General features: G+C 33.6%; 1 protein-coding gene across 1 annotated transcript; it reads right to left on the minus strand.

Annotated features, from left to right (window-relative positions):
* Nucleotides 1–36,459: 36,459 nt before the first annotated feature.
* Nucleotides 36,460–52,369, minus strand: LOC140434499 (uncharacterized). Its single transcript, XM_072522812.1, has 2 exons — nt 51,472–52,369; nt 36,460–36,632 (listed from the first exon to the last, which is right to left on the minus strand). The coding sequence occupies exons 1-2, from the start codon at nt 52,367–52,369 to the stop codon at nt 36,460–36,462; spliced, it is 1,071 nt and encodes a 356-aa protein (XP_072378913.1).
* Nucleotides 52,370–72,089: the final 19,720 nt, after the last annotated feature.

Here is a 72,089-nt window from a genome sequence, read left to right on the forward strand (position 1 = left end):
AACCACCGTCATTAATGATCAATAGCAGCCTCAACAGCTACAAGACGCTCAAGCAGATGATCCATGTATAAAAAGATTATTGGATTGGATGCGTCGAAGTGAAAGACCTTCTTGGCAAGACATTAGTGCATGTAGTCCAGAACTCAAGTGTTACTAGAGCCAATAGAATTGCTTGTGCTGAAAGATGATCTTCTGTATAGAACCTTTGAGAACGATGATGGTACAGAATCTAAGCTTTAGTTGATTATACCTAAAAGTAAAGTGTCAGAGGTATTGCGTCAGTTGCATGACAGTGCATCAGGTGGACACTTTGATATTATGAAGACTCTGCAAAAGATTCGAGAATGGTTCTATTGGGTGAACTGTAAAGATGATGTAAGAATATGGTGCCGGAAATGTGAACTGTGTGCAACCAGTTATGGTCGAGTTGGTAAAAAGAGGGCACCCATGAAACATTACAATGTTGGTAGTTTTATAGAAAGAGTAGCAATCGACATTGCAGGTCCACTTCCAGAGACGAATGATGGAAATAAATATATCCTGGTAGAACGGATTATTTTACGAAATGGACTGAGGCCTATGCGATACCAAATCAAGAAGCTGCTACCGTTGCAGAGATACTGGTTAAATAATTTTTTAGCCGATTTGGTGTTCCCTTTGAGATCCACTCCGACCAAGGGCGAAACTTCGAGTCAACCCTTTTCCAAAACGTTTGTAAATTGATTGGTGTGAATAAGACCAGAACGACACCCCTACATCCTCAATCAGATGGAATGGTCGAGAGGATGAACCGAACGATGGGTAAACACCTGTCCAAAGTTGTATCAGAACATCAAAGAGATTGGGACCAGCACATTCATTTATTCCTAATGGCCTACCGCTCGGCTCTGAATGAAATTACAGGCCAGACTCCAACCTGCCTGATGTACGGTCGTGAAGTTCGTTTGCCCTGCGACCTAGAGTTTGGCTGCAGACCTTCCGAAGAACATGTTGCAAGCGAAGATTATGTCGACCGCCTGAAGTTAAGAATGAACAACATTCATGAACTTGCCCGACAACACATCCAGTTAGCCAGTGACTGAATGAAAGATCAATATGATTCTCGATGCAAGAATAAAAACTATGAAGTAGGTGATCTTGTTTGGCTTTATAATCCACAACGTCGTCGAGGCTTGTCTCCTAAACTGCAAAGACAATGGGAAGGTCCGTATAAAATTAAAAAGAGAATAAATGACGTAATATACCGAATTAAAAAGTTGGCGAAAGGTAAACCAAACGTAGTTTACATAAATCATCTTGCTTCTTATGCTGGCTCAAATGAAACAGAAAAAGCACGAACCCTTCAACATGAGATCAAAGATGACCGGCGACCAAGCGTTAATGAATTCGTGTCAAATAATGCAGAGAGAAAGAGTGCTAGATTAGGCGTGACCACAGAAGTTCAGCAGGATCTTTTTAGTGTTGCGCATAACGTTTCTCTAGCCCACTATGTTGACCAAGATGTTGAGACGACTAATGGAATCTCATCCGTATTTTATGAGAAGTTCGGTCGTTTGGAAGAGTTAAAAAATCAGCAACCTCTAGTTGGAAGAGTACTAAGATTAGAAGATGGTTCTCGATCTTTGCTGTATATGATGACCAGGAAGTCGTATACAGACAGGGCAAGCTACGAGGATATATGGCGTTCTCTAACTAATTTGAAGAAAAACGTGTTCAATTATGACATCAAGAATTTGGCCTTACCCAAGATAGGTCATGCACTAGATAATCTGGATTGGAAGATTGTAGTCCTGTAGATTCCGCCATCTTGTCTACTACCCCAGAATATTCTAGTACAATAACTTTTATATATAAGTAGACCTTCTATGAGTTAAGTTAGTTGATAAGATATTTTCGTGTTGTATTGACACAAATATTTAAAAATAATTTTCATATAAGGTCTTCATTTGTATATAGCAGTATATGAAAAAACAATTTTTAGAATTTCTTTTTCCTCAAACTCATCAACGAAACGTTTAGACAATGTAACTTTTATTAAATTCAACAAACTTTAATCTAAATTAAACAATCTTATTAAAAATAAACCTAATTCATTAAATCGTAACAGTAACAATACCAACAGTAAATCTTCTCATTTTTCTTTCCACCCAAGACTAAAAAATCTCTCCTCAGTTACCTTTGACAATAATGAACTTCATCTACTAAATCTAGGCCTCAAATACTCCATTCCAAATAAGGTCTCTGAAAAAGACCTTCAGAGTCTCTCTATTGAGCTAGACATTATCATCCAAAATCTCTCTGTTCCTTTAAATAAAAAAACTTAAATCAGAAACTCCTGTTTTAATACTATAAACAAATTCAAAAATAAAAATTCTTTTTTTAATTCTTCAACAGCACCTAATACCAACACCCCCTCATCTATCAACTTTTCTTTCACTAACCAAAACTTTTATCTCACACCTTATTTTGCCAAACTATCTCAAAACAAACGTAATGAACACTTAAATACCCTCAAATCTATCAAAAATAAAATCAAATCAAACAACTTAATTATCAGCAAAGCTGACAAGGGTAACTGCCTAGTGATTTAAGACCAAACTTCATACAATAATAAAGTCTCTGCTTTCCTCAATAACAACAATTTCACTTTATTAACAACAGACCCCTCTAAAAAGTTTACAAATAAAAAAAAAATATCAAACATTTTACAGATTTCTTATCAGAACATTTTGCACCATATTACAAAATTCCAAGCAACCGTTTGACACCCAGACTGTATGGTTTACCTAAGATACACAAGGAGGGCATTCCCATTCGTCCAGTTGTTAGTTTCATAAACACTCCAGTTTCCATCCTATCAAAATTTATATTGAATCTTATCAACAACTTGACGAACTTCACTCCTCGATACTCAGTTAAAAATACCAGTCATCTAGTTAATCACCTACAACAGATTAATCTTCACCCCAACATTACTATGCTCTTATTCGATGTTTGCAATCTATTCACCTCTGTCCCCAAACAAGAAACCATTAATCTGGTTCACTCTCTTCTAAGAGCCAATTCCATTACCTTATCTACTACAAACTCCATTATCCAACTATTACAACTTTGTTTAGATCAAGATTTCTTTGTCTTCAACAACAAATACTATAGACAACCTGATGGCTTAGCCATGGGTAGCTGTCTCTCCCCTCTATTAGCTGATGTATTTATGGATCATTTAGAATCCACACAGATCATGAAAAATCCTGAAATACTCCATTGGTTTCAGTATGTTGATGACTGTGTAGTCTTCATTTCAGGTAACTCCAATTCAGCTGAAGTATTACTTTCTAAAATAAACCTAATTCACCCCAATATCAAGTTCACCATGGAATTAGAATCGTCCATGTCAATCAATTTTCTCGACCTCACCATTACCAGATTAAATGATCACTTTGACTTCAGTATCTATAGGAAACTCACACAGACCGACCATGTAATACCCTTTTCATCTAACCACCCTATGTCACACAAATACGCAGCTTCTCATAGTTACATCCATCGCCTAGAAACCATTCCACTTTCCCATTCAAACTACAAAAAAGAATTTAACATTCTCAGACAAATAGCAGTCAATAATGGATATGATCACAACATCATCAATAAACTCATCCATAGAAGACGCCTTAAAACCCTGCAGGAGACTGCTTTCCCAAGAGACCTTACCACCAAACCCAATTATGTTTCACTTCCATACCATCACGAGAGTCTTTCTGGAGATATTCGAAATCTCATCAAACGTTCGGTTGAAAATATCCACGTTTCTTTTAAAGTACCCAATAATTTGGGTCAAAACATATCTAATTCTAAAGATCCCATCAATTATATGAACCGTAGTGGTGTTTAGAGACTAAAATGTTCAGATTGTGATGCCACCTACATTGGAAGAACATGTAAATCATTGTCTTCACGCTCTCTAGAACACACAAAAAGAGAAAACACCTCCACCTTCTCTCAACATCTAAAAGAACATAACCACACCCTCAATATCCCAGAAGATGTATCACGTATCCACAATATCCCCCAAAAAAACTTTGAAATCATCAAAGAAAAACAAAAAAGTCCAAATGGTGTTAATCGCCATGTCTCATTCAATCGAGATTTCTTCCCACTCCATCGCCAATTATTCTCATAACCCATATCCTTAATTTACTTCTACAATAAAATTTACATGTATCATTATTCGTTCGTCAATTATTCATCTTCCTTAGTTCACTCCAAAACCTCTTCTCAATACATCAAAATCTCTATCTTTCCCCACTCCTTTCTATTTAACCTAAATTTCAGGTCTGATTCCTATATTTAATGTTCTCCATGCTTCTTTTCGACACAATTAATCTTCTCACAACTTCCTCTCCCCACAACATTTTAAAACATCACAATTTTCATTTTTCTTTTTACTTAAATTTATCAGAGTCATTGCTATCATTCTACTTTTGCAGCTCTTACACGTCAGGTCTATATACACCAATAGTCTATCAACTTTTTTAACCCACCCCAAGCTCGTGAACTTATAACTTATCCCTTTTTACATTTCTCATGTACCGAGTGTTGCTTTATAATAGATAGGGCCTTTTCTCCTTAAGTTATAAGTTGAGTCTACCTATCACAAAACCGCCCACATATCTGTTTAAACAAGATCATCACCTTTTCATCCTTTCCATCCCTCATATTATTTTACTTATCCATATAGCTCCCTCAGGATTTGGTTTCGGATCTCTGGAGACCCCAGCCTCCTGTAGAGTCTTTCCTCTTCTCAACAACTTTTTAAAATTACTCATTCTCCTCTTTTTTACTTAAATTTAACAGAGCCACCTACAAACATTCTACTTTTGCAGTTCTTACATATCTTGTCAATATACAACAACAGTTTATTAACTCTATCTACCCACTTTAAGCTCATGAACTTATAACTTATCGTTTTATATTTCTCATGTACCTAGTGCTGCTTTATAACAGATAGGGCCTCTTTTTCTTAAGTTATAAGCCGAGTAACGTATGATCAACTTATTATAAAACCACGTTATTTATGTTCATGAACTTGTAACTTTAGAATTCTTTTATATTTACCAGGTACCAAATGTTGTCTTTTAACATACAGGACCTTCTATGCTCAAGATATAAGTTATATACCTCATGAACACCACATTACAAAAGTATTTTATGGTATTCACTTAATATCATTTTCAAAAAATATTTTTTCCTATTTCACCCATCAACAATAAAGTCTCAAGCATCCAACTTCCCACATATGTCTATTCTGCATTTTCCAGGTACCAAATGTTGCAAAACATAAAGGGCCATCTATTAGAATCCTGATTTCACACCAATTCATTGGACCTATGTACAGTTGGTTGCCTATCACCACAATTCATTCCACATACAGCAATCAAAAAACACTTTTCTCCAGGTTCTTAACATAAATTCAGGACAAATTCACAATTTAATACTACAACAATGATGATTGTTACTGTTAAATTATTTTAACTTTAACTTATTCAAATTTTTAAATATTGATGGCTTCTGTCATATTTAGACACAGACATTAACCTACAATGACTGCTCTGTTCGAACTTCCGACCTAACATATCAATTTTGTCATTCAAATCAGTTGCTACCATCAAGTTATCATATCCACTGGTAACTCTAACATCTTAAAATATAATAACAAATAATGTAAACCAAATTGTAACAGATAAATTTTAACGGGTTTTTACCCAGATATTTAGTGGCTCAAAACATGTACACCTAGTAAGTATTAACCACATTTTGTATTAACTTTGGTCAAATTTTTAACTTCATGTTCTTTTTAATTAAAGTGGTTATATACTTTTTGGGACACTGATGATGGAACATGGTTTCCGAAAACGTTTTGTCTTCATGACATAGCCCGTTTGGGTTTTTTAATTTACGAGTATATACCTTTTATAAAGGATTTTTACTTAAATTTTTTAAACGTTAATTTATTGAAAATTTTTAATAAAATCAATTCATATTTGCCCTGTCCCACAAAGCGTAGAATAAAGCCTGGGACACACATATCATACAGCCTTATAATTCGGCGGCTGGATACCTTTCTCTATACAAGGAAGGATGGATAGTTAAAAACTATTCTATCTTATGTAAAATGAGACGGGGCACTACATATACGTATTAAGCGAAAAAATTTATACATGGAAGGTTTCCCACTCTTCCATATATATACAGAAAGGTACATAGCCGCCGAACTATGGATGATCGGAGTAGGATCGGAAGACTGTACGATAGGTGTGTAACGGGCTTAAGGTGTAGTAAGAAAACCGGCATTAATAATGAAATTAAGCAGTCGTAATTATTAGATACTAGAACTTATTTCAAACGTAAACCTGTGTAACACGTCTATATGACCCATAGTTCTTGGTAGAGTTGGTAGTTATCAGTGTATGAAGTCGTCTCTGGATGAGCAATTTTTATAAGAGATAAGGGCTCAGTCTCGGTGATAGTAGTATAGTGAGAGATAAAGGCTCATGGCTCATCTTTTCCCTACTTTTTTTTTTCTTTTCTGAGGGTGGAAATTTAGAAAAATCGTACCAGGTTAACCCATCCCCAGAGATGGCAGGCGTGTGTTGGATTCCGGCTAGAGGAGTATATCCGAGCCCATTTCCCCTTAAAAGGAGGTCTTGCAAACGGATGCCTTCGTGTTATTCTGCCTACCAACTAAAACCACCCTCTCCTACTTGTGCACAGTTGACTGTCGCACGTAGCGTATTCCGAAAGTGGGATGGTCGCTGTAAGGCTTACGACACTTTCGGAGCACTCCCTTCTCTTATCTAGATCTTATCTCTGCCATTAACAAGGCTGGGGTTTCTATTCTTCTTCTTTCTTTTTAATTATTGTTTGGATATAATTGTGTATACTATTCCATCCCTCCTTACTTCCCATCATTTTCACGATCATCTTCCTCACAATCACAGGGTACAGGGTTTCTTCTTTTTGAAGCTCATCGCTGTTGTCAAATGCTCTCTTCTCTCATGTCTCCTTTCTACTGCTAACACATGCAGAGGAACACAACTCGTATATATATATATATATATATATATATATATTTACTTTTTACTACCGGATGGTGTTACGGCGTCATAAAATAGGATTTATATATGCAGTAGAAAATGAATAATCTACAATTGATCCCCTATTACTTCTCCGTTTTATTCAGAATGTTTGATCAGAAGTTTCAAAAATCCTTCATTGTGCACTATTGATAACAATGAGTCATTACTTAATATTTGTTTGCTACATTACAGTTTACTTATCCTTGAAGTACAGAGCAAATTCACACATATATCTTTATAGATTTTTATTTCAACGGTGATACAGATTCCCTTCAACAAATAATTGATAAAATTACCGCAAATGTCAGTTTATTGACATATAAACTAAACAAACGATTCTGAAATAAATACACCGCGACGACATTGTAAAATAGTTTCGTTCTATAGGTTAAAAAAGTAAGTTGACTGTATGAAAGTAGGCTAAATAAGGAGACAAAACGACATTTTATTCAAGGTATGCCAGAAGTAAACACTGCGCTGACAAGGGCCGGATTGAGTTTTATTTACGAAAGGGTTTTTTATTCTGATGTGAAGTTTTTCTTTACTTTTCCTAAATTCTTAGTTCTGAGTTTCATTTTAGTTCATCCAAATCTTAATCCTTTAATCTACTTAATTTTAAACTAAGGTATCTAGAGTGAGTGTTTCTCACGTCAACTCTATAGATTTAACGTGAACGTATATTTTTCTTCCACTTGTCTCTTATTTTGAGATCTAATACTCTATTTACTTTTAAGAATCTCTTTTCCAATACTATTTAAGATCAGAATATTTTATATAAAACACTCATCAACCCGCCAAAACTACTTCCCTACTGTCTGTTTTAATACTGTCCTCACTTAATTTTTTTAGAAATATATAGCCTATATGTAAAATATTATTGTCCTCGAATTAAACAAATTTTCAATATAGAGATAAGCAAAAATCTTTTACTGATTTTTCGAGTCATGCATTGTTCCATACAAAGAAATCTAAGCTGCCAAAAATTGTTCTGGATAATTTATTCAACTCATAATCATGACCACTATAAATTTGTACAATATATAATGGTAATATATACCATGATAAAGTTTAATAATTTCACTACATCCAAGCATTTTTAATGCTAGACAAATATCTTAAAATTACCTGACAAGCATGATTTTTGTATAAGCGTGGAGAATTTTCTTTCATCACCATACCATACAAGTATGCTTTAATAAGCGTTTAGTCTCAGCATAATGCGCTCATGTGTGTTGTGTATTGGTTTATAGAGCTAGAAATAGCAAGCTAACAATATTTAGGGTGTCAACACGATCTAACAAGGGCTCATGGAATGCTGAGGATTGGTTTATATTTAAGACAATTCAATTACTTTATTAACATACGAATGAATTGAATACTTATTCATGTGATTGGCTTCCTTCATTCCTTGGACTTTTGTCAGGGCGTGGTGACACTCTAAATATTATTAGATTGCTGTTTTCATTGGCTGCGATCCTGTGCCATATGGACGGCTTCATGAAGGGTTTTCCCACCAGAGACTTTATTTGGTTTGCCCATCGTGTTGGACATCTTCCTCTTAGTCTCCTTTCCTTCTACTACCCATATTACCATGGTCCCCGTTCTTTAAGCTTTATGGTCGAAGTAAATTAGGTATGCTCGGTTTACTTTTTTAATAGTCTGTCTTTTATATGAAGCTCTGCTAGATTTGACAGGTTGGTTCTATGTTCTATCCAGGACACGCGTAAAATTCTTCTATAGACCCACATTGCAAAGGCTTCGATATTATTCCTATCAATTTTTTCCAGAGAGTCCATCTTGCAGCTGCGTATGTAGCAATGGAAAAAATAAGGGAATTGACGAACCTGAGCTTAGTATTCCATATTGGAATATTATCATTTTTGTTCGGTCTTTCCATATTTTAATCAGTGTAGCTGTTGCGATTCTGGCCATTGCTAGTCTACGCTTGATTTCTGAGGAGCAATCGCCATTGTTGGTTATCAGGGTGCCCAGGTATACAAATCTGTCTAGCAGTTCGAAATTCACCACTTGGTGTATGTGCGGTAAATGTGCGCTGTGGTGACTGGCTTAATTATTTTAAAATTAATAAGAAATTATATAAATTTTTTATTTTAATATTACTTTATTATCTGTAAGGGAGAGTGTTGTACCTTGGGCTACTTTTTTTTAATGACTTGTAACTATTGCACTGCTTAACGTATTGAGTTGGGATTTAGCATAGCAAATGAGCAACATAACTCTTAAGCAACAATGTATTTAAAAATTTTAAAGCAATATGTTTAAGATATAAATTTAATTATTTTTAATTTTGTGTAGGATGGACCAAGGTACAATTTGGTCTTATATTTTGGACCTCCTAGTATTGTACCTTGGACCATCAATTCAATTACTTACCCAAATAATCTAAAAAAATAGTTATTTTACAAATAAAAATATATAAAAATAAAAATAGTAAATAGGATTAACATTTACGACAAGCATAAATAAACTGCTTTTTTCAGATCTAAATTTTAATTAAAAGAAATTCTTAAAATGATTTTCATAAATAAAAATGCAAAATTAAATATATTTTTGTTTATTCCACGTCATACTGTCCAAAACTTATTCCTAATCAAAACATTTGAGCTTGACGAGCGGTTTCTCTAACGTAAACTGGATTGGGTAATTTTGCAATTACATCTTCTTGGAGGAAATTAAAGCTTACAATTGTATCCTTAAGAACTCATTATATATTATTATTTTAGTTCATTTTCGTCGTCACAACATATTATTTCAGCTATATAATAACGGGACCTTTTTTTCCGCTGAACTTCCGCTGAATCTCCAATACAAAGTCAGTTTTTAAATCAGCATTTTTAATCTTATTCTCCAGCAGAATATTCAAATATTCTTCTCGAAACGTTCTCTTTTAAGCCTCTTCTGCTTCAATAAAATATACGAAACAGGACATGTACCAACAGACTGGCTACTGTCAACATTTATTTTGTAATGATACCGAAAAAAATAAATGCCAACAGTGTAGCGATCATCGCACTATCAGTCTGATAAGTCATGTACTGAAAATTTTCCTAAGAATACTGCACTCGAGAATTTACAACAAAATAGAAGTACAACTAAGTGAATCACAATTTGGTTTCAGAAACAACCTTGAAACCAAAGAAGCATTCTTCTGTTTGCAGGTCATGGTTCAACTATGTAGGGATATCGAACAATCGGTATATATGTGTTTTATCGATTTCGAAAAGGCCTTTGACCGAGTAAACCATGACAAACTTATAGGTGTCTTGCAACAGGTGGGAATTGATGACTGAGACCTCCATATTATCAAAAATTTGTATTGGCATCAATGTGCAAATATACGAATTGGACACAACACGAGGGAAGCAGTGGAAATACGACGTGGGGTGAGGCAAGGATGTATTCTATCGCCTCTACTTTTTAATATCTACTGAATTTATTTTCAAAGAAGCCTTAGTTGAAGATACAGGCATTAAAATCAACGGAATTAATGTCAACAATCTCAGATATGCAGACGACACGGCATTTATTGCCTCCAATGAAGAAGACCTGTAACGACTTATAAACAGGGTAACCAAAGCATGTGGTGGATATGGGCTAAAACTTAATACTTTTAAGACAAAACTTATGGTTGTTAGACCATAGAGTTGTCCAACCATAGAATAGAGTTAGAAAGAGTCCACAATATTACCTATTTGGGTGCAAACGTTAACGATAACTGGGATGTAAATAAAAAAACTAAGAATACGCATTGAAAAGGCCAGAGCTGCCTTCTATAAATTCTGCTGCCCAAAATCATATCCTCTACATTGCTGTATGGTATGCTTGACCCTAACATAGACATTAATGGAAAAATTGGAGGTCTTTGAGATGTGGATTTATCGACGAGTATAGCGGATAAGTTGGGTTAATCGAATAAGAAATGAAATAGTTTTACATCGAAGGAAAAAGAGCACAGAAATAACAAAAACGATAAAAATTTGAAAGTTACAATATTTAGGTCATGTAATAAGACATCCAGAGAGTTATAACTTTCTACACCTCATAATACAGTAAGTGTAAGATCGCCGGAAGGATAGGCGCATGCCGAAGAAGAACATCCTGGCTCCGAAATCTCCGAGAATGGTATCAAAATACCAACGCTAATTTATTTAGAGCCGCCGTAAACAAAGTTATTATTACCAATATGATCGCCAACGTTCGATAATCGGACAGGGTACTGAAAGAAGAAGAATGATTATTAAAATAAATTAGTTAAAATGATTTAAATAAAGATCCTACACGACCATACAAAGGATTAATAAAAAAGTAAAACAAGGTGTATAGGTGATGTACAAAAACAAGTCAAAAATAGGACATTATAAAAAGACAGATATATAAAAAATTTATCAACTACAAATATGAAATAATATATACTCATCACAAGAGATATAACGATATAAATGAATTATGGACAGAAATACGTCTTTTTATAGATAAAAGATGTACATAAAAACATTCTCTTCGATTCAAGCGAAAACTGACACGACAAAAGTATATAGATGCTACTGTCAGATGAACTGTATGACAGAAGTAGGAGATGACAATTGACAAATATATTTTGTTGTTTGAAGTCGTGCATAGATATTTAATATATGTCTATGGCATAAATTAAAATGGAGTAGATATGGGGTCTGAATACGGGAAATAGAATATAATAAGTAAAAAATTAAAATTAAAAAATAAAGATTACGGCAGAAAGTTCAGTAAATAAAAGTTGAGCGCCAACTATTTTTAGAATAAAATAGTAAAATAAAAGAGAAAATTAATAAATGAATGAAATCAACAGAAATTAAACTAAAATAATTATTTGAAGAAAAATAACAAACAGTTACAAAAACATGTGACGTTTATAATGCTACAAAATATATACTCGCATCTTGTTGACTGGATATATCGTACTGAAGTTATTCCTATGTTTCAGGAATGTTACTCCGGCCCTGTCGTTAACTCTGTAAACTCTCGCATTCCATCCAGACACGACAAAGATCATTTACTTTCTGATACCTATATCGTAAAACTCTTTTTCTATATTTACTTTTAGTTTATCTTCCTCTTTTACTTAGCCTTAATCATCAAAGTGGACTTCGAAAGGTCGATACTTCTGTGCTAACAAAATACCTTTAGAAGCAAGAACGGACTGGCCCGTATCTATAGTAGAAAATAAATCGGTTTCCTTTAAACAATTTAGTAATGTGTCCTTAAACGGTTTAGTAATGTATCCAATGAATTTGAATAATTAATTAAATATTTGTTCTTATTTTATTGATTACAATGTAGGACACAAAGGCTATAGCGGGATATGAAGGTCAAATCTGCACTCTGCTGGCTTTTTATTTGGGGTTGGGCATTTGAAAGTACATACAAAGAATATAGACGCTTATAGAATATAGAAGCGTCTATATTCTTTGGTACATATTTAGAAACCCCTTTAGCCAAATTTGTAGCTCTCTAGGTGACCTCTGGCGTCCGCTACTGCAAAAAATGTGTTTTTCCGAAAAAAAAAATCTGAGCTATTCTTTGCTTTAAAAAATCGGAAAAAATTCATGAATCTACAATTTAATGCCCAAGAACTTTTTGATTTTTTTCAGATTTTTTTAACTTAAAATTGAGCTCAGGAAAAACATTTGAATTTTTTAAAAAAAATTTAGATTATGTAGGTAATTTTTGGCAAACTTCGAAATAATTATTTTTTAGGTATTTTTTTTTCGTTCTTTTAAATGGCTGGTTTAAACTTTTTGTTTTCGATCGGAAATTATTATTATTATTATTTTCGGATTATTTTCGAAAAATTGTCAAAATTTTAAAAAACCCATTTTTTGATATTTTTTCCCATGTTTTAAGCACATAACCACATTTAAATGTGACAAATAATGATGTTTCCCTTTATGCGAATGGTGATAATCATTTAAATGTTTTCATGCCTAAAGACCAGAACATGCTCAAAATCCGACAAACCCTCTTTTTTTATGTATATGTATATATTTTTTTATGTTTTAAGCGATAACCTCATTTAAATGCGACAAATAACGATTTCTGTTTCTCTCCCTAAAGACTATTTCACGAGACAATTAATGCACCTTATCAACGAAACATCATCTTTATTTATTTGTTTTCAATATTAAATGTACAATTATTATAAGCTATAGTAGTTTACCAATTCTTTTTAAAGAATGATTTTATGTATTATTGAAATGTAGCATTTGGGAACTCTAAGTTCCAGCTTCATTTGTTGTTCTGAGATTTTCGATCAACTTAGATACGGTGTTGTCTGATAAAGTCTTTGGTCCCCTTTTTCCAATAATTTCCAAAATAATCTAATTGGGCATAAATTTTCGATTGATAAACTTCTTACCAGCCATTTGCTGCTTGCCAAACTTTTCGAACCGCCTTAATTTATTCTCCCATAATATTAAATTTGTTCTGGAAAAAGTGAATCTTGCTTTTTTCGGCCTCATTACCTCTCCAAGCAAGTTCAAATGAGCAAACGTGAAAAAACTTTTTTTGTGCTTCATCGAAGGTTTCCTCGTCGTTTGGATGATTTTTAATAGTTCTTCGGTGGATAATACTTTTGAACAGAGTTTTATTTTTTCTTGAACACTTTGAAGTTGCCTCCGCTTGGTATCTCTGGCCAATCTTACACATTTGAAAGATATATCTGTGAAAGGATCAATTTTTATGCCGTACTCCGTAAAATATTTTTCTTATACCATTTTTGCTGTAGTATTCTAGATTGACTTTAAGACGACTCTTTATAGTTTTCGCCATTGGCTTTTTTCATGTTAAAAGCATAATCTTCGAGAATTTTTGCGAGTTCAGTTAGGGTAGTACATCTACTTCAAGCGTAAAATTTCTCACCCGTAGGAACTCCGAAAATTGGGTCCAAATAGAGCTTCTGCACCTTCCGAAACCAATTTTTTGATTTCTTCACCTGGCATCCAAATCTTGATTTTTCGTCTGGATTCATTATATCTGTCCAGAATTGAGTACATCTCAATGACGTTTGTCAAACTGACAACAATAGAATTACCAGACGCCTTCGTGATGGATTTGTCATAATTTTGTCGCTGAGAAATCACGGACAGGAAGGAGTTTTATCAGTAGGCGTTGCTATGACGTTTTATCAGTTAAAAATAGTCTAGTGAAATAGTCAATCTTAGTCTGCTTTTTTCTTCGTACGACAGGTCTTAGTTTGCTTCTTAATGCCTTGAATTTGTTGATAATGCTGCTTACGTGTGGCATGTATGTTAATCTTTTATCCATTCTTACTTCTAGATATTTCGGTTTGTTCGACTAGTATATTTCTGTTTTTTCACTTTTTGAAGTATGACAGCCTGCAATTTATCCAATCTTATAAGAATTTTTCACAGTATGCACTAGTCTTCCAGATAATCTAGTGCTTTTGTAGATATCTTTTCGCTAAGTATGTAATAGTTTACAGTTCCTGCTCCTGTTAGTCCGTAGTATATATCGTGTACAGAAAGGGTGTCAATACCGCTCCCTGTGGTATCCCGGTCTCCATTATTCTAAACTCAGATAGAACTTGTCCTATTCTATTGGTCCAGTACGAGGAGGGTAGGCATGTTATGGCCTTACTATATTCAAATAGGCTAATTTTGTGAATGAGCCCTGTGAATAAGTATCTAAATTGCGCTTTTCGTTTCAGAATCTTGCTTATAATACACTCTCAGTAATTAATCTTGTTATGATGATAATTGACTGAGAGGCCTGTAGTGTTGAGGGAAGGTACCATTTTTTCCGTCTTTTAACAACATGATTACTTGAGCTTCCTTTATGTCTTTGGACTTCACGGAGGTGCATTTATGATTTGTGTTATTTTATTAATCTTCTCACTTCTTCTTGGGAAGTGTGAGCTATTACAGCGTTTTCTGAATCTCTAGATAGTGGTCTGTAGATGTCATGTCCAGGTATTTTTGTTCTTATATTATCTTTTAGTTTAGTCTGTTGTATTACAGTGACTAGTTCCAGCCTGTTGTAAATTCATCTGGGATATTAATGTTTGTCCTCAATCCTCCTGGATTTCACACCTATTCACTGGCGATCTCTTTTATTATTAGCAGGATCCATTGAGTGGAGAGTTCATTAAAATTTGATACATTTATGTTATCATGTCTAAGAATTCTTCTCCCTAGTTTTCGCTACTATTACTTACTATGTTTTTTGGTTTCCACTTCGATGCTCTTTTTCTTGCGTGAATCATTTCAGTAATTTTCATAATGTTTTGAGGATTTTGGACTTATTTTGTGAGCTGAAAAAGCATTTTCCCATCCAAACCAAGGACGGGCATCACCCAGTAAACACAAGCCAATACTTTAACGTGACAAATAAAATTCTTAAAAAATATACAAAAGAAAAAGAAGTAGAAAAAGAACTGAGAAAACTAATTTTTAACAATATAATATATATTTTGGGTTTCACTTTTTTTAAACGATCCTTTTATTTAAAAAGGGGCTGTGGTTTGGAATATATTTGGGTAAATGGGCTATTTGTTCAAAGCGGCAAGAATATCTCTTAGAACAAAATACTCAACTCTCATTTATATTCAAAGACTTAAAAGTAAACATTTTAGATATTCGAATTTGGTGTTCTTCGGAAGAATGTTTTTGAAGTGTGATGATACCACTCTCAAAAGTTAGGGGCGCGTGCGTTAGTAGCTTCTTTCAAATTAACATAATAATAGTGTCTCAAGAATTTCCAAATAAGAAAAATGTGCATCGTACAGAGATTATTTTTCTTACATCCGGTACAGGTGGTATATTTTTAAGTATCTTACTAACATATAAAGAAAAAGAAGGAATTTGGATCTACGATTTTGTTTTAGTGAAGTCGCACATTATAGTACATTTGAATATAATTGATAGCACAGATTTTATAGCAAAGGTCTAAATACAGGGTTGGTCAATGCAGAAAAAACGTAATAATTGATACCTTCTTATCTGGATTTTCACTCAACTTGAATATGACCACCCCAACAAACCTCAAATACATCATAAAATGCAAATGAGCAGACCCTAAGAGATTAAGCAATAACTGAACGTCTCAGTGACGGAAAACATAAAATTACTTGAATATAAAAAAATTTAAAATGTCAATATTACGTAGCCACATTAATTTTTATAAAAATACTAAATATTGGTTTAGAACATTTCGTTGCAAGTTAATAATAAATATATTTCGGGTACTAACGTTATATAAATTTATAGTTAGTAATATAAATATATAATTACATACCTAAATACATAAGCTGACTTCTTCCGATAAGGAATAATCATCATAATCTCAGTTTCTTCATTTCCCACAGAAATAATAGTTGGTTCTTTTGTTTCCTCTATTAACATTTTTTCTTCCTCTGATATGATACCTACGTTTTATAGCTTTTTGCCAATTGTTAGATGAAATGTTTGATATGGAGTCAGATAATAGTGTTGACGAACATCTTGAAGTTCTTTTTCTGCTTCTTTTTAAGTAGACATGACTCTGTTTTTCAATGTGCTTCTAGTAAGTTGTCTTTCCATCAATTTCGTGGTCTTCCTACTAATCGTGTTCCTATTGGGAAAGATATAATGAAGTTTAAATTTTGTATTATTTCTCTTGACATATCCCTTAATTTGTGACCAGACTAGTTCACAGAGATAAGGTGGTAATCGCAAAACGCTAGCTCCACGTTCTTTTGCTATTTCATCTACACTATACTTCTTAAATTTTGGTGAATATTGTTTGTACAGCTGCAATAACTCTTTTTTGGCTGGCACTACTATTTTATTGGTTTAGCCAATCCAAGAGTTCTTGCTTCCTCCATTAAGTGTTAGGTAACGGTTCCTTTAACCTTCAATGTTAACTGGCATTGTCCATGACTATTACAGAATTCATTGGTAATAAATATATCATTTGACTGAAATATTCCTCAAAAACATCAGCGGACATTTCTTCTTGGTAGTAGTTCGTAGAATTTGAAATAAAATTTAGCAAACCTACATCAACAAATCCTTTATCTCGTCCAATATGAGTGATGATTAAACGGCTACCTTTACCATTTGGAAATTTTAAGCCCGTAAACGAATCTTCCATAAATGTAAAAACTTTTTTAAGAAAATGTCCTTTATTGACCTATTTCATCTAAATAAAAAATATTTTTGCCTTCTTTTCTCAATTTTCGAATTTCCCTTATATATTTAATATTGCCTGCTATAACAAATAATTGCTTCTTTCTCTATGAGCGCAGGTTTTCTACTGCTTTTCTCATACACAAATCCTAATTTACTTTTTTTCAATTTATCTCTTAATGTTTGGCAAAAATTCGCCTTCATTAATGTCCACTAAAAGTATATTCAAAGTAGGAATGCTTTTTTGGAAATAAAATGAATGAAATTTTGTTCGAATCGATTGTTTCACAGTATCGTCTATATGAATGGGTTTTGTTCCTGTTGACGTTTTAGGTGCTTCTGTAATACTTCCACTCTTTCGTTGCTTTAAAAGTCTATAAATAGTTGCTTCTCCAACTCCGATCATATCTGAACACTGAAACTAGACTCCGAACGGTACTTGTAAAATGTTTAAGTACAAGAGCATCATGTACACTTAACACTAAAGTTTTCATTGGCACGGTTAAATGACACTTTAATTTTAAAATAGTAAAATTAGACGTTTGTGATTAATATGGCTTTTTATTATGGAACTATCAATTCTGCACATTATAATAACAGGACTTTAACAAACACAACCTGTTAATCTTATCTAAAATAATTGACAGCTTGCAAAACACGTTCTGCCGCTTGAAAATTTTAATTCTTTCCAATAAAGTTGAGGAATTATAAATTGACACTCTCCTTTTTGAAAATTGAAAATATTTTATATATCATTGTATCATTTGTTGATACAATACTTGGTTTGTCAATCTCACTCTCAATTAATGTTATAGCTGCTTACTCAACTTGTTATTATTTAGTGTCATTTATTGTATTTCAGTTGTTTATTGCTTGTTTTTATGTTGTTTTAGCTTGTAGGTTTTAATACAAATAAGACTAACGTACTGAAGCCTGATGATGGGGCAAATATTGTAAGCCTTGAAACCGGTAGCTCAAAATTTACCAACTTTATTAAATAAAAACTACTTAAGATTGTGAATATTGACTCATTTCTCATATACTAGTAATTTAACACATATCTGCTTACATAATATGTTAAAAGCATATTAAATTTAAATGGGATAGAGGCTGGGACAACGCTGGTTGAAACTACAGGTATTAGTATGATTTAATTACAGCCAACAATAGCTGTGATCCAATTTTACAAAGTTGTTGCACTAAGTAGAAATACAGTATCGACCATCCTTAGACTAAAAGTAGATCATGGATGTTTTTCGAAATATTTACACAAAATCGGAGTTCTCTTAACAGGCAGATGTGAGTGGAATAGCATAGCTGATCTTAATCACATATTTTTGAACTGCCCCTTACATCTCAATTTATTTATTTATTTATTAATAAGATAACCTCAATAACAGTAAAAATACAATAAATCAAAAACAATAAATTGATGAAAATACAAGAGACCCCTTAAGTTGACTGGTGTTAAATAGATCTATATCTGAGTTATTCAATAATCTCATGTATCTGTGTAACGTACTGTTACTACCATATAATGTTCGATCAAGGGGGATAATAAACGTAGTTAAATAGCGCAAACCTAAATTTGGAACATTAAATCTGATTTTATTCAGCAGGTATGGGCAATCAATATGACTTTTTATAATTTTTAAAATAAAAACAGAACTTAACATATCCCGCCTAATTCTAAGTGGTGGTAATTATACTAGTTGATAGATATTAATATAATTATGATTAACAACAAAATTATCAGTTCTAATTACATAGTATCTCAAGAACATATATTACACAACCTCTAGTGTGTCAATATGACATTGAAAGTAGTGAGACCAAACTAGACAGGAATATTCCAAGATGGGACTTACAAGGCAACAATAACATAATCTAATATCGGTTCACAATTTGTCGATAGTTCACTACAAATTTAACCCTAATTAGAGAACTGAAATACAGAGATGATAGGTAATACGATATAATAGTAAAAACCAACCTGAAACTGACGGTTTAAGATGTTTTCGACTAACCCACCTGGTATTTGAAGGAATACAATACCTTATAATCCGATTACGAAGATATTTTGAATGGTTACAGATGACCGACCAGTGTCGTAGAGTATATGATTGAAACATTTTATTTGAACTAAATAAATATATTTTTTAAATTGTACTTATGTAAATTGTATTTTTGTGGTAATAAAACTTCTTTATTTTATTCAAAAATAAAAAGTTTCTTGCCATTTGTAAAAGATACATTTATTTAATTAAGGGGAAAGGCGCCAAATGTCGCCTGGCAAAATTTTCAATGTGTTTTAAATGTGTCCATTATTTTCGAATCCGGAGAAAGCTAATAAATATTTCGGAAAAATTTAAATGCAGAATGAAAGATTACATTATTACTGAGGGCAGAAAGTCCCTGAAAACTTCTACAATGTTTATTTTAATGTTATGTAACAGGGGTGAAAATAAAAGAGAAAATATAGTATAATTTTTAATTGAAAATATTGCATGCAAAAGAAACTTTTTATTTATTCTAATAAATATTTCATTCTTCTTTTAAATTTTTCAAAAATGCTTTTTAGTTTTCTCAGGATTTGAAAAAAAACGGATACATTTAAAACACATTGAACATTTTGACAGGCGACATTTTGCGCCTTTCCCCTTTAATACCTTACGATTACAACTACTATTACTTACCTTATATAATTACGATTAGAAAACTATTCAAATTCGAAATAAATAGGATCAACTTTGGAATCCGAGTCGTCTTGAAAGCGGTTGTGTCTCTACGGTCGCATCAATTATGTTATCAAGATCCCACATTTTTTGATCTTCTTCTATTACATGTCTTACTGCATTTTTCCAGTTTTGTTCTGTAATATGTTGTAAAGACTCGTATAACAATTCACGTACAGCTTGTATTTTATATCACGTATTTTTTCTAGCCACATAATTTTTCATTTGTGCCCAAATGAGTTCAATTGGATTTATTTCGCAGTGGTAGGGTGGAAGTCTAAGGACTGTGATGTTTCGCCTTTCCGCCATTTTGTCAACTACGTATTTCTTGAACTTAGATTTGTGATGCCGGGCAATTTTTAAAAGTTCTGCTTTTACCATTCCATCTTCGTAAGGCAGATACTTATTCCGCAGCCAGTCAAGAATATCCTGTTTCTTCCACGCAGTCGTTGGAAGTCTTTCTACTAGTCGTGAATGATAAGGTGCATTATCTAATACTATAATTGAATTTGGTGGTATGTGTTCAATCAACTGCTCAAAATACTCTTCGAAAACATCAGCTGTCATCTCCTCGTGATAGTCTTTTGTGCTTCTGGACTGAAATTGCAACAAACCATGCTTAATAAATCCTTTTTCACTGCCAATGTGAGAAATTATTAATCTACTGCCTTTACCAGAAGGTGGGGAGATACCAGTAGACCAACCTTCCTAAAGGCTTGCCTGGAGCTTAATATATTTTCATCTCACCAAATTTTTTTTTTGGGTATGACCTGAGTTTACCCATGTTTCATCCTGGTAGAAGATTGGCCTTCCTTCAGCCCGGAATTTTCGTATGGATCTTAGATAATTTCTTCTCTAACATAATATCTTCGTTTTTGAAAAAAAAATCCATGAATTTTCCTTCGGATACCATTTTTGGCAAATTCATCAATTTCAATAGGCTTTTTCCCTTTCTTTAAGTGTTCGTTTGTGTTTGGGTTAGCTATACCGTGTTTTTTTCTTTCTGATAGGAACATTTATATAGTTGACTCCCCTACGCCAGTCATGTTGGCACAACTTTCGACTATGTTGCGAACAATGTTTGTGGGATTCTGAGAAACCAGAGCATCGTGAACATTCAGGACAATAGTCTTCTCTCTTGGTGAATAGACAGACTTACTGACTGTACGCAACAGTACCGGTGTAAAACTTGATGATGTTGATGATGAAGCCATCACAAACAATCCAACAAAACAAGCACGAGTGAAAGGTACGTATATGTTCGTAGGTATATGGAATAAAAAATCACTCACGCACTGCATATAATTCGCAAAAGAAATATTCGAGACGCTAATTACTGCCGTAGACGCGGAAACACCGACAAGTTGTAAATTACATGCGATCAAAAACGTACTAAACAAAAAAATTATTTTCGTTCGTAATAACTTCACCCTTTCAAGTTAAATTTCGAATATAAACTGAACAGACAAGGCACGTGGCCACAGCCGGCATCTTTATACCCATTATATTATTAAAAATCTGGGGAATTCCATCCTGATTATCTTGCAACGAATAGTACCTTCGGATATGAATTCCAGGTTTTCTAGTAAAGTGATTAAACGCGAAGATTAGTATTGAAATATCCAAAGAGATAAGGTATTCTTATTTACAAAATTGTTAATGGTTAAATTCTTATTTTTATTAATATAATATAATAACCATTAGCCGTGAAAGTTTTAATTGTTTTTTGCTAAACATATTAGTATTAAAACATTATTAATATTATATATATATAACATTATTAAAACATATTATTATTTAATGAATAAACACCTCAGGAACGCCTATGATGATACAAATTTTACGACCTTTTTATGACTTTGAGGCACATTTCGTGCTCTCAACAATTTGTGAATGGAGAATAGTTGCATTTATGGAAACATACTCAAAATTTCTTGGGACAAAACCAAGTAATTTAGAAGCCTTTATGGATATTATGTTAATATGCTTCACCAAGAAAAGCCTCTCATTTAAAGAAACTCCTAAGTCTTTAATGGAAGAGGTAAACTTAAGAGGTTGCTCATCAATGAAATATATTGTAACAATCCTCTTTATTTTTCAGGTAAAACTGATATAACAACACTTATTACCATTTAAATAAAGACCATTTCAACTACTCCAATTGTATAAACGATCAAGATCAGCGTGTAAAGACAACTGATCTCTAAAATCTTCTATAACCCTCCATAACTTTAAGTCATCAGCAAAACATTAAATACTGACTGTATAAAAAATAACAATATCATTAACAAATATGCTGAAAAAAATCGGTGATGTTTGTCCTCCCTGCGGAACAGCTGAAGTGACCATTATTGACTCTGAAAGGACGTGTACGAACTCATCACTATATAGCCCCCCATAAAATTATTAGACCCTCGGAGATATAGTAAACTGATCACCGGCATCCTTTGGAGATTGGTAAACTCATCACCGCAGATAGGTAAACTCATCACCGGGATTTTTGCCTGGTATCTAATGCGAAAGATTGCCTCTTACCTGTTATACTTCCCGTTTATGTGATAATTTAATAAATTCAGAAATTATTTTAAGCAAGTTGCTTTAAAATTTAACTAAGATATTAATACGTCTCACGGTGTGGCCTATTAGACGTATCTGCCAATCTAAATGGTTTTGAGAACTAAAAATTTAGTTACATAGGATTTCGATAGTGAACTTTAAAATGAAAATATTTGTCAACATGTGCTATTTTTGTTTATATCGGAAGTAGTCCCAACTTCGTTATTTGATTTTCATTGCATTTTTATATTTCTCATTGAATTCTCGAGATAATTTTTTAAGCATACATTCGGTCTAAGTCTTACTGTTTTGGTGTTATTTGACTATCTTGAAAATAATAGACGATTTTGGACAGGCAGTAAATATAAAATGTCTAAAAAATAGGAAAAGCTAAAAACGTGAATGTGCTATTAGTGCATTGAAGTCGAAAGACTTAATTTTTTACACGTGCAAAGCTTTACATTTTATGGCATCATTGGCGGAAATTTTTAAATTTGAAGTAATCAGCAATGCATTTTTTGTGACAGAATGCATCAAAATGCTTAAGTACAGTTTCCTGTACTTTATCTTTCAATGACTTGTACAAAGATCCCACAATTAGAGTGCTTTTAAAAGCAATTTTTTTACATTTTTTGGTTAGTTTTCGCCATTATTTGTAGTTGCTCATTTCATTTTATAAACATCATGACAACTAACCTCAATTAGTATAAGATACAAAATAATTTTTATTCTGTAATTTGTACTAATTTTGTTTATTGTAGCACCCTGATGATGCAAATAAAGATTTGCGAAAGCTTGATAGACTAAAAAGAGTACTTCTTTGTCCTATCTTCAGCTGCACACCCAAAAAAGCGTTTATCGCTTTTTCAGTATATATATATATATATATATATATATATATATATATATATATATATATATATATATATATATATATATATATATATATATATAAGAAGTCCAATTAAGTCGGTACCATATGGAAAAATTTTTTATTTTTAGTTTTATGAAAACAAATTCATTCTCTAGTTCTGAATGATCTAGAACTTCAATCATCAGAATCACATATTAGTATTCTTCAGTCATTTACGCGGTTCGTTAAACAACATGAATTTTATTAAGACTTGAGAATATCCATAATTCATTTTTTTGACAAACCGCGTATACAACTAAAAAAATTTAATATCTAATCATTGTATTCTAGGTTTTAGATCATTCAAAACTTTTTATGTAACATAATTATTTTATATAACAAAATTCATAAAACTAAAAATAAAAAGGTTTCACATATGGTGCCGACTTAATTGGATACCCTGTATATATATATATATATATATATATATATATATATAACAATGTGACTAACAATTTAATTAGAAATCTCAAAATTTAATATCAGGTAATCTACAGCAACAAGGTAATATTATGCCTTGCCTACAAGAAACATCTTATACAGTTAACTTAAAAAACTTAATTACGCTGATTTTTTTCTGTTTGATCAGGATGATTCACGAAAACTAGTGCAAAGCAACTAAACAAAAGCGGTATAAAATTTCTACTCACCAGTTGTATGACATTTAGCCTTACACTCTTTCGTCGCACAAGTCCACAAATGGCAATTCGATTTTTTTAGAGTCTTTCGCAATTGAAATTTGAAATTATTGATAACCATTATTTTTTGTCCGCGTTGGCTCAGGACGTAATCAATTAGCAGTTCACTATCAATGTTGAAGAAGCAAGGGCAAATGAAGAGAAATTTTTTTTTCGCATGATTTTAGGTAGCTATCAATAGAATTTTGTGGAATTCCCAAATAAAAACCAATAAATTGCAGTTGCATTTAAGACATCTGGATTTGGATTATTCTGTGAAATTACCAAAAACTAGCCGTTTGCTGGGATTTTATGGTCTATACCTGATCCGGGGTGCAGGTAGGCCAGTGATCAGTTTACCAATCTCTTAGGGTCTATTTTGAAAACCCTACTTTTATGGCGGTGATGAGTTTGTACTATGTACGAGGGTATTTATGGTATTTGGTGATGAGTTTACGTGTACCCCTCTGAAATATTACCAGCAACCTTAACTCTTTTTGATCCATTCAACAAATTGAACATTATACCCCACAGAAAGCAATTTTGCAAGAAGAATTTGATGATTTAAAGAAATGCTGTAAGCAGGTTTAAATACCCCCTTAAACTTATATCTACTATTAATTAAAGATAGCACAAAAATGTTTATGATAGGTATTATTTCTACAAAAAATTAAATTAAAGATGAGAATAAAAAATTGATCGTTTGAATGGATATTTTCTTTGTGTATGTACTTATATGTTATCCACCTATCTAACCATAGTTTATGTCTAGTGTGTTATAATAAAGTTGCTCTGATGAACCTTCAGCGTGAAAAATGTCCTTTCTGTAAAATCCTGTATGAATGAATATTAATCTTTATATGTAGTTACGTGGCTAAAAATTCCAAACCAAATCCACAAAAAAAAATTGAATGCCTCATAGTTTGTACATATACTGTTGGCATATATGTAATATCAATAAACATGCATAATTTGTTTCTGTAAACGAGCAAATACTACGCTACAAAACTGTTTCTCTATTCACCCAGCATGATAAACAAGTTCTTGGTAATTTTCAAACTACCCTTATAAAAAAACCGCGACTTCCTCCCTGCCATAAAAAATAACAGCACTTGATTTTGAATGAAGTCTTATTTTCATTCAAGATTTACATCTGTTTACTTTGTGAACCTTTCGCTGTTTACAACTTATTTAGGCAGATATTATTTAGAAAGCTAGACAGACATTTGGAAGGCTGATTCGGTTTTATGATATTTCCCAGAAAAGCATCAATTCAACTTAATAATTTTACAACAAACTGACAAGATAAGATCCGATTGTAGTGCCGCAATGGGTTGTAAATGTTTGTGAGTTTTACTTGGCTAGATTTATTATTAACTTAGATTTTCATTTATGTACCCCAGAGTGATACAAATGGTTTAGATTAGAAATGCAGAATTATGTGTCAAGTTATAATAGTCTATTTCGATTGATATAACGAAGGAAACATAATAAATCACAATGGTATATTAATACGTATTTTCTAAATCACGTTTTGTGACATTTTGTATTTAAATGAACTCGTATTTTAATAGTAATATTTAAAAATTCTTCAGTTTTGGTAGGTATACATTTTTGGAGACCTGACCTACCTACTTTAGTTTGTAAACTCTATTGTATAAGTGTTACTTAACACGTTCTCTCTATTCCTATTTCCGCCTCTCTCTTTCTCTCTCTGTCTCTCTCTATCTCTTTCTCTAATCCCTTCTTGTGGAGTATTGGTCGCCTATGCGTTTCTTGGTCGAAAGTGTAAGATTGCTGACTGGCCGGGTCAGCGGTCATCTTTATAAGTTTTAAATGCGTCAGTTCCGCTGTATACCAAAATATTTAATTATTTTAGTATACCAAAATATTTAAAAGAAAAATAGAGTGAATTTGCAGGTTAAGCATTTAGAAGAAATTAAGAGAATAGGCATTGTTGGAAATAGATTTCTGATACTTCTAGAAACTTATTTTTATGATTTTGATTGTAAAAATCTTGGATAGGCCTAATTAATCAGCGAATAATAATTTTTATAAATCATTTACATTTGCAAATTAAACTAGGGGTAGACAATTTCCGGTTTAAAATATTACGTAACTTGTCTATAGAAATTTTCTCACGGGAAGATACTAGACTAAATTATAAAAATACAATTTGATAAAAATAACATAAAGAAAATACAAAAACATGTGTTATTTTTTAACGATATATGAATGAGAGGTTGTTGACACTCTCCTAATCATGCCTATTCATATGGCACTAAAAACCTCATAGTTCAAGGATAACGTTATAATTATTATGATTACTTAGTTATTTTACCAGAAAATGACGATTTTAAATATTAGCAAGGATAGCAAATGGTTTTGCCTGTCTGTTAAACGAATTGGGAAACTCTACAAAGTTCTAATTCCTTCGTATATCATTCTTAAACCCGTATTTTATTATTTATTATTTTTAAATATTTATTCTGGTTTCATAGTTATTTTCTACAGTTTATACAACGTAGGCGAAGTAATGAAGCACTAAAAACCACTCCACCTAATAGCACCTAATTCGTAGAGATGAATCGCTGTGCAACTTTTTGCATTCGATTCGGGAAAGTGTCAGGAAAGTTTGTAAACAAAATTCATGGTGGTAAAATGAACATTGTAGTTATAAGGAAAATGTATTTCCAAAGTACATAGAAAATGAAAAATTTGCAACTCGGGAAATATCGACAGGAATACGTTTAATTTTAAGAGGACAGGAATGCCTTCGAGGTTGCTGCAGACGAATATTATAGCTGTATTCGCAGGGTAAACCCCGAAATTATTCTGAATAAGTTCGGGATTAGTAGTCAACGTAAAATTGTCCTGGACATGTTCAGGATTTTATGCACCGCGAACAGTTTTCAAATTCGGATAATAACGGATTGCTTAAAACAAGGTTATACAAGAAAGCCTGTTCTCATTTTGAAATCCAAATTAATATTGATCGAGGATGTAATATACTCGTTGTATATTAACATCGTTAATGTCAATAAATGCAACAAAATATGTCAACAATAAAAATAGCAAAGAGAATAGCATGCAGAGAATAGCTTTTCTTAGAAAGTTGGAAATTTAATTAAAGTCTTTTATTTCGACAATGTAATGTGGTATTTCCACGCCAAAATTCTTTTTTACTGCTCAAAATTCAGTGCCACCCATCATAATTGGTCTCACGGTAGTGTTATAGAACTTACCTTTTACCAAATCTGTATATGAGCACAGATAGTAAAATTAGAAAATCCACAAGGAAAATAATTCCTGCAGCTGGCTGTATACCACGTATCACAAAAAGAGGTTAATCTTTGTAAATGGGTATATTTTATAAAAACCCTTAAAAGGGCTACATTAAAAACACGAACGTTTTCGGAACAACAGTTCCATCATCAGGTTAAAAATACAGGTTACCATGCCTGAGCCACCAAAATATTAGGGTAAAAACCCTTTAAAATATATAATGTTACCAAAGCTTGTACATGATGTTGTTAATATTATTTGATGTTTAATAGTAAAATTAGAATCTACAAGACTTGCATACGACCGATTGTGACATATGGCATAGAAGTGCTAGAAGATACCAACAAAACGACACAGATGCTAAGGGTTGCCGAAATGAAAACCCTAAGAACAATAGTGGGCAAAACAAGAAGAGAAAGAGTGAGAAATACAAACGTCAGAGAGCAGTGCAAAATTCAAGATATTGTAAGATGGGGAAGGCAGCGTAAGAGGATGTGGCACAATCATGTAAGACGAATGGATGAGAATAGACTCCCAAAAATTGCCCTAGAAACCAACCCGCCCGGTTCAAGACCTCCTGGAAGACCACCTAAAAGATACAGGGATAGTTGGGAATCTACCTCCCAGGAAATTAACCAGAGGCAGTTTCAGAAGTAAACAGATCGAAAGATCTTCAAGAAGTAGAAGAAGAAGAAGAGCATAGGAAATGACTTTTTCAAAAGAACATTCCAAATACTCTGTTTTGGACCTACGTAATTACCGGCAATACATATTGGTTGTAAATTTTGTGTTTAAGCAAATCGGTAGCGTTTCTTTTAGAGTATATAATTCTGTAATATTTTAAAAAAGATATTTAAATATACGCTTGCTATCTTTTCTACCAGTCTTTAATGTCTGGTATTATTAATTTTTTTCAAATCAAACGCAGAGTATCATCTTTTTTCTGGTTCTTGTCTATTTCTTTTTAATAAGCAAATATGGGAGGGTTTTCATAAATAAAAAGACACATAACTACGTTACATCACAATACCAGATCATCACTTTTGTCATAACTATCAGTACTAACATTACTATCACTTGATACATAAGAAGGCATAGACACAAACTTTGTTAGAAGCCAGTCTTGTACAAACCGTACAAACCAGGAAGTTATATGAAGTAGGGTATGATACATTTTGTAGTGATAATGATTAAAATCTATCTATATAAAAGGCTATGATGACAGTTACAGGTCACACTGTAAGTCTAGTCAACTAACGGCGCCATCTAGGAAAGAAATGTGAACTACCATATTTCAATCATATCTTGTTCTTGAAACGATACGTTTAATTATTAATACTGTATTATATATATATATATATATATATATATATATATATATATATATATGTATATATATATCTATATATATATATATATATATATATATATATATATATATATATATATATGTATATATATATATATATATATATATATATATATATATATATATATATTATAATTAATAATTAATTTTAATTAATAATATTTATTAATAATATTTTGAATTAATGTTTATAATCTGCGTATTAAATCCGTTGCGAGAGAGTATAGGAGACAAATGGATGAGGAAATGGAGAGCCTGGAGGCGGACGAAAATGTGGAAAAATTGTGGACAAAATGTAAAAACATAATATCTGAAATTGCAATGGAAATATTGTATAAAACTAAACCAGTTAAACAAAGGAAGAGGAGTGCCAAGAAACAACAGATAAGAAAAATAGAGCATACCTAAAGACAAATCAAGCTGGATGCACAAGAAGAGCAAAGGAGGAATATCGGACCATAAGAAGAGAAGAAAAAAGATTACGTAAAATATTCTTCTTCTTAGGGTTCCTGTCCGTTCCAAACGTTGGCGATCATGCTGGCTATGACGACTTTGTTGGTTGCTATACGGAATAGCTGTGTTGAGGTCTTTCTATACCATGCTCTCAGGTTAGAAAGCCATGATATTCTTCTTCGTCCTGGGGCTCTTTTTCTTTCAATTTTACCTTGCAAACTTCATTGAAGTAGATCATATCTACCTTGATTTCTCATTATATGTCTCATGTACTGCAGCTTACTGACCCTTCACGATGTAGACCAAATTCGCGGTTGGTTCATCCTCCGTAGTACTTCTTCATTGGTGACTTTGTCTGTCCATCTTCAGAATCCTTCTGTATAACCATAGCTCAAAATCCTGAAGCTTTGATAGAGTTCCCGCCTTCAATATCCACGTTTTTACTCCTTATAGAAGCACTGAGTACACATAACATTAAAGGAGCCTTACTTTTGTTTCTAGGGTGAAGTCATGGCTCTTGAACACAGAGCTTATAGACAAGAACGTACTTTTTGCCTTTCCTATGCGACATTTAATCTCTTGGGTATTGTCTCACGACTCATTGATTTTAGTTCCCAAGTAGTTGTACTGTGAGACACGTTCAATTCTCATTTGGTTCACATACAGATTTGCTCCAGTTATGTTCATAAATGTTATATATTATATTGTATCCAGTCCATATGTTCTACTTGTTTCCGTTATTTTGTTCATTAAGTTTTGCAGCCCTTCTGTGGTATTGGAAAACACTATTGTATCATCTGCATACCGCAGGTTAGTGAGCTTGTAGCGTTTTAAATTTGGTGGAATATTTTCGTTTTTCTGCTTGCAAATGAATTTTAAAACGATCAATATATTATGGCATTTTAAGTTGAGATTCTAAATATCAAGTTTTGGTATTCAGCTGTTTTTGTCTTTTGTCGTTAAAACGCAATAAACTGGAATATTTAAAAGTTGTTTCGAGTCCCCTAATATAATATTGCAAGTCAGGTATACGGTTTTTCTTAGACGTATTAACTGAGAATATTTTTTTGTCTTTGTTTACATTAATATTCCCCTATTCTCTGTATGTATTGTGAGGTAAAAAATTTCCAGTTAACCAATTTAAAAGTAAATACTCAAGAAGTTTTTTGTCGTTTCGTTGCTAAGAACGAGGTCAAAAAAGGGTAGATTGTTTGCTTTAAGTTTGTAGGCAAAAACTAGCTGTGAGACGTAAAGGGAAATTTATTTTGCGTTGAAATTTGTAAAATGTAAGGCATCGAGGAGTCGACATTTAAGCCCCAAGCAGAGCAGACAGAAGAGATTTTGAATCGCGAGTCGATTCAATTTTTTTTTGTGTAATATCTTAAGACCGGTTAAGGTGATGATACTCTATGCAATGTGGCAGTTTAGATCAGAGTAATCACCCATAAGATTTGTGCAGTACACCGGCACTGATGAAATTTGGAAAATGTTTATATAGAATGTCCCCGTCGACAGCTTGATTTCCTCCATCAAGTTTCTGTTCCAATCGTTCCTGCCTACGTATGGAAATGGTTTATTTTTATTCAAGTTGAGAGTTATGTCCTTTGCAGCTCCACTCCCATAGATGTTAACAAGTTTTTTTATAAAGTTAAGTGCTAAACAGTGAAATCAGGTAACAATTAACATTTTAATTTTAAAGTAAAGACAGACATTTTTTTGCTAAAACAATAATTGCTTTCATTAAAATTTAAAGGATTTGTAATAAATAATAAATTGTAAATTTTATGGTTTAACAGCTGTCATTTTAATTGTTTTTTTTTAATATAATGTTAACATATGACAGCTAGCTTTGTTCTTTTCGATATTCATTTGTTTTGTTTGTTTAAAAAAAAGGTTAATTTCTGTGCGATAACATTTGTAAGTTTTGTAGTATCTCCAATCTATTTGTAAACGGAGTTTGTAAACGGACACATGTAAGTATTTTTTTTATTCTGTATTTGGCAACTATTTATATAATATATTTTTTATGCCACTTATATGTTTGATAACTGTTTGTTTGAGACAGAAATAAATGTTTATTCCATTTCTCTGAACTACTTTGTTTGCTTTATTTTAGAATAATCTCCTAACACTTTTATGTGTTTTTATTTTACGGATATTTTTCCTAAATCCGACAAGTTTAGGATTCTTCGAAGCGGCGTCCTTTCCTTTCAAATAGCTAGAAGTTCTTTTTCTTGTTGTCCCTATTTGCCAAGTGTCCAGGAGATTTGTGTAAGAACCCCTTTATTTCATTTATTGTGTAGATACCCCAATCCAACCCATTTATTTCACTTATCCACGACCCCAGCTCTCCAACAACCAACTGAGTGTCGTACGCACTAGTAGCGTTTATTTTGCTTGCCCTATCTTCGCCCCATAGTTTTTGTCCCCTATTTCTACCCCTATGTTCGTACCCTGAGGTAGGCAAAATAATATCGTTACAAGCTTGACTCCATTTATTGAGATGCCTGCATCAATATCTTTTAGAGCCTCTTCAAAAACGTGCTGCGAGTACAGATTAAATATCAGTGGTGAAATTATGCACCCCTATCTCACTCCCCTTAATATTTTGACCTGATCTGTATCTTCTTCATCTATTCGGAGCACCGCTGATTGATTCCAAGACAGGTTAGTTATTGTTTATAGGTCTCTTCCGTTAATCCATGTCCTCTTCAGCACTTCCATCATTTGTTCATGCCTGACTCTATCGAAAGCCTTCTTGTAGTCAATCAGGCATACAAAAACATTACAGCTGACATGTCTACATTTCTGAAAGAATACCTGCACGCTAAATAAAGCTTCCCTCGTACCAACGGCGTTCACAAACACAAGTCCAAACTGATTGGGCGCAATTTTTTCCTCGTATTTTCGGTATATTCTTTTGTGGATGACTTTTAAAAACAGCTTCAGCAGACGGCTCATTAGGCTTATGGTCCTATAGTCTTCTTAAACTTTTGCTCCTGGTTTTTGGACAATAGTACGAACTTCGATTTGAGCCACTCTACTGGTATTTTTTCTGCCTTGTATATTTCATTAAATATTTCAGTTATACTTACAAGATAAAAAGGCAATTGTAAGAAAAGCGTTAGAAAGCATAGAATGGATAAGAAATGAAAACGAAACTCGAAAGTTTTACAAAAATCTAAACAAAATAAGTAAAGAGTTTAGACCAAGAATTGGAAGCTGTAAGGATATAGAAGGAAATATCCTAAGTAATATCGTCGTAAAAGATGACAACACGTCGCCAGAAACCGAACAGAATGGCGACGAATCTTAGAGCAGACCAGAATCCTCAGAGGATTGTCGAGTCAAAGATGATGATGATGATGATGTTTATTAATTGGCGTTTTGTTTTAACCAATTTGACAGATATCATACTTGGTCTCGATTTTGTGGTCATGCTTTAAGTTGAAAATTCTAAGAGTGATGTCAAATTTTGATTTTTGTGTTTCTGTGTTATGTGTTTATGTATTAACTCCAAAAGCTCTCAACTGAAAATCTTAAAATTTTACAGTATGAACAAAAAACTGTTTATAGCAGTAAATTGATGATGAATATCTGTTTTTTGTTTGTTTTATTAAGTCAAAACTGTTGCATGCGATTTGAGCTAAAATTACTGAATTTTAGTTTACATAAATTATTTAAGGTAGTTGAGAGTTTTTAACATCCAGAAACCTAGATTTTCAGTTGAGAGGTTTTGGTGTCATTATGTGTTTATGTAATATGTCTCTAACGTTCTATTAAAGGATTTATGCTGGTATATTCTTGTTGCTGACTTCTTGTTTTAGTATTGGTAACCAGAGCCTGCTCCATTTTGTTGATGGGTTTGCTATACATTTTTAGAGTTATCATTTTATTATATCTATTATATTTAATGATAATACTCGTTTTTGCATTTTAAAAGAATAAGTTACTAAAAAGGATTTCGATCGGTACTTATCTTATGCAGTTTAAGACTTTTTAAAACATACGATTACAAACTTAAGTAAAACCTTTTTCATTGTGGTTTTAATATTGAATGGAAGTAATGCCTGCTTATGAAAATCCAAAATATTCATTTATTTACATCGAATACATTAAAGTCCGCACTGACCTAGTGACTTTGTATTTGTTTACATTTCCATTTAAATTTTTATCACTTATATGGTGACACTTTAAATCGATAAATTATTAATGTGCCTTGTTTACTTTCTTTGAAATTACAATTTGACCGAATAAATAGTTTAAAAGCCACGTGGGGGATATAAATAGAAACTTAGGAAAGAGTATCAATACTACCATTGGATTAAAAAAATTGGATTAAAAAGATTTTTGACAATGCCTATTTTGAAATTAAAGCTCTCAGGCCTTTTCAAGCTTTCTAAGTTTTTCAACTTTTAAAGAAAAGAATTTGTATTTTTCACCCCCTTTAGTAGTGGTACTTTATAAATTTGACCATAGCTCTTAGAATGGCTTTGTAAGCCGAAAGCGCTCAGCTAGGAACTAAATATTTTACACATTTTAAAAATTCTTTTCTTTTCCATTAATTCAAGTAGGTACAAGAATGGCTCACACCAAAAAACAAACATGTCCCAAGCTTTCTTGGCCTTTGCAGTTACTACCGTCGATTCATGAAAGATTTGGGAAGATTGCCAAACCTCTTCATAACTTGACTGAGAGAAAGCTGTCACTTGACTCCTCAATTTCAAAACACCTGAAGGCCAGGTAGCTTGATAGCTGAAGAAACTTCTTCTTCTTCTTGTGCCACTCCTAACGGAGATTGGAAATCATCATGGCCACTGCGACTTTGTTAGCAGCGCGCCTAAAAAGTTCAATCGAACTACACCCGAACCACTCACGTAGATTACGAAGCCACGACATTTTTCTTCTTCCCACACTTCTTTTGCCCTTATTTTTGCCCTGCATGATATTTCTTAAAAGTTCGTACTTTTCACCTCTCACAATGCGCCCCAAGTATTCCATCTTTCTAGTTTTTATCTCATTTAGAATTTCGCATCTTTTGTCTAAAGTTTGGAGTACTTGCGTGTTAGTGACGCGGTCCATCCATGATATTCTGAGAATGCGCCTATAGCACCACATCTCCAAAGCTTCGATGTTTTTTGTGGTCAACTGTTTTAGTGTCCAAGCCTCTACTCCATACAACAGGGTAGAAAAGACATAACACCGCAGCATTCGTATTCGTAACTTTATATTGATATCACGATTGCAAAAGAGTTTGCGCATTCTATTAAAGACTGATCTAGCGATTTCTATTCTACATCTAATCTCTTTTGTTTGATCAGTATCGTCTGTGATCCAAGCACCTAGATATTTATAACAGGACACACGCTCAATCGTTGTATTGTCTATTACAAGATTAGCTCTGATGTTCTTTGATTTCGTGATTACCATAAATTTAGTTTTTTTCAAATTAATTTTCAAGCCGTAACTGTTACAGTATATATTGAGTCTTTGAACGAGATGTTGTAGTTCTACTAGCGTTCCCGTTAGGAGAATCGTATCGTCAGCATGAAGAAACTACAGACGCATAATTTTGACATTCGCCACCAAGCGGGAAGAAGTCATTGGAATACCGAAGGTCTTTAGAGAAGACTATTCAAAGAAAGGAACTGCCGATTCTGCGAGCGATCTAATATAATCCGTGAATGACTGGACAACGGAGCTAGGTCACAGATGGAACAAGAACAGTTCCTTAAATTGTTCTCCCAAAGACAAGTGTAAAGAACGTGCTTGCAGAACTTCACGATACCCGCTCCTGTGGCCATTTAAGTATCAATAGGACTATAGCTAGAGTCCGTGAACTATTTGATAGTTGCTACAGACTATTTTTCCAAAAGGTCAAAAGCGATTGCACTAACCAACTAAGAAGCAATCACAGCCTAAGCTTAAGCTTAAGTTTAAAAATGTCGTTTCCCGACATAGGGTTCCATTTCTACTCAAACGGATATGTACCAAAATTTTTTGGAGATACTTTAACATATCTAGTCACCCAGAGCTCAATAACACGGAAAGAGTCCAATCAGAGCTCAATCAATGAGTAAATTTTCTCCTTAAAGAGAGTGAAAGCCGTATGTCTAAATATGTAATAAACATTAATAATATAAGAAATTAATCCTAAATTCTAGAGCCAAATAAGTACAGAAGAAAGTAGAATGCAAAATTATGGATGGGATAATAAAAGAGCAAAAACTTTTTGTAATGAATTCATTTTTTAAAAACAAACATTTTTGTTGGTTTGTTATGTGGTCTCAAATGCTCATACCCAGCATTGCACATTTCATGGCTCGTTGTGTAACTCTGAGTTTATATACGGATCTTTACTTCAGCGTTAAAGTGCCGACTCCATAAGTTTTACGTGCAACACACATAGATTACAACCCTTTCGCTTGTGACATATGGGAATGAAACTTATTAGAATATGGGTTAGTTTACCAAATGATGCCCATGTTAGGTCTATTCGTTTTGGTATTTCATGTGTTTGATTGTGTGTGCTTATTTTGATCTCGTACCACCGATATTTGTAAGGATCTGTTTTAAGCGAATATATCACAGAAATTGTATCTTGTATGTTGTCTGTGATTAAAAATATTATCCGCAAACCACATATGATTTAAATTTTCTACATCAATGTTGATACCCATATCATGCCATTGAGAGTTCTCAAATATTGACTCTAGAGCTCTCGTAAACAACTTGAAATATTGTTTCCTTATCTTACTCTTAGACCTAGCTGAATCTTTCTGTGTTTTTGTGTAGTAGTATATTTGGTGCAGCATTCTTATACTTGCTTCTGATTAATGACGTGTACCCGTAATCTATTCGGCTTTGTTTTACTAGTTCCAGAGCTGTTTTAAACTTTACAGAATCAAAAGCTTTTTCATAATTGACAAATGCAAGGTCCAATGGTATGTTATACTCGATGCATTTTTTAAATTAAAATCGTTATGGTTTGTAAATGGTAATTTATGCCATATCCAACTCTGAAGCCTGCGTGTTATTTGAACTGATAGAAATCAAGTTTAGGTGTTAGTCTCTTCATTAAAATTTTCATAAATACGTGTCAAGAGGCTGATGGGTCTAAAAAATTTTAATTTAGTAATGCCATCTTTTTTGTGTTACAGGAGTATCACTGCATTGTGGCAGTCGCTTACTGTTTTTAGTAGGATTTCTCCTGCTTCTATTGCCTTAATACCGAGTCTATCAGCACCAGGCGACCAATAGTTCTTCATTTCCCCAGCACCAGGACGATAGTTCTTCATTTCCTTCAAAGCTGCTATTACTTGTAACACTGAAATGGGCAAAAGTATATCAGATCGCTGATTTATGAGAGAAAAGTTGTCTTGTAGCTTTGGCTGGTATAGAGATCTTTCTAAAATTATGTCTAGTTATTTTCAAAATGTCCTGTTTATCTATTTTTGCCTTTTCATCTTTGACTCTTAGCTTTTATATTTGTTTTTTTGCTTTGTGTGAGTTCTGTTCTCATTATCTTTAAAAGTTTTTTCTCTTCTACTATTTGGGTAATCACGTTAACATTATATCTTCTTAGATCTCGAATCTTTCAATGTTGCATTCCCATCTTAAGTAGATCACTCATTAATCACTCTCATCACCTCTTTCGTTACTCTTATTTTAAAATATCCGATAACCACTTCTTGTTCGTTCTTTTTCTTTTCGAGTTTGCCGTTAAAATCTTTTGTTATCATATTGTAATGGGCTAGTTCTTACTTTTTTGGTCTTTCGATTTTCTCATAGAAGACTTCACCAAGTTCCTCTTTGTAATCACTGGTGGGGGTGTATACCTGGTGTGAAATCAAGGCTTGCGATGCAGGGTTGCATCCCTGAAGTAGTTCTGTCCTCCACTGGGATTTAGGAAGAGTACCTACTCGCTATCAATCACGATTCAATTGATTCAAGCTCACTTTCACACAAAATTTATCAGTCTCTTCCAGACTTGTCCTGCGCTATTTTATGATGAAAATTGCATTTAAGAAATGGTATGATATATACGTCTACTTTCAAATATTTATGAAAACGCAACATTTTTTAAACTCATGGAATAAACTAAGCTCTTTAAACCACTTGCAATATGCTGAGAATGACAAAACTTACCAACGATGCTAATATTTTTTAGTCAATTTATTAACAAGGAAATCTCACACGAAAGGAAAGTAAGGAAAGAAAGGAAAGTTCCTGTGGCCATATGGATTATAGAATAGGTGTAAATAAGTTAAACCAAATCAATTGACAACAAGATATACCTACTGGCTGCAGTTACTTCATTAATAGTAGATTTTTTCATTGAATATGACACACACTCACTCAAACACAAATTATACATACAACATTGGACATGTACACCAAGCTCAATTATCAAATCACCAGACACCGCACCGAGAAATTTGTTCTACGACTACTGCACTGCCCAATACCGAGGTGTGACACCACCGTTCCTCATCATCGATAGATTGACACGATATCCGTATAAATCAATTATTTTGCTGACAGCAGAAACAAGGAACAAAAAGAGATATAGGATTCATAAATAAGTGTCTCTTTGGAGTCCGAAAATAAAAATCTGATAGGAACGAGCACAGAAGTGACTCCGTCACGAACTCTGTCTCAAATGCGTCTCAATGAACCCAATCAGTCTCCTACAGTAAACCTTCAGCACAATAGGGCAGCTTCCGCAGAGCTTATTGTTGCTATATGAGGGTTCGATGTCACCTTGGTATAAGAGCCTTGGGTATACCACAGCAACATAGAAGCTATATCGGGTGTTGGTGGAGAGCTTATATATGCAGGTCTCTCTTTTATATACTCATTTACTAAACCTGAACTTAGCTAAATTTTCATTCAATTTCTCTTTTACTATTTTCAACTTATTTTTATTTTCAATCTCTTGTTCAAGGCGTTGTTTGGTCTTTTTTCGTACATACAAAAACGTTGTATTAAAATTTTATCATTTAAAAAAAAAAAGGAAGAGCTTAAGCTTTGAAAAGAGATTTAAACATTGACAATAAGAGTTTTTAATGTGTGTATAATATAAAATATGCGTATTTAATTTGTATACTACATTGTACGATCATCCTCGTATAAAAACAAACTCAAGAATCTGCCATGATTTACAGACCAAAAGGAATTACAAAGAAACCCGCTAATTCAGTTTGCACTTAAAAACAATAACAATAAATAAGACAAAGTTCCTTTCCCTCGGTATTAATTTTATCTCAGTGCATCAATCAATTTTTTTCTCTAACTCAAGATGCAAACTTGGTAAAAATTCTTGTAAAGTAAGGCCGTTGATGCCATTCAAATAGTATAAATATATATCAAAATCATTTAACAGGCATTATTCTAGAGCAAGAAGTTTTTTTATTTATGAGTTGATTATTACAGTTCATCAGACCATGAATAATTTCTTTCTCGGGTTTTTCTTTTAGAAACATGGCACAATGCTAGTTAGTTCTAAAAACAAACAAGTAATAGAATTCCTTTGAAGGACGGTGCTATTAAAGTGGAGTTATTCCAATGGTTTAACAAATATTTCTGATAAAATATATAGTATTATAACTATGCTAAAAAGATAACTGATACGTAGCTGATAGGTAAGCAAGTTTTTAAATCATGTGTTTTAAGGATAATACATAAAACCAGAATATTTATGTCCTAAGTAAAACTGTACATTTGTGTAGGTATATCTAGTAATGATTTATAGTAGAAAAAAATTCAGAATGTATAAAAACACAGTATTTCCTAGAATTGACACTGAAGATAAAAATACCGTAAACATTGCCGTATAATGCCATAAACATTCATATATTGAAAAACGCAATATAGAAAGAATAAGACTGTACAACTAATTACAGCAATTAAGATATTAAGTAGAAGATAGGTATGCAGATAAACATATTTCAAACATAATGAAATGGCTAGAAACGATTTTTTAAAATTATAATGACTTAGGCATAGTCGGCAGAATCATTAAAAATCAAATAGGTTTTTAGTAAATAAAAGATTCCGAAACAGCTTCACAGGTGCCAGACTTATTCGGGAGTAGACATGGAAACAAGCCACGTTCCACATATTTTGAATAAAATTTAAAAAAATGCAGAAAAATAAATCACGATATGTATATGTATGCAGAAAGACCTTAATACAAAAATGAATGTCCAAGCCGTATTAAATAATCAAGTAACTACGATCAGGGACGAAACGAACGTAGAAAAGAAGATCAAACATATTACATAAATAGTCCAAAGTGTAAAGAAAAAATACTAAAGACCTATACATTAATCAAAAAAATAATAATAATAGATAATAGATGAAATTCTGAAGCTGATAGACGAAAGAAGAACAGCCAAATATGACTTGGACAGATAAAAAGCGATAAATATAAAAAAAAGAAAAATCAGAGAAGGGAAAGAAGAAGAAGCAGTGGAAAGATGCAAAGAAATCGAGATTATACAGTTACAACACGATAATTACAATGCACACAAGAATGTTAAAGAAGTTCACAGGTAGACTAAGGCGGAGACAGAAAAGAAATCTAACTAAGTCTGATGAAAACATCATATTAGATAAACAGAGTAAAATAAGAACGTGGAAAGAATACCTAGAGAATGTGTTTAAAGATCAAAGAGATAACACCTTTGAGCTAGAAGACCAGGTAAATGATGGGCCAGTAATATTGCAACAGGAAGTTCATTCTGCAATAACATAGCTAAAGGATGATAAAGCAACAGACCGCGATAACATAGAAGCAGAACTACTCAAACTAATGGACAACGAATCAATAGCAATAATTATAAAGATACACAACAACATATACAACTGGAGAAACATCAACATAATGGTTCAAGTCTGAGTTTGTTAAACTTCAGAAAAAGACACGAGACAATAAATGCGAAGAATACCTTACGATGAGGCTCATGAGTTATCTCCTAAAACTTTTCCAAATGATAATCCCTAACAGAATTTACAAGCAGGTTGATTACGAGAAAGTGTTTGATCGAGTACAGCACGCCAAGATGATGCAGGTACTAAGAGAACCAAGAATTGACAACAAATTTCTGGGAATAATTGGAAACCTTTACTGGAATCAAACCGCAAATCTCAGAATTAAAGGTGAACCGACACCGAATACGTAAAAATAATGCTCGGTGTGAGACAAAGATGAATTTTGTCTCCTCTAATCTTGAATCTCTGCTCTGAAAGAGTATTTAGCGAAATTTTGCATCAAATTAAAAGTGGCGTTCTACTAAACGGGTACCGGATAAACAACATCAGATATGCAGATGATACCATTGTATTTGCGGACAACCTAGAAGACGTACAAGTCCTTATGAACAAAGTTACCTAACACACACAACGGGTGTTGTTGGAGAGCTTATACATAGCAGGTCTCTATTTTCTATACTCATTTATTAAATCTTAACTTCATTAAATTTCTCTTTTACTATTTTTAACTTATTTTTATTTTCAATTATTTGTTCAAGGCGTTGTTTGGTCTTTTTTCGTACACACAAAAACGTCGTGTTAAAATTTTAATCGTTTTACAAAAAAATTGTATAGATTTTAAGCTTTGGAAAGAGATTTAAATTTTCAAAATAATTCCAAGACCTTTTAATGTGTGTATAAAAAAAATGAGTATTTAATTTGTATACTACATTGTACAATTATCCTCGTTTGAAAACAAACCCAAGAATCTGCCATGATTTACAGACCAAAACTAACAATATGGAATGAGTATAAACGTAAATAAAACAAAGCTCATATTAATTAGCAAGAAAAAAATAACAGAAGGTCGTTTCTATGTCAACCAAGCCCCAGTAGAAAAGATAAAGCACTACAACCAGCTCAGTATCATAAAACTAAATGAAGAATGGACCAACAACCAGAAGATAAGAGCGCGCATTGAAAAAGCTAGATCCACTGACAACCGGATGAGAGCCTTCTTCGAAAAGAACTTCAGAACCTGGTTCATCACAACAGCTATGCATTTTCTCGTTGGTAAAGAAAAGATAAAGATTGCCGTAATCATCGCCAACATTCGTCACGGATAGGTACATTAAGAAGAAGACTTAGTCGATAGTCTTACACTAAAAATATGTTAAAAGGTTTTTCTATCTACGAAACTTGGATTGTTAAAAATTGACTGTTTAGGCTCATCTGAAAAGTTTTTTTTTGATAAAGAAATTACCAAATATTAGGTATATATTCGAACCATATGAGGCAGCGAGTAGACGATATATTCCCAAGGATCCATTGAGAGGGACATAATATTACTGTAACTGTCATGATACAAACGTTTAAAGAAAACTATGCTCTGGGATGTATACCCCAAGTTTGCAGAACAGCTCAGGTAACTTGTTTACAAAAATTTGGGAAATTAGACTTATTTACTTACTTACTCCGTGGCGTTACAACCCTTCGTGAGTATTAGCCGACTTGACAACATGTTTCCATTCGTCTATGTCTTGTCCATCCAATTTTCTAGGCTTATAGCTTTAAGGTCTTCTGCTATAATATCTCTCCACCGGAGTGGAGGTTGTCCATGGTCTTGTTTCAGTTGGGGTTTCGTCCCATACCAGCCTTACTATTCTTTCGTCAGAATGTCTTCTTAGATGTTTTGCCAACTGGCGTCTTCTTAACTTTATTTCTTTTATTATGTTAGCGTCTGGAGATATAGTCTTAGTATAGTGATGTAAATAATTTTTAGTATCTTCTCTACTTCTTTCTCAAAGCTGACGAAAGTATTCTTCATCCTTAATCTAGTGTTTTCTATTAGATCGATATCATCTGCAAATGCCAATAGTAAGTTTGGTTATTTTCTATGGAACACTGTGGTCGGTTTTTCGATTTTTGCACTTTTGATTATGTCTCTAAAGCTAAGATAAAAAGTTGTGGTGAAAGTGTATCCCCCTGCGTTACTCCATTGTTTATTTCAAATGACTACTGTTTTCCAACTCTCACCTTACATCGTAACCATTCCATAGACCTCCTTATCAAGGTGACTAGTTTTTTTGGATAGCCAAGTTCTTGCATCGCCGTTCACAGTCTATCCCAACATACTCTATTAAATGCCTAAAAAATCCATTGCCAATCCAATGCCATTTAAAATCTAAGAACATCTGATGAAGCTCACGATCAAACCCCCAGAATTTTTCCGTTATCTGTTTTATTGTGATAGTATAGCTTATCTAGTTTTATTATCTAGCTTATATTGTTTTATTGTAATAGTTAAGCGGCCTGGTCTAAATCCGCACTAATAATCCCCAACGATTTCTTCTGTGTATGTTTTGGTTCTTTCTAGAAGAATGTTTGCAAGGACTTTGTAGGTGGTATTTAGGAGCATTATTCCCAGGCAGTTAATACAGTGCTTTTGTTTCCTTTTTTGTGAATTGGTACAATAACCCATTCTTTCCATTCATCTGGCATTGTTTCTTCTTGTTAAATGACTTAAATTAGCTTGTATAACGCTTCTCCTCCGTGTTTTAAGTACTTTAAAAGTGTACCATAACTGTGTGTAATCGTACTGTATTTCTGTTAGATTGGTCATTTAACAGTTGATAACAGTAATCCTTTCAGATTTTAGAATTTCCTTGTCATCAGTAAAGCTGTCCACTGTCTTTTTAAAGAAAGTTTCCTGTTCTTGCTTAGTACCAGGCTCTCTCTCTGAAACTCCTTTAAAGAATTGTCTTACTTGGTTATCCTTCCGATTTTCTTCTATATCTCTGATTATTTTTTGTTGATTTTATTAATAGGTTGTGAGATGCCGTAAAGTCTAACCTTGTTTCAACTAACATTATGGAGACTATGGTTACCTATTGTTGGTCTGTATGCTGCTTTCTTTCCAATCTTTACATTGAAATCTCCCAAGATAATATGCATGCATCTTGTTTGGATATATCATTTGTAAGTTCCTCTAGTTTTTTAAAGAAATTGTCTTTTACTTGCTATTCATTTTCTCTGTCGGTGCATGGGCAGTAATTAGGGAATAGTTATGCAGTTGTACGATTAATGATATAACAGAGCCTTTCGTTAACGGGTTTGAAGGTTATGACTGATCCTACAAAACTTTCCTTGACTATGAAGGCTGTGCCGAATTAGGGCTCCAGTTCACTTTCGCTGAAAATTACTACATATTTATTAGCTTTTAGTATACCTTCTCCAGTTCATTTATTCTCTCGTAAGGTAGTTATGTCTATGTTTCTGGATTCAAGTTCTTTGACCACCTGAGTTAGGGCTTCCGGTCTATATAGGCTTAGTACTTTCCAGGTTCCTATATTCATTGTCCTTTGTCGTCGTAAGAGATCCGTCCTTATTCGACGCACGTGTTTTGTATTCATAACTGGTTATGAATAATAACTTTTTACAAGAAGGAATAGTTAGTCCCTTGCTTAACCCTCCTTCTTTCTCATCCTGAACTTGGGACCCAGTCAACGGCGGAGTTGAAATTAGACTCCCCTTAACAAAACTTACATATCAGTAAGTCTTACGTAATTCAGGTTAACAACTATGAAAATCCTGCTAAATCCTAAAGCAAGGTAAACCATTCCTGTTTAATCTGGAGCCAAGTCTGTGAATGGAGATTTTAGCAGAAACAGTAACATTTGCTGCATTCTTAGATATTGAATGTGCATTTTATGATCCTTCTATCTGGTCTATATACAGAGAAAGGCAATGGCGAGAAAGACAACTAATAATATATCATCCAGGTGAATAACTTTAACGTGCGTTAAAAGAATTCTTAAAGTCCCAGAACCACCATGTAGCATCACAAAAAATACCGTTAGAAATAAAATTCAAAGAGAGCACAACATTGATTAAAGGGGATTTCGTTACGTCTTCAATTGAAGACATACCTCTACGAAATAGATAGAGCAAATGAAATATGATGTGGAAAATTCAAAATATAGAAAGAACCATTGTGAATACGAAATGCTTAGTGGCATGAGGCAGGTGTACACCAGCAAAACTGGTAATGAACTAGAATAAATTCTTAAATTCTCCTTAAGAAAATTGCTGTCTTTCACGAGCACAAACTATCTTGGTCGAGTGTAATAAAAGATCTTTTAAACAAATCCTTTTACCTCAGTTAGCTTACACTCTGATGCGTAATGAAGGGCAACATCTTAAATAAATCAATGATATAAAACATTGTAGATCTAGAGCAGAAAATTGGTCAATATTTCTGAAAACAGAAAGCAGCGTTATCACTTCTAAGCTGAGGTATTCAGGAATTCATCTTAAACTGATTCAATAGCTATTTCACACTAGGAGAAATGTCTAATGCAATTTGACTGGCTCCTTTCTAGCGAGTTCTTCTTTTTCAACTGCTTTCTTCTATCAAAGATCGGAAACAATTTTGGCAATTTTTCTCTGTCTTAGGTTTTCTCAGCAAATCGTTTGAGCCAAAGCCAATCCAATCTCATATTTTCTTAAGCCAGAAGCACTGTCTACATTTTATTTCGCGTTTATCTTCAATCTTATGCTCTATTATGAAGAAATGATATCTATCGTGTCTCATTACATGATCAAGATAATGCAGGTATTAACTTTTTAGTAATTTTGATCAGATCACGTGCCCTATCAATTCGATACAAAACTATCAAATTACGAGTATGGAGTCCAAGGTATTCGCTATATTCTTCGATATACCTACATTTAACAATTTCCTAGTCTATACATGCTGTTATCTTTTAGCTTAAGACAAAATATACATATGTCAAAAACAGCAAATCTACTAAGATGTAAATTAAAGCTGGAGGGTCAGATAATAGAACAAGTGATGGAGTTTAAATATCTAGTTATCGCACTGTCTAGCTACGGAAAGCTCGAAACAGAAGTGGAAGATCAAGTGAATAGAGCAAACTGGCACGCAGGTTGCCTGAATAAAACAATATGAAGAAATAAAAATATCGTAAAAAAATGAAAGGCAAACTTTACAAAACAGTCAACAGACCAATAATAACATACGCGGCAGAAACACGACCTGACACAAACAGGACAAAAAATGCTACAAACAGGACAAAAAATGCTACAAACAGGATGTAACGTGGAAACAGTATTAAAGACCGCGACAGACGGTTCCCCAATAGAGTGACGATCAATAGGAAGACCACTAAAACGATGGAACGACAACCGACAGAGGCATGTTTATATAAAAAGAAGAAGAAGAGAGAGAAGAAGAAAGAGAAGTACAACTGTTAATTTTCACACTGCAGACCTATACAGAAGTGTGGAATATATGTAACACTTTACAAAATGATTTCTTATTTATATATAGGGTCATCTATCGCTAAGAAGGCTACTCATTTTTAAAAAGCTTGATCTGGCTATTTCAAAGCAAGCTTTGATTTATAAGTCCGGGATTGAGATTCTCACCGATCCAGGTACTTGAACTTGAAAATTATAGTTATATCTGTACCATATACTTTAACGTTTACTCGTTGATTTGGATTTCGATTTACCACCAATATATTTAAATAATATACGAGAAGGAATAGTCACATTCAGTCAAACCAGCCATTCTATGACACGTGTTTCTCTATTTTTAGTTCCTCAGATAAATCTGCTAGGTGAGATGGAATGAAAAATTTTTCCCTTCGTATATAGGTGGCTAATACAAACCTTTTTGTCATTCACTGACTGATGTAATCTAGATTAATATTTTTGTTTTTTTTTTTTGGTGTTAATTTTTAAGCAAAACGGATCTGCATCTTTTAGAGCCTTTTGGAATACTATCTCGGAGTAGTTCCGATCCGAGTTCTATCCCTGTACAGATACCTTAAATTTTTCAATTTCTAATTTAACTAAGGATCCGCCGTTCTTCGACCTGGAAGGTTATATGAATGAAAGCCAATCGGTTGCAGTGCGTCCGGTTATAGCAACAAATACATTTAAAAAAAGACAACCTCGTCTAACTCCAAATTTTATTGGTTAGCTTTTGTTTGGCTATCTTCGAGCTCTACTGTTGCTATTTGATGTTCGTAGAGGTACTGAATAATTTTTAGATCTTTGGAGTCCTGCGAATAATAAAACTAAAAAAACCTTGTGATTCCAGAATGGATGGCTACAAACAGTGTCGAGCTCAAGGGGGTGGCTCATCAATTAACACTCATCTCGTCTAACTAGCGTGGTATTTTATGGCGAATAACTTTCATAAAAAAGACGAAAATTTATTATTAGAATACAATCCTTGCAATATGGTAATACACTATACCATCAAAGTAGAAAATCAGAGAAAATCACTTTAATTGATTTAAGAAAAAAGCAAAAATGATGCTAACTGGTGCATTATAAAACAAAAAAACAAAAATAATGCAAAAATAAATAAAAAAATTCAAAGAAAGTGACAACTGGAATTTGGATACGAAACAAGAACTGAAAGAACTCATTAATTGACTACTTACTGTATTGAAAACAACCAACTGTATACAATGAATTTTAAGGAGTTCAACGAGGACTCACAACGGAAATGGAAGTTATGTCTTCAGATGGAAACACTAAAAACGACATTGACTATATATACAGACGTCACAGTAATAAACTTTCTGTGGTTGTGACCACAGAGCCACAGAGTAGAAAAAAGCAAAATAAATATCACAAAAAAATAGACAATGTATGCATTATATGAAAAACAATATACACTAAAACAATAGAAAAACTAAAGGAGAACAAGGAATAATTTTAAAATAAAATAAGAGCTAAAGGAACTAAAGCTAGCAGATTTAAATCTTGACGGAAGGAATAGTACCATTGCTGAAGAATTTCTCTTCAGTCTTGATCCCCCGAAGGAAGTGTAGTGGTCATCGTGATTGCCGCCTCCAAAGATCTCTGTACATATTTCTGTAATTTTTTCCAACCACCTTGTTATAGATCTTTCCCGTGATCTTCAGCCTTCTACCTCTCCTGGAATAATACGTTTTTCCATGTTTTTTGTGTCTATTCTCATAATATGTCCAAAGAAATTTAATTGTTGGAGACGGACTTTGCTGGAGAGCCGTTTGCTGACCTTTAGTTCATTTAAAATTGAATTATTTGGCCTATGCTTGGTCCATGGAATTTGTAACGTTCTTCTCCAACAAAACATTAGTATCGTCTATATTTCTTTTTTCCACTTGTCGAAGCATTCAAGATTTATATCCGTATGTAAGTATTGGAAATATTAAGCAGTTTATCAACCTTATTTTTAGAGTTCGTGAAATTTGGGAGTCCTTCCATATTTTGGCCATCTTTCCTACGGTGATTTTTGCTAGATCACATCTACGTTTTAGTATTTCTTGTAGGGACCCTGTGTTTGTGGTTAATGATCCCAGATATAAATATCAAGTCACAACCTCATACCGGTCAATCGTGGTTATGTGTTTTTGATTGTTATGTAGTCTATTGACTATCATGATCTTTGTCTCTGTGATATACTGGAGACCAAATATTTGACTTTCGTTGTCAACCAGTCGTATAAATTGAATTAACTCTTCTTGATTGACTATTTGTATGAAGGGCAGTGTCTTATGCAAAACATAGGTTGTTTATTTTCATCCTTCAAGCGCTCTTCTCATAATATGCTCTCCATATATAATAAATAATTGTAGAAAAAATATACATTATACATCCTTGTTTGACACCTTGTTGTGGATGAACTTCGTTTGACAGTGTGTCAAACATTTTAACTGTTTCAGTAGTGTTTTCGTATAGTTAAGTAAAAGCATAATTGTTGCCATTTGATCCTGTCGAACGCTTTGCAATAATCTATAAAACAAATGTATGTTGAGATTTTTCTGATATTTGTCTTATGTTCAGAAGTTGTTCTCAAGTAGCTCTACCTTCGGTAAATCCAGTTTTCACTTAAGGTATTTCTCTTTGTAGGAAAGTTTTGTCTCTCATTGATTAGGTGTCGCATTATTTTGCTGGCATGGGAGATAAAGGAGATGGTTCTATAATGGTCGTATTTATGGAAGCTGCCTTTTTATTATATTGTCATTATTGTAGATTTTGTCCAGTCGTCAAGCCATTGTTTGGAGTGCCATATTTTATTACATAGCAAGTAAAGCAATTTTATTTCGGTTTCTTTTGTGGCTTTGAGCATTTCTGCTGTTATCATATCTGGACCTGGTGCTTCGTTATACTTGACTTTACCGATCGCCAATTTTATTTCATTATCGAGTATATTAGGTTTTTCTTCGATTTCTTCAGGGGTTTGGTGAACAAGTTCCTAGCATTGATCATCTTTATATAGATCCCGGCAAGATAATTTCCATGTTTCTGCTATATTTTCTCTGTTGGTTCTCAGGGTTTCTTTGTGGTCTTCAATGGCCTAAGTTCTGGATTGTTTTGATCGTGGCTCTCAATTTATTTACATATATTGTGATATTATTGCTGCTTATCAGCCTTGTATCTTCGTTTTATTTCTTTGTTGAGGTTTCTTTAAAACAATAGCTTTTTTCCCTTTACTATGTACACCACTTTGACAAAGATTTCTTCTATTCTCAATTATTTTAAGGGTACTAGAATAGAACTGGCGTCAACGAAACCATAAAAAATTCAATGTGGAAAAATCATTCTGTTACATGGGAAAAATTAAAATAAAAGTTTAAAAGAGTGCATAGGAATGGACATATATTTATTACTAAAAATTGACGATAGAGATAAATTTGCTGCACTGTCAACCAAAATTTTGTAAAGCAGAGGACAGCTAAAGAAGAAGGTTGAAAGAGTGAAGTGAAGATTATGATTGTTAACGATTACTGCCAAGAATACAGATGTAAGAAAACGAAAAGGTTTCAACGATTTATTTTCAAAAAATATTTATTTTTGACCCTTTAATAAAGTTCTTCCCTACTAATAAAAAGTAATGATTATTAATAAGCATAAATAAGTGTGTAAAGTTGTTATAAAACAGGATAATCATTTAGATACGCACTTTATATTCGGGTGACATCATAATGTGAGTTCATAGAACTTGTGTTTATTAATTCACAAATATTTTCCAAATGTTCGTACATTATATCAATTTTACTATTTATGGTCCTAATTTTACTAGCGTACCATTGATGTTAATTAGCAAGTTAAACGACATTAAAATCCTTGCGATTTTTTTAGCTGAGGCCCAGTTTCTTGACCGAAACGAAGGTGAAGGTTTAGTAAATAAAAATTGTCGCTTTGTAATAAAAAAAATTGTCTCTTAACTACAGATAAAGGTGAATTAAATAACAAAAAAGCTATGTTGGAACAACGCATTTCGATTAAAATTGAATAAGTTGATTTTTTATTCCGTTACTTTATTAATTCCGTTATGTATCAACAGTAATATCAGTGCAATTTACTTTTTTTATTGAGAACACGCAGCCACAATTTTAATTTAAACGAAGTCTATTTTGACGTTTTGATTTACACTTCAGAAACTTTGAGAACGATGTCCAACCTGAAAATTAAATAAAGTAAAATTGTGGTTTATTCTCGCCAAAAATAGTAATTGCATTAATATACCTTAAAAATAGCTATTAGTTAAAAAAATTAGTATTTTTAGTTTATTTAGTTTTATTTAGCGTATGGACTTTCTCAGTACGATAAATATACAAATACAATAATATTTACATATATATTAAATATATTATTTAAACACTAAAGATGACAGAATGACTGACACTAAATATTAATGTCCAATTTACATAGCCATTCAATTGCTTCTGGGGAACATTCCGCAAAGTCCTGGAGGTTTCCACGGTAGGCACGATTCAAGCAGTCTGAAACACAATGGCTTATGGTCTGTCTAGATTTTCCGCAATCGCACTGTGGACTTTCTGCACGACCCCACCTGAACAGCGAATCAACACATTTACCATATCCGGTACGTATACGATTAAGCCTTGCCCAAGTGGACCGGGGCAGATTTGATCCGATGAAACCCTGAGTTGGGGTGGATATCTTAATATAGTCCGATTCTACTGTTGGCATCCATCTTGTTGTCCAATGCCTATGTATATCATAGGAATTACCAATTTTTCGGGCAGATCGTATTGAAGGATTTCTAGATCTCAGTCGCTGGTGCTCTTTTGAGATGTCTGGGATATCTTGATGTATTGGTAATTGTACGTTGGCTATAATTTTCTGGTACTCTCTCACTAATGCTGCTGTACGGCGTAGATCTGGTGGAGCAATATTGCTCAGAGTAGGCAGCCATCTCACTGGCGTTGGTTTTATTGTTCCAGTGATTATTCTCATGGTTTGGTTAAGTTGGACATCGATTTTGCTTGTATGTGCACTATTTAGCCATACTGGTGCACAATATTCTGCCACTGAAAAAACCAAAGCTAGAGCAGAGGTCCGAAGAGTATCTGCAGAAGCACCCCAAGTTGTTCCGGCAAGTTTTGATATTAAGTTATTTCTTGTTCTTAGTTTACCGGCTGTGTTTGTAAGATGACTTTTGAAGGTGAGTGTTCTATCAAGTGTGACGCCTAGATATTTGGGGTTGTTGTTATGTTTGATAGCTGTATCATTTAGAGTTACATTGAGAGTATCGCCGGCAAGTTGATTCGACAGGTGAAAGAGACAGGTTTCAGTTTTGCTTGTGTTAGGACGTAAGCGCCAGTTCTTAAAATAGTTACTTAGTGTAGTTAAGTCCTCGTTTAGAGCTCGTTCTCCTGCTTCTTTACTATTATCTTGGAAGCCAATGGCCAGGTCGTCAGTATAAGCAAATTTTCTTGATTTTGTTTCAGGTATATCTGCTGTATAAAGGTTAAATAATAAAGGAGCTAGCACTGAGCCTTGAGGTAAGCCGTTGTTAAGTTTTCTAACGTTACTCTGTGCATCATTCATATATACCTGAAACAGTCTGTTAGTCAGTAGATTGTTTATCAGCTGACAAGTTTTGAGGCAAGGTATGATTTTCATCAGCTTATAAATAAGGCCCTCTCTCCACACAGTGTCATACGCAGCCGTGAGATCTATAAATGTTATGGCAGATTTTTCGCGTCTTTCAAAGCCAGCTTCAATAAATGTGGTTAAGGACAGCACTTGGTCACAGCAACTTCGTCCTCTTCTAAATCCAGCTTGTTCAATTGGTATCGCATCCTCAATGGTGTCACATATTCGGTTATATAAAAGTCGTTCTAGTAATTTATAACAGCAACTGAGTAAGGCAATAGGCCGGTAACTTTCAGGCAGCTTGTTGTCTTTGCCAGACTTCTGGATTGCGATAATTTTTGTTCTTTTGAATTCTGGGGGTAGCACAGCTGTATTCACAATGTCGCTAAAGAATTTTTTGAGCCACTGTCGTGTTTTTGTACCAGTGTGGACTATAAACTCAGGATACATTCCATCGAAGCCTGCTGCTTTTCCTGTTTTAGTTTGATTAAGCGCTTCGTTTATTTCATCCAATGAGAAGGCACGTGAGTATTCTGATGTTGCGGGAGTATTTGCTTTAAGTTGTTTAAGAGCTCTTTTTACGGTAGATGTATGAGTTTTCTCAGATGGAGCTCGGGAGTTCTCAATTATTCTATTGGCTATTTTATTTGGCTCAATTGTTGATTTGTTTAAGTGTTGCGCTCTGCTTGCTTCGCCCAGTTTGCGGATCAGTCCCCATGCCTTTCGACTGGAACGTGAGAAATCAATATGTTCTACGGTAGACTTCCATTTATTAAGTCTTGTTGAGTCCAGTGACTTCAGTAAGTTGTCACCAATTTCGGGATCTTCTGATTTCAAAAATTCGTCATATAGTTTTTGGCTTTCTTCCGTCCAGCCTGGGATGTACTCCTTTCGGAAACCTCGGGGGATATGTTTTTTGGCGATAGACATAACCATTCCTAAAAAACGGTGATAATTGTTGGCCTTTGGGTCAATGAAGCGAATGCAGGTGTCCAGCTCTTTGGTGAATTCGGGCCAATTTCCTTTATTAAAATTCCAACGGGGTCTCGGCGTGGATTCAACGATAGGAATTTGTATGCCTAGTTCGATTATGACAGGTCGATGTTGGCTGTGAGGGAAACTGGGAAGTACAGTTCGAGAGCTTGGAAGTGGTTGCATCTGTGAGTTAGTGGAGTATTTTTAGTAAGAATAAGCCACAATTTAAGTTTAAATTTTATTTGTAAAACTAAACTTATTTTTAGAGAGAGAGAATTCTCTGAGAATTTAAGATGGTCAATTGGGACCACAGAGGAGTAACAATAGACGGCGAAAAGCTTAACCATATCCGTTTTGCAGATGACATTGTCCTTATCACAGACAATTTAGGAGAAGCCACAGATATGTTAAAGGAATTTGACTTCGCATGTTCGAAGGTGGGCCTCGGTATGAACTTGGGCAAAACTAAGTTTATGAAAAATATGGTCCCTAATAACCATTTAACTATTCAAGACAAAGTGGTAGAACTGGTTAAGAAATATACGTTTTTGGGTCATAAAATAAGAATCAGCAGGAATAACCAAACATGCGAAATCCAAAAACGAATTACTTTAGCGTGGGCAGCACTTAGGGCCAACATACCAATTAGCATCAAAAGAAAAGTTTTTGACCAATACGTATTACCAGTCATGACCTAGGGGGCGGAAAATATGAATCTAACCAAGACTACGGCTTCGAAATTGAGAGTAGCATAGAGACGAATGGAACGGTGTGCTGGGAGTGACGTTGCGGGACCGAATAAGAAACGAAGATCTGCGAAGAAGGGCGAGTATTGCTGATGTTGGAACGCATGCCTGACAATGCCTGACTCACGATGGACGAGCAAAACTACAAATTGAAGGCCAAGATCAGACAAACGTAGTAGAGGAAGACCACCTACACGTTGGGCTGACGACATTAGGCTTATCACCAAAAATTGGCAACAAAGAGCACACAATCGTAAAGAATGGAGGAGTTTAAGGGAGGCCTATATCCAGCAGTGGACATGATAAATGAGAGCTGGATCATGAAACTTAAGTTGTGGCTTATTCCCAATAAAAATAGTAATTGCATTTAGATGCCAAAAGAAAATAGCTTCAGAACGAAAAAAAATAAAACATTTCCATTTGCGTTCTGAGATTTTCGGAAGCGATTTTTTGCTTTTACTAGGTTCACCTCAGGTGTAGGAACGTCATATTCAACATTGGCACTACAAGGCTTGCCATTTTAATGGCAAATCATAAGAACTATTTCATAAGAAAGCTGTTTTAATTTTTTACAGTGACAAGGAAAAAGATATGGGTCAAAGTATGACCTTCAATATTGTAAACTATTCAGAAAAACATTTAGCACTGCCAATGAGCCAATAGCCAAATATAGCACAAAGAAAGCAAAATATTTGGATCAAATTAGATGTATCTGAGATGAAAATAAAAAAATAATACATAACATAATGACGGTATTATAATACTTACTTCGTTTGGAGTACCAGAAACTGAATTCACTACGAATTTTGACCAGGATGAACGGCATGTGGAATGCAATTTTAGATTCCCTTACCGAGTAATTTATCCAGCTGTTTGTTTCGCAACTTTAGGAAAAACAGTGGTAAAAATTTGAATTCGGTTTCGCTAGGTAGAAATCGTTTGATTTCTCTTTTTGTTAAAAAAATAATAATTCACGAAAACGATGCCAAAAAGAGATGGAAAAAGTACGTTGACAGTTTATTAAATGGAGAATGTGACAGACAACCAGTTGAGTTAACGGAGACAGTAATAGTAATGGTGACCAAAATATCAAATGAAGAAGTGGTACAAGCACTTCAAAAAATAAAAAAAGAAAAATCAGTTGGACCAGATGATATTCCTGGGGAAATGTGGAGAACAATAGAGATGGAACATGTTAGTTAAAAGGTTTATTTAATAGAATTATGGAAGTTGGACAAATGCCAGACAAATGGAGAAGCAGCATGTACAAAAACCAGGGAGATGTACAACAATGTACAAACTACAAGGCTACTTAGTCACGCCATGAAAATATGGGAGAGAATAATTGATAGACGGATACCTGAAGAAACCGAAATATCTGACAATCAGTTTGACTTTATGCAAGGCAAATCAACAACAGATACAATTTTTATTATAAGCCATTTAATTCTCAATATGAAAGTAGTCCACGGTGAATATGTAAAGATTGTGAGAGACGTGCATGAGGGAGTAACAAGTAGCGTTAGGATGGGAGTAAGAGAGACTGATAAATTTCGTGTAAAAGTAGGATTGCTTAGTTCTTATTTATTCTCATTAGTTTTGGATCAAGTAGCAACGAAACTATAGGGTAACATTCCATGGTGCTTAATGTATGCTGATAATGTAGTGTTAGTAAGAAATAGTAAAAGCTACTTAGAACAAACTTACAGTATTTGAAATGCTTTTTTAAAGATGAAGTTAGTAAAAATAAAATGGTATCTTTGGATGGTGAAATGATTGTGAAAAGTAATAGTTTTCAACAAAAGAAAGTAATTCAAAATAGGATGAATAGGTTATAATAAGAAAAATCAAAATCTTGCAAAATTAGATATATAGAAGCTTCTATCTCAATACGTACTCCGACTGTTGACTAGTAAAGACGTGCTATCATACGCTACACGAAATAACATCGGTATTTGTAGATTATTTGGTCCTCATTATTAGTTATAAGTATAGGTAGAGTGAGGTTAACTGGACATCTTTTGAAAAAAAAAAATTATATTTATTTAGTGTCTGGTTCAAAATAAGCCAATATTTATCCTGTGTTTCGTTGTTATTTGACTAACCATTTAATACGGTTTTTGAAGTTCAATAAATATCTATAGGAATAGGGGGATGATTTTCGTAATAATCTGCAATTTTGACCAGTTAACCTACCTAGTAGGTTAACTGGAACATGAAAGTGGGCTAACTGGACAGTATGATATACCAAAAAAAATGGGTAAAGAAAATAGGAAATTTTCTTAACAACTCTTTATTGAACTAATATAAAGTAAAGTCAAATTCATCAAAGTCTATAGAAATCATGTTAGCAAACCTGGCACTGCCACTTTTTATTGGCAGAGGCAGTTTGTAAATAATATCATCAATAGGAACAAAACCGGGGTCGCCTTCTAAGAAATATCGTGTTTGGTTATGGCGTTTCATAAAACTAACATCATAGCCGTTTAACAAATTGTCATCAATGTGAACCACATAATGCCTACAGGTTGCATTAGTCTTGCCATAAACTTTTGCAATAGCATAGTCCCCTTTTTAAACTTAGGGTGGATTGGATTCTACATCGCCAAAATCTACATCGTCAAAGTAAAACTTGTCTCTTAGTTTGATTTATTTTTATTTTTTTATTGACCTTTTCTTCTCGAATCCTAGCTTCTTTTTCTAAATTTTCTTTAAAAGGTGTGTCCGTTAGTATTAAAGATTTGCGTTTTTTACGTCTAACGTTAGATTTGTGTTGCTTGGCTTTTGGGTGAGGGTGAATCTGTTCGGGAGTTATAATTGTTGATATTGTGGTTTGACAAAGTGGCCTCTTTAATGTTAATTGGTTTGAGAGTTTTCTTCTGATGTTCCTATTTGACCACTGTTGGACGAAGTCTGTTGTCCGTTCTCTGGATTTGGCCTATCTGTTACATATGATGACAAATAGTCATCATTAGAAAATATTTGATCATTAAACGGCTCTATGCCAGTAGCTCTAAATCCACTGCATATATTTTTTGGTGTGAAAGCTTGTGAAAGGAAAGCTTCTCCTGCTAGATTTGCAGCGTCATAAATAGTCTTTCCCGAATTATTCACCATCCACCTGTCACAAGCGGCACCATAAAAAATTTTTAACGAAGCAAACACAGCCACATCTAGCGGCTGCAGCTTGTGACTGCAGTGAGGAGGTAACGTTAAAAGGATTATTCCATTTTCCTTCGCAAAATCTAGTGCCGTTATGCTTAAGTGACTTTCATGATTGTCGATAATCATTAGTTTTGGGTGTTCCTTTGACGGTCTTTCATGTTGAGCAAAATGTTGCAAAACAGGCAAAAAGAGTTCACTTCTTATCCACCCAAATGGTGTTGCGGCACCTTTGCTTCCAAGTAGGGTGGCACATACCTTCCAGTGGCGCCAATAATTGCCACCAAGGTAACAAGGACCCCTCCTTCGGCAGAAGTCATTTGCCCCACGCTTCTTTTGCCTGTTGCGGCCAATACTTTTGGTGGCTTGTGCATCGTCGTTACACCTGTCTCATCTAGATTATAGACATCATTGGCACGTAAATTATATCTATTTTTAAGCTCTCTCAGATTTTTGAAAAATGCTTGTACATTTTCTTTATTAAAGCTGGTCACCCTACTAAGACTAGTTTGTTCAGGGGTTCTTAATGATAATCTGTGTCTTAGCATAAAATTAAACATCCACTCCCTTCCTGCCATTTCATTCCGAATCCAACTCTCCTTTATAGTTTTGTTGTTAGCTCTAGCAAATTCATATGCCAACCTTCGACCTTGTTTGGCTGACAATCCATAATGAATGTTGCAAGCTTCTTGTAAATATTTTTTAAGAAGCAGTTCTTCGTCTTGAGAAAATACCATTAGGTGTTCATTACTTGGGCGAAAATTAACCGTCCCCAAATCATGGTCGCGGCACTTGTCTACATAACGTTTTAGTGTAATTCTCGGAAGACCAAACTGGATAGCTACGTTTCTTACTGAACGACTATTTTCTAAGACTTCTTTGCAAGCCTCTTTTAATGTTTCTGAACTGTAGGACCTATTGTTTGTCGTTCATATTCTTTTCCTTGGCATTTTCTGAAACAAAAAAAATATAAAGTAATAATAAATAGAAACCAGTAAAAATATTAAGACAAGGCGCTTAAATGATTTTTGCTGGGCCAATTTGTTTATTGTTGATTTGGAACCAATACATTTAGACGTAACGCCCACATAAATGATTTACAATTAAATGTATTATTGCAGGTGACCCATAAACCAATTCAAAAAGCAGATTATATGCGTACCGCCTTATAGTAGGTTAACTGGATATATGTTCATCTAACCTCACACGGTGAGTGTTCAATTAACCCCACTAGGTAATAAAAATTATAAATAATAATAATTCTAAGAACAACACCAAATATACTAACTTTAAATAGTGGAATAGATGGCTCATACTTACCTCAAAAACTGTGTACAAAATAACTAGCTAAATTATATTTTAATCTGCTTAAAAATAAGAATTTTCATAGTGCGAAAAATTTACTTGCATCCAAAAAAACCATGTTGACTTCACTGACAATTCCCTGTAGGTTATATAGAAATCTTTAATGGCCACAAGTAGTGGCTGTTAGAGTTTGCTTTAAACTACATGTGCACGGCTCTGATTCTCTCTAACAGATGGCAGGTACGTTGAAGTGTTCAGTTAACCTGCCTGTTCAGTTAACCTCACTCTACCCTACTAGTTTGTGTTTAAAAGGAAAACTACTGTAAGTACATTTTGCTTTTTTGAATATTTCTGCCCCGGACCGATGTCCGGGCAAAACAGTCCTTCCACCAGCGGCAAGGGGCTGCCGAATGGTAATTTTAATAAAGATAATCGAGCCAATGTTCTTGTGAAGGATAATATTGTACATAAAGATATTAATATAAGTTGTTGTATAAACAATAAAAATAATAATCAATTAAATGAATTATCTGGTACCGATATACTCGACAAAAACTTGGAATCCGACAAAAACTCGTATTATGATAAACAACGTTTATTAAATCAATTAACAAATAGATTTAAACCCTAACGATTTGGGACCGTTTAATGTTTTTGTTGAACAATTAGAATTCAATATTGGGAGAATACATTCAATGAAATTGGGTGAAAAGTTAATAAATTTAAAAGAGTATGATAAAAATATTATTGAAATTAGTACGGTTGGTCGCAATCGTATAAAAATTGAATTAAATTCGGGTAATAAATTAGTTAAAGAATATATCCCGGGCGAGAAAAACGCGGGTTAGTTCGTTCAGTCGATACGACCTACAGCGAGGAGTCCCTCCTACAAATGATTAATTCTAGTGTACCTATTAAAAAAGTAAAACACATGACTAGAGTTAACCAAAAAGATAACAATATGGAACGTGTCCCTAGTCAAATGATCATTCTTTTTACCAAATTTTAATGGAGGAAAAGTTTGATATTGCAATAATTTCTGAAACATGGTATAAGCCTGCTGATAACATTAAGTTTAATAACTTTAACATCTTTGCAGTTAATAGAGATAAAGGTTATGGGGGAGTAGCAATTTTCATTTCACATAAAAAGTCATTCAATTTAATCATAATTTTAATCCAAAAATTGAAGTTTGTCGAATCAACATCATTCTTGGTAACCACAAACTGGCTATAGTATCTCTATATAAACCCTCCGATGTTAGAGCGAAATCCCAAGACTACATAAATTTATTTAATTAAATAAAACATGATTGCATAATAGAGGGTGACTTTAATACCCATCACGTCATGTGGGAATCACCTGCATGCTCACATGATGGCAGAGTTTTGGTGGATGCTTTAGATCATTTTTTAAACTTGATTGTTATAAACGATGGATCTTCCACAAGGATTTCCCCTCCTGGCCAGGCTAAATCACACGTAGATCTCACAATTGCTTCATCTAAGGTATGTCCTACACTTGGTTGATCTGTTAGTCAGGATACGTATGGATCAGATCATTACCCAATCAGTATTATGCTTAATAACTATTATCACAATAATGCTATCACGTTCCCAATATATAGATGTTATATGAATGAAGCAAATTATACCTTATATACAGCTGAAATAGAGAAATTATTTTCCACGCCACCAAAATGCATCGATACCAACGGTATGTGTATATTTTTAATGGAACATATTACGAATGCTGCGAACAAAGCTTGCAAAATTCTAAGATCATCCTCAAATATATCATTCAAATCACCTAACTGGTGGGACACGGAGTGCCGTGAGATATCGAATAAGAGAAAAATCGCATGCAAAAGGTACAAACAAAATATGTGTCTGGCACTTTTTGTTGAATATCAAAAAATAAATGCTAAATGTAAACGAACCTTTAAACAGAAATGCAGAAACAGTTGGGCCAACTTCTATCTCAATCTAAACAGACAAACTCATCCAACTGAAATATGGGATAGAATTAAGAAAATTAAACAAAAATAAAAATCTGAATGTGCACGACGAAAATATCGTTGAAAATTTGTTTCATAAAATAGCTCCTTGCTATGTTCCTTCTCCAATGTATCCCACTGAAGATAAATTTAAATCACATTTTTGCCATCTCCTATTAGTATTTATTAATGAACTAATTGCTAATATTAAGTCTTCTAAGAGATCCTCCCCTGGGATTGATGGGATCAATTATCTTTGATATATAATTATATAAATAATATATAAATTGGCACCAACCGGCACCAAAAAAGTTGCCAGGTTATATATTATTTTTTCAGTAGATTGAGAATAATGGATATAAATAGATTTTTTTTTAATTAGTAATTGAACACTGACATAATGATCACTTTTTAAACATGATTTTACCATTACATACGAGGCATGTTTTTTAAGTAAGTACCGTTTTGCGATTCCGCCGCCGCAGCTCTACGGTCGGCGTTCCGCGCATGAGCGTTGGTTACCTACATCTCTTGTCTAAGCACTGACGCCATTACAGTCTAATTCTTCATTGTATACTTGTTTACTCCAGTGTTTAAGATGCCGACAACAATCGTGAGACACGCTGATTGTGAAGTACGGGCTGTTATACGATTTCTTAGTGCTAAAGGCGTAAAACCGATCGATATTCATCGTGAGATCGTTGAAGTTTACGGACAAAACATTATGAGTGATGGAATGGTAAGGAAAACGGAGTGGGCGTCCTTCGGTCGTTAATAAAATTTGGTGCAGAAAGTGGACGAAAAGGTGAGAGAAAACAGACGCTTTACAATTTCATCATTGTCCGACTGCTTTCCTCAGTATTCTCGTAGTGTTTTGTATCGCATTGTTACCGAGAACTTGAATTACCGGAAATTGTGTTCACGTTGGGTTCTAAAAATGTTGACGGATTTGCACAAAACCCAACGTTTAGGCAGTGCATTGACTTTCCTTGAGCGGTACCACAGTGAAGGTGAAGATTTTTTAGACCAAATTGTTACTGGTGACGAAACGTGGGTGGCCTACGTCACACCAGAATCGAAACAACAATCCATCGAATGGCGACGTTCATCATCACCCAAAAGAGTGAAGTTTAAGCAAACAATTTCTGCCCGGAAAATCATGTGCACAGTTTTTTGGGACAGAAAAGGAGTATTGCTAGTGGAGTTTCTGCCTCGTAATGAGACAATCAATGCAGCGTCTTATTGTGAGACATTGAAAAATCTGCGTCGTGCAATCCAGAACAAAAGACGTGGCAAGTTGAGTAAGGGTATCGTTTTGCTGCATGACAATGCCCGTCCACATGTGGCTAATCAGACCAAAGATCTCATCAAATCATTTAAATGGGAAACTCTAGATCATCCTCCATACAGCCCTGATCTGGCGCCCAGCGACTACCATTTGGTCCAGCACTTGAAGAAACACCTGGGCGGTCAGCGTCTTCAAGACGATAACGAAGTCAAAACATTTGTGATGCATTGGTTAACAAGTCAGGCGGCAGAATTTTATCAGGAGGGTATTCAAAAACTGGTGAAACGTTATGACAAGTGTCTCAATATTCACGGAAATTATATAGAAAAGTAGATTAAGGTACAGGCTTTCTTGTAAAAATAAAATTATTGCCATATCTTTGCACGTCTTTTTTTAATTCCAAAACGGTACTTACTTAAAAAATACGCCTCGTCCATACGTTACAAAATGACTTCTTTATGTTATATAAATAAGGATAAAATAAAATATCCCATTTAAAACATAATATATGGGAAAGCCACTGATAATATTTCTAGAGGGATTATAAAACATAGGTATTGAACTATTGAACTATGAAAACATATTAAAACTAAAGTAATAGTAATTAGCAAAACTGATGAATATTGTCGCATGAACTTAATTAGTACTCAATTAGATTAAGTTCACAAATTAACATACTAGTATTAATACTACTATCTAGGAGAAGTACTAAATGATAAGTGGGATCCATATATAGAAATAAAAATACGAATAGAACAGGCTAGTAACGTGTACAATAAATGGAAGCAAATTATCTATAACCGAAAACTAAGTTTGAACATCAGAATTAGAGTTAATAAATGCTACGTTTGGTTAGTTCTTCTATATGGAGTTCAAGCATTAACATTACAATTAAATATCATGAGACGGCTAGAAGCCTTTGAAATGTGGCTTTATCGCAGAATGCTCAGAATATCAGAACCCATTACGAATCGAACAGAATTAAATATCATAAATAGAGAGTTAAAACTTACTAGCGGACCAACTCGACATCGAGTTTTGATGTAAGTTTAGCTGATATTTAAGAGGGGCGGGGTCTAACGATCCATCGTTTCCGTCGTCTGGTGTAAATGTTCCAAAAATCCTAAAAATAAACTGTATCGACGCCAATTTTTTTAAATTGAAAATCGATACAGTAGTTTTTTAGGATTTTCAGGAAGATTTACATTAGGAAACGGAAACAATATGATTGTTAGACTCCGCCCCTCTTAAATAAAAAACGGAAGTAAAACCGGAAGTAACTTTTTTTTTGTATATTTTAGATTCTAAAATGCCACGTTTAAGAAAAAGAAGTCTGTTTGAGAACTCTAACTAACTAACTAAATTTATATTTAAATATTATTTAAATTTAAAAAATACAGAAAACAGTATGATGCTCCGCGCTACCGCCTACTGTTCCACTTTTTTGAAAATACGCCACAATTTTACTTTATAATAAGTTTATTTTTTATTTATTTATTTAAAATAAACCTAATTTAAAGTAAAATTGTGGCTTATTCCCAACAAAATTAATAATATATTTCTAACTAATAAATTAAAAACAAAGTAATGCTTACCTCATTATTTAATTCTTCAAGTACTAAACTCAAAACGTAGTCTAAATCTCTAAATATCAATCACAACACCTCACACACGCTGCACTTGTTGGAAACAGAATACTTTCTAACTAAACATAAAAATAAAAAAATACCAACTCATCAGATAGTGTAAAACAGACCCCATAAATTAAAATCGGAGACAGGAGGATCCCAAATTTTGAGTGGGTATTATCGTTATTCCTTAAGTGGAAACACTTGTTGGTGCATTCCAGCATTCGAGAATTGACGCGTTGTTGCATTGTGTATAATATTGAATGAGAAATGGATTTTAATATATTTATATATATTAAAATTGTGGCGTATTCTCAAAAAAGTGGAACAGTAGGCGGTAGTAATAATAATATCATCAACCACGACACCGTCTTCCTCTCAAAGTAAATGCTGTCATTTTACTTATGAGAAATATGAACATAGCAAAAGGTCTCATAAATGGCACTCGACTCAAAATCAAATCACTTCACCCCAATTGTTTGGAATGTGAAGTTTTTACAGGACAGTCAGCTGGAAAAGTGATTCTGTTACCTCGCATCAAACTTTCCCCGGCTGAAGGAACATTCAGTTTTTCAATGACGCGGCTCCAGTTTCCTGTTCAGTTGGCCTTTGCAATGACCATCAACCGTGCTCAAGGACAAAGTCTCAAGAAAGTTGGGATCTATCTTCCGAATCCGGTCTTCTCTCATGGACAACTGTACGTTGCAATGTCTCGATTTCGATCATTTGATGACGTCAAAGTTTACATCACCCCGAATTCCAAGCAAAAATTCGACGAAGATGGATCCATCTGGACTAAAAACGTCGTATTTGACGAAATATTCCGTGATATTTAGTGATTTTCTTATTGTTATGTGATTGATTGTGATTGTATTGAACTAACTTTGATTGATTTTAATTTTTGAACTTAAACGAATTAATAAATATTTTGTACTTGAAATTCGAAGTTGGTTTTTTTGTTTGCAATTTGGTTAGTTTAGTTTAGGTTAGGTTAGGTTAGGCTGGGATATTTTACTGGAAGTAAATACTTCCGGTTTCATAATTCTGAATTCAATCAGTAAGTATAAGAAAAAAGTAGACGCGGGCATATTTTAAAAATACATTGAAAATTAGGACTTTAAATTTTGAAGAATGAAACCTGTAAAATTCCTATACTTTACTATAGGAAAAATTCATTTTATGGGCGCCATTTTTAAACCGGTTCGAATTTTTTAAATATTAAACCTTAGGGGGAATCTACTCAACAATCTGTTTAATTATTCGAAAAAATTATTCTCTTATCTATCACCGTTTAGGAGGAGTATTGCGCACAAGAAAAGGGCTTAGCCTTTTAGTATATAAGATAACAACGATTAAGAAAAGAAAGACCTCGTACCTAGGCCAGATAGTGAGAAATAACAAATATAACCTGCTACGAATAATAATTGAAGGGAAAACAGAGATGGTTGAAGAGAAGTAGGTAGAAGAGCCATGTCATGGCTTCGTAATATCAAGACTTGGACGGGCATTAACGATCAACAATTACTAAGCGTGGTGCAGAATAGAGAGCATTTAGATGTAGTGGTCGCAAAACTTCAGTAATAGAGTACACTAAAAGAAGAGAAGATTGAAGAGAAAAGTTTAGACCTGTTCGCTTTCAACCATTCAACAAGTAGCGATCATAGCCGGGTTTAACCGGGATACTGGTTTACCAAGCCGGGCGGCCCGGGTTTGTTCCCAGAAAACTCGAGAAATTTTTTAATTTTTATTTAACTGAGCCGTTACCGTGTTTCGGACGACAGGTAAAGCCGTCGTTCAATATGTACAGTAAGCCAATTGGTTTTAATACGACCGGTTATAACAGAAAAACTGCCAAGTACTGACTTGATAAGCGAGTACTTAGCCATTAAGCTATGGCTGCCACTGGTGATAATATTTATACAGAGATTGTGAAACATATTGAAAAGAAAAATTTAGACCAATTCGCTCTCAAATAATCAACCAATCAAGTGGCGCCCATAGTTCAGTGACTAGGTACTGACTTACCAAGTCATTGCCGTATTGCCTTAAGCCAATTAGCTTTAGTACGACCGGTTATAACAGCCAAACTGCTAAGTACTGACTTGGTAAGCCAGTACTTAGCCATTGAGCTATGGTCGCCGCTGATGATAAAATTTCTTAAAAGCCGCCTAGATTTTTTAGAATTAAAAGTTGGAAAGGTCTATAAGACCAAGCAACCACTTTGAAATTACCTTCGGAAGTCGTTTTCAAAATACAAATTTTTTAAATGTTTTAATATTTATTTTAATTTTACACCTTCGGTTAATTCCCTTTTTATATTAATTACACAAGTAAAATGCCACAAGAAAATAACTTAAGAGTAGTACGGATATGATCAAAAAACGAAACAGCTTTCGATTCAAATAATCTTCTTATTGCGCCGTCTCCTTTCGAATGACAATTGTAGCTTTAGAAACTGTTGCACGAAAGATTTCTGTGGATGAGAAATGAAACCATCTCTCAGGTCTTTCAGCCACGAGTTCTAGTATCTTCCAACTGATATTTTACCTTGCACTTTACCTTCCAATATGATTTGGAGTAATTCAAATCTTTCACCTCTCAACACATGAAATACAAGTATTGTATTTTTCTCTCTTTGATTATGCTGAGTAATTCTTTTTGTTTACTCATGCGCCTCACGATTGGTAACTTTTTATACCCATGGAATTCTCAGCATCCGTCTGTATATATATACCTTTCAAAGGCATTTATTCTTTTTTTTTTGTTTAAGTCCATTGTCCAACTTTCACAGCCGTACAGCAAAACAGAGAAAATGTACCATCTCATAATTCGAATTCTGAGCTCTAGACTAAGGTCTGATCTTGTAAAAAATGTTTTCATGTTCATGAGTGTTTTCCGCGCTTATTCGATTCTTGATAGGCTTTCTTTTTAGGTTACACTGGCATTAGAATCATATGTAACCTCTATTGGAACCAAACAGCAAAAGTGAAAGTTGAAAACGAACTAACCGAGGATATCCAGATTCGCCGTGGGGTCCGCCAAGGGTGTATTTTATCACCCTTGTTATTCAATTTATACAGTGAAGCCATCTCAGAATTAGCGCTTGCCGAAGTCAGAGAGGGCCTTATAATAAATGGTGAGCCACTTAATAATATAAGATATGCTCACGACACCGTCCTTCTGGCAGGAACACTAGAAGAACTGCAACACCTTGCTGAACAACCAAATATATATTGCAACGATTACGGACTAAAAATAAATTTGAAGAAAACCAAGTTCATGATATTTACAAAAGCACAAAACATCAAAGTTAAGCTAGTACTAGATAATACAGAAATTGAACAAATATCTTCGTACAAATACCTTGGAGCATGGATCACAGAAGATACTGATCAGACAAAGGAAATAAGATGCCGCATTGAAATTGCACGGTCAACATTTAATAGAATGAGAAAACTTTATTGTAATCGCGATATCAATATATCGCTCCGAATAAGAATGCTTCGATGTTATATTTTCTCTACACTTTTGTATGGGGTTGAAGCTTGGACACTTTAATGGATTGCAAAACAAACGAACAAGTTCTCGAACAACTAGGAAAACAATGCGAAGTTTTAAATTCCATAAAAATCAGGAAATTGGAATACTTGGGGCACATCATGAGAGGTGAAAAATACGAACTACTAAGGAATATAATGCAGGGTAAAATCAAAGGCAGAAGAAGCGTAGGTAGACGTAAAATCTCGTGGCTACACAATCTCCGTGAATGGTTTGGATGCAGTTCCATTGAACTATTCAGGCGCGTAACCAACAAAATTATAATTGCCAGAATGATTTCCAATCTCCGATAGGAGCGGAACATGAAGAAGAAGAAGGCTGTTGATATTTGCACCCAAATATTTTATAGAAGTTATCTGTTCTATTATTTGTCCCTTGGCGTACAAATATACTTTTGTTGGTATCTTTGAAAATACTAGAATTATAGTTTTAGAAACATTTATATGTAAACCGAATATTTCGCTATGACGAACTACCGCCTTTAGTATATTTTGTAGTTCTTGTGCGTTGCTTGCTATTAGGACAGTATCTCTAGTAGCGTACCTGATGTTATCTCTCCTGGTTCCGTTAATCTTGATTCCACCTTAAACCTAGTCTAATGTTTTTGTGAGTATGGATTCCGAATACAGATTAAATAGTAGCGGTGACAAGACGCAACCTTGTCATACTCCTCGTCGGATTCGTATATCTTTGGATGTTGTGTGCTCTATTTCAATTGTTGTCGTTTGGTGCCAATATCCAAATAAAATCCGTGCTTAATCTATTAAATATGTTTGGAAAAAATCGAGTTATTTCTGTACTATTGCACATATTTAAGAATTTGTTAAATGTAGAAAAATACCAAAAGATTGGTTGAAGTTAATTTAAAAAACTCTTCTAAAAATTTAATGCAAACAAATTATGTGCCAGTATGAATCATAAATTTGCTACTGATTCTAAAAATTATTCACTTGGACATTTGGCTCAAGTGTCAAAAATATGGTAGCCAATTTGATTTCAGATAGCATGGTTTTCGGATATGAGAAGATTTATCTTTTCCAAAGATGAATCTAACTTTATCCATAAACAACTTACTGTTAATGGTAACGTTTGCCTGTATGTTATAAAAAAATAAAGTATATTACTCACTTAACTAACTGCAATTAACTTTTTAATTAGATTTTTTTAATAAATTATTTAAACATATAATTTCTGTATTATTTTTATCCAGACATATAACAATAACATGTATCTTCTAAAATCTAAAAATCTGAACAGTTTATAGTAACAATTAACTCGTATTTTTATACCCAAGAATTCCATTTTGTAAGTCATGCACTCCCTTGAAAATATTTAGACACTGCGTGGGAGGGCGTTTAGGACGTGAGAACTGAAAAGTGCAAAACGATATTCGAGAGACACTTCATTAGATGCGGGGTTGTTTGTGCAGCTTCAATTATATAATAATCAAGTGATGCACTCTCGTGCGGGAGGAACATACGCTTACATTAATAATACAGTGCGGGAGCACTTATAAGGTGAAAATGAGGGTAGCGTGCAGTCAATTGCCAACTTGATAGCTGATGCCAATTATTGAAAGGCTTCCAGAGATATAATCGTTGAATCCCGGAGCTTACAAGGGATTATATCTTTATTACTCTATTTACCTCATGCTGTGATGAGACAATAATACATTATCAATCATACTGAATATAGGGCTACTGAATGCAGTAGCGGCAACATTTTGAAAAACAAGACAAAAATTTTCTTTTTCTAATAACATTATAAGTATATATACATATAACATTTTATATTAAATTGTAAAACTCAATGTAAAAATTTAATCTTAAGAACTTGTAATAATTATTGTGTTATATCGAAATGATGTAACTGTGCTCAGAGATCAATCAATAATTTTCGACAAACCTGTGCTTTCAAACAAATGTTATTGTTTTTTAATCATTGAAACAGTTTACACAAAATGCTACTCTGCCCTTTTTACTTTTATATAACTTAATAGTTCCAGAAAGTTGGTCCTCAACGTCTTATTTTTTATGAAAACTTCTCTTCCCACCAGAAGACCATGAGATAGACCAAGACGGTCATGGAGAGAAGATGTCGAAGATGCAATGACCGCCAGAGATTTAAAAACTGAAGACTGCTTCGACAGAAAACGTTGGAAATTAGGATGAGAGACACGGCGTCAGCTGTAGAAGACTCGCATATTATATATAAGACAAGCTAACAGAAAATAACCACACCGAAGACCGACTCATACAAAAATATGCTATGTGAAATAGCCTGAAAAGAAGGCCTACCGACCTACATCAGCGGAAAACTAATAACGTTAATTAAGCAAGACGTTAGCCGATCTCCTGATACTCTGGACAAGATTAACTCGCAGGAGTTAATATGCAAAAGTGTCTTTATCGACAACGCAGGTCCCTTTTTCCAAAGTTACCAGTCGACATTCTGAGACACAAAACATTCTGGACACGCTTACGATTAAAACATGTAAGAATGAATGATAATTGTCACTAAAGGAATATTCTTATATTTTCTTGTACAAAAAATTTTTGAGTTCTTGCTTGACTTTGTACATTGATGGTACATTTGAATATGAACCAAAATATTTTTTGAAAATGCTTACATTACACGGTATAAAAATGATCACTATATTCCTCTGGTTTTCTGTTTGTTGTCAAAAAAATGTAAAAGTAGCTATCTAAGAGCATTTTTAATTCGGGATCAATGTACATTGTTGGATCTTACTCTTCAACCTGATAAAATTGTTGTTGACTTCGAAGAATCAATTCATTGAGCCTTTAGGCAAATGTGGTCGAATGTAACATTATTTGGCAGGTACACGTAAACTCATCACCGATTAGCATAAATACACCTCGGACATAGTACAAACTCATCACCGCCATAAAAGTAGGGATTTTAAAATAGACCCCGAAAGATTGGTAAATCCATAACTGGTCTACCTGCACCCCGTGGCAGGTAAAGCCAAGTTTGTTAGTTTTTATTTAAAGTTTGTTAAAGAAATACTCTTTTTACATTTCTCTTGCTAGATATTTTTGATAAAAATTCAAATGCCAGGATTGGAAAATCAGTTAGTATAAATTACTAATTTCTGTGTAGAATTGCAATTGTACTATTATAATAAGTTTTGAAATAACAGCTTCTTCTTCTTCTTCTTCTTGTGCCACTCCTATCGGAGATTGGAAATCCTCAAGGCTATCCTGATCTTGTTTACAGCTGACCTAAAGAGTTCATTAAATCCATTCATTCACCAATCATTCACCAAACCACTCTCTCAAATTACGCAACCATGACATTCTTCTACGGCCTGGATTCCGTTTTCCTTCTATTTTTCCTCGCATTATATTTTGAAGTAATGCGTATTAATGTCCTCTCATCAGGTGACCCAAATATTCGAGTTTTCTTCATTTGATCGTTGACAAAATTTCTGGGTTTTTCCTATCCTTCGCATCGCTTCAAAGTTTGTGACTCTTTCAACCCAACTTATCTTCAGCATTCGACGGTAGCACCACATCTCGAAACTTTCAATATTTTTTATGTTGTTCTGTTTGAGAGTCCAGGCCTCTACACCGTATAATAGCGTGTTAAATACGTAGCCACTTAGCATTCTTAATCGTAGAGGGATATAAATAACAGCTGAAGATCTAAAAAAAATTTTTACCTTAACCATAAATGGATTATTTTTTATAATTCAGTAAAGTATTTTTTCACATGACACGTAAAAATATGCAGAGAAATTATTAAAATTTTAAAACTAAAGAACACTTTATTTTATGGAACAAAGTCCAGTTGTCTGTAAATGACCAGTATGTGTTTATATTTCTATAATTTTAGTTGCGGAAAATATTCTGCACTGCGACTTGGAACACAATCTTGGAACTTCTTCAAGATGAAAGCTCAAGAGGATTTATTGAAGAGGATATCAAACATTATTCACCAAAAGATTGCAACTTCTTCTTTGAAAGAACACCTTGCAACAACGGACATCTCTTGTATTCGGAGGAATATGAGCAACGATCATTTGCCTTTTTTGCGACCTGTACCGAAAATAATGGAGAAGCGCATCAAGCAATACAACAGATGAATCTAAAGACGGACCGCGATAAATGTTTTGTGTTGCATAACGACAACTTACTAGAGGCATATTGAAAACCAGAAAATGTCATGTCTACATAAAAGGAAGAAAAAGAAGAGAAAACATATATACATATATATATATATATATATATATATATATATATATATATATATATATATATATATATATAACAACTGTGTTGTTTGTATATATATATATATATATATATATATATATATATATATATATATATATATATTCATATTGGCGAACAATTTTAAATTCAGTTCTATGTTTCAAGTTTTTAACACATTTTAATTTATTAATTTTTTGATATTTTCATAAGTTAATGTTTCAGGAAACTGTCTTTAAGCTTTTTGATTCATTCTGTCATAATAAATAGATTTCTAGTTAGTTAATAAGTTGGGGACTATTTCCGATATAAATGGAAACAGCACATGTTCATAAAAATATTTTCATTTATAAAGTTCACTATCGAAAACCAATGCAACTGAATTTTCAGATCTCAAAACCGTTTAAATTGGCAGATACGTCTAATAGGCCACACCGTAAGAAACCTGATATTAATATCTATTTTAAAGCAATTTGTTTAAAATAATTTCTGAATTTAATAAATTATTACATAAACGAGAAGTGTAACAGGTAACAGGCAATCTTCCGCATTAGAAACCAGCGCCTTGGGGCAAAAATGCTGGTGATGAATTACCAATCTGCGGAGATGAGTTTACCTATCTCCAAAGGATGCCGGTGATCAGTTTACTATATCTCGAAGGGTCTAATAATTTTTTGGGTGGCTATAAAGTGATGAGTTCGTACATGTCCTATTTGGGTGCCGTTTTCATTTGTTGCAATCGTGGATTCGTAAAATTCAAAACTTAGTTCTTATATCAGACTCTAGGAACCCAAATTTTAATATAGGATATTTCTTAAACTGGTTTTTCGGTCTAACCCTTTTAGAGTACCACAATATAGACGATTGCTTTGTCTTTGATTTCTTATCCGAGAAATTAAAAGATAACCGACTCACACATTACTGGACTATATTTCAGAAAATTATATAGAAGACTAGACAACGATGCTTGTTTTCAATGACATATATGTGGGCTTATGCTTCAGCGTCTTCTGAAAAAACAACTATTGCTGTGCGTCGTTTCTTTCGCAATACAACAGCAATACAAGTTTTTATTACCCTCATCCTAATATTTTGCATTTTATACATGTTTTAATACAAAATCAAACCAATATTTATGTTAAACTAAATAGTATTCACCTTCCAAAAATAATTTTGAACAAAAAATATAAAGAACGCTTTAAAGTTATTAGGAGCATTAATTGAAAAACATGGAAGCGATGAAATAAGTAGATTCGATTTAGAACGCTTTATTTTACTACCGTAGTAAAATGCAGCTTTAATTGAATTAATTAGGTGTATTGATCTAAAGAAATAGTAAAAAAATATACGTAGTAGTCCGCAAATAAATAAAAAAGTGTATATTCTTTCTTTTCATTCATTTTTAATTATATACCTAACCTATTTCTTCTATTACGGTGCGGTAGTAGTAGTAGACTCACAACAAGGAAGACTTTAAGATATTACAATACCACGGGAGGCGGTGCAATCATACTCATTGATAAGAGGCCATAATCGTGCCCTCATCTAAACGTAACTCAGGTAAAATCGGCGTTATCATCCCAATTTTAGGCCAAAAAATACTTATTGGAATTTGCTCACTATCTAATCAAAAATCTAATTTTCTTATTATAATGGTAAAAAATACAAATTAAATTATATAAATTAAAAAAGCCAACTAAGCCTAGTAAGATATATCTCGAACCTCTTAGAAACTCCCAAACATGTGCACACATATCACAGCAGATAAATAGAAAAATACTCAAAATAAGCAATATACCAAAAGAAAACAGAACCACTAACGAATGTTGGTAGTAAATACATAACTCAATTTTAGAAGAAGTAAGAGAGTCTTTGAAAACACCTCAAATATTGGAAAAAATTAAAGGATGACACAGAAAACCTAAAATAGAAATATATATAATATATATAATAATAGAAGAAAAATTAAACAAGCAAAAATCTTA

The sequence above is a fragment of the Diabrotica undecimpunctata genome, chromosome 1 (genome assembly GCF_040954645.1).
Source record: "Diabrotica undecimpunctata isolate CICGRU chromosome 1, icDiaUnde3, whole genome shotgun sequence".
Classification (NCBI taxonomy): domain Eukaryota; kingdom Metazoa; phylum Arthropoda; class Insecta; order Coleoptera; family Chrysomelidae; genus Diabrotica; species Diabrotica undecimpunctata.

Bases quoted from the DNA above. Each gene is read 5' to 3' on its own strand.
- LOC140434499 (XM_072522812.1), bottom strand. From the start codon at position 52,369: ATGCAACCACTTCCAAGCTCTCGAACTGTACTTCCCAGTTTCCCTCAC. The intron at 36,633-51,471 runs GTTATAAATTAC...TGCCCATTTCAG, and splicing joins TATTGCCTTACTCAGTTGCT to TGTTACAAGTAATAGCAGCT.